This window comes from Eptesicus fuscus, chromosome 20 (assembly GCF_027574615.1).
Source record: "Eptesicus fuscus isolate TK198812 chromosome 20, DD_ASM_mEF_20220401, whole genome shotgun sequence".
Taxonomy (NCBI): Eukaryota; Metazoa; Chordata; class Mammalia; order Chiroptera; family Vespertilionidae; genus Eptesicus; species Eptesicus fuscus.
The window spans coordinates 11,546,595-11,614,339 of record NC_072492.1 but is presented as its reverse complement, the minus strand read 5'-3'; the positions used below and the strand labels follow the sequence as shown (position 1 = coordinate 11,614,339).

Here is a 67,745-nt window from a genome sequence, read left to right as displayed (position 1 = left end):
TGTTGCTGCTTATTACTAAATACTGCTTATTATCACCATGGGTCCTAAGAAGGTTAGTGATAGCAGCAAAGTGAAAAGAACTATAGCAAAAAAGAGGGACAGACTGGGAGGGACTGTTAAGATTAAGGTCTTGGTAAAACCAATTCATACTCACTGGTTAGAAATACAAACAAGGAGCAGGTTGTATCAAGTTATAGTAGATTAAGGAAATAGATAGGACTGGTAGCTCTTAGCCTTTTGGGTGCATCCTTTCCTGAAGAACCTGATAAAAGTTGAAAACTCTCCAGAGAAATCTCATCTACAGGAAATTTGTATCCAATTTCAAGGGATTCACAGATGCAATAAAACTTCTGAATAAGGGGGGAAACGCACAAAAACAGGGGCCTGGAATCTATTTTTTTTTTCAGGCCTTCTGGGCCACAAAGTAGGTCATTTGGATTGCCCCACCTCCTTGAGCAACGCAATTGATCTGAGACAAGTCTTCTGAAACCACAAATAGCATAGAAAAGACTGGGGACATTCCCACTGAATGGAGACCACCTCGGAAACCTTCTTGAAAGTGATGAACGTAGAGATGCTCAAACCATTTCAGGCAAACTTAGCAGTAAAAGAAATTCTGCTTGTGACTTTGGAAAGAATAAAACCCTCTGGTCAGACCTTGGGGATGGTTTCCAAGCCATTCAGTAGTTCACACATGAAATCCAGAGGTACCAACCCTGCTCTGTAACTTTGGTTTGCACAACTCATTGTCTTTTTAAAATATATATATTTTTATTGATTTCAGAGAGGAAGGGAGAGGGAGAGAGAGAAACATCAGTGATGAGAGAGAATCATTGATCAGCTGCCTCCTGCATCCCCTACACCGGGGATTGAGCCTACAATCCAGGCATGTGCCCCTGACTGGGAATTGAACCATGACCTCTTGGTTCATAGGTCAATGCTCAACCACTGAGCCAGGCTGGCCAGGTCAACTCACTGTACTTAAACAGAAGAAATGGTGGTGAGTTCAGTGTGGGGCAGTTCAGGTTCTAGATCATGCTTTAACGATGCCAAAAGTAATATGGACATTTTTAGAAATACTATATTGAGGATAACAGCAACGATGGTATAGAAATAGCACAGTAAGGATATAGGTATATAAAACCTGTAATTCACAGCCTTGTGATTCAAAGCAAAATATATCACTCATGGACTTTTAATGGGTACTAACTTGCACTTGGTTACAGGCTTCTGGGTTATAGGTATTGAGCTTATTAGCACAAGCTCATTGGAATAGGAGCCCAACAATCATGATAGGCTTTGGAACTTCGTGAGCTTTTAAGAATTTCTGTTCAAAAAATAAATTCATACTTTCCACCCAATTTTTCTGTAAACCTAAAATTGCTCTAAAAATAAAATCATTTAATTTTAAAATTTTATAGTCTAGATATAAATAATATTCTTTAAAAAAAAACTTGGAATCAGTGCGTTTTTGTTAAACAGTTATAAAACTAAACTAGATTTGTTTTGTCTTTAGAAAGAATTTAAGGAAACCTAACTTACGAAGTATGTACATCTTAAAATGAAGATGAGCCGAAACCGGTTTGGCTCAGTGGATAGAGCGTCGGCCTGCGGACTCCAGGGTCCCAGGTTCGATTCCGGGCAAGGGCATGTACCTTGGTTGCGGGCACATCCCCAGTAGGGAGCGTGCAGGAGGCAGCTGGTCGATGTTTCTCTCTCATCGATGTTTCTAACTCTCTATCCTTCTCTCTTCCTCTCTGTAAAAAATCAATAAAATATATTTTTTTTAAAAATGAAGATGAATTACTGTTCCTGGTTAGACAAATCAGCAGAGGGTGTTAAACTGAGTGAGCATGAAAAAAGAAATAGATTCTTTAGAAGACGTGCTTTGGAGGACAATTGGAAGTGACTGAAATGCACAGCAACGAGGGGAACCAGTGATGTTGCACTGCCGGGGGAGCAGTGTTGCTCTATTTTTTGCTTTTACGTAATTAATGTAATTAAAATGCCCTCAATGGAAAAGTAGTTTGGAGAATTGACTATGTGTATGATTACTCTCAAGCAGGTTATAGGGAAAAACGGCTTTGTGTTTTTGACACAACTACAAATCAACAACTTTCAAAAGAATCCCAACCATCCACTAACTCAGGTCAGATATATTTTCCATTCAGATGTGTGTCTGATACCATAAGGCCTTAGATAGTTCCAGAAGTGACCGTTGTCCTGGCTACTCCCAGGAACACCAGTTACCATGCTTAGAATGTTGCAATAACTCTCCTATATATGACCTACAACTAAAAATATAATGATGGTTATTTTATAGTGTCTCTGGAATTGTGAACGATAACCTGACCTAGAATTCCTGCAAACAGAGAGGGGAAATACTTAAACGAAAAAGCCTGAATCACATAGTTAATAAAGATGGGTTGTTAACATGCAATCCACCTTCTCTTTATCATTCAGGTAGTGTTAGGTACACTGAGAAGGCATCACAGGCCGGAGTTTTCTCCTCCTGGAGCCGCTTGTCAAATTTTTCTGATATGTCAGGAAAATGTTATAGTTGAGCAGCTTTCAGAAGGCTCTTTAAATTAATAGATATAGCTCTAATGAAACAGTCACTCAGAATGAAAGTTGGGAGGACACAATTTTCCACCTGGGTTGGTGGAGGGTTGGGATTCTTTTGAAAACTTGATTTGCAGTTGCGATTTGCAGCAATAAAGGAATAATTAATGGAGATCTCTGCCAAGATCCATATCAGCACCTTTCAAAACTGCACAACCTCATTCTGGGTATAGCACTGGCCCTGCAGTGTTACGGGTTTGATTCCCAGTCAAGGGCGCGTACCTAGATTGCAGGTTTGATCCCCCCAGAGGCAACCGATCGATGTGTCTCTCTCGTGTTGAAATTTCTCCCCCCACCGCCGCCTCCTCCCTCCCAATGGAAAAAATATCCTCAGATGAGGATATAAACACACACACACACACACACACAAAAAGAAAAGGCACAGCCTCTGTAGAGCCAAGTATTGCATAGTCCAGATAATGTTCTCCAATATTGTCCACAGAAAATCCTACAGGAGCAGATTCTCAGAGGCGGATGTTGAGAAAATCTCCCAGGGGCCAAGAGATTTAATGAAGAAGGAGGATGACAACTCCAGTATTTCATCAAGAGTTCATTAAGGGAACTTACATATGAGGCACATCTTGAGTGGTAGCCAGACGACGTGGCCGCCTCTATGCCTGGGCCTTGGCTAAAGAATTTGGCAGGTGCTAAAGAATTACATAGAACAGGGCAAGATGGACAGGGTCCTGGAGTGTGACTCATCCCAGATGAGTGACAATGCCTCATCATGCTTGCCCAGGGCAGGGGGCAGGGCAATGGCCTGTTCCAGGAAGCAGCACGCCTGAGGGGCATAGGGCAGGAGTAGACCAGTCTCTGGGATGTACTGCAGGAAGCAATCCCTGTTCTGGCTGGAATCTAGCTTGAGGGTCCTGCAGCGGCCACATCATGGAACAGTCTCTCCTCCACAGCAGAGATGCTGCTGCTTTTCTATCTTTTATTTTGAGAGTACGTTTATTAAAGCTGAGGGCAGTAAAACAAGGAAAGCCTCAGAATAGAAGCAACAGGAGAGAGCCTAGGCGGGACTGCTTTAAGACAGGGATGTCAGAGAAAAGGGGCCTTGAGGACAGGGTCAAGGGGTTAACCCGAGACGAGCTGCTGCTGTCCAGTGCTCCCCTGGTTTCAAGTCTTGTGGGGACCCTTTGAACTTAGGAGAAAAAGCACACCTGAGAAAGAAGGAGAAGAAAGGTGTGGGTGTGGACATGTTCCCAGAGGGAGCGTGCCCAGAAATGCTCAACATAAATTATTTTCAGTGTGGGAGGTAAAGACAAACAGGTCTAACTGTGATTTGGTAGGTTTTTTTTATTTTATTGTTTAAGGTATTACAAATAGTAGTACATATGACTCCTTTTTTATTTTTTCCCATTGACCTTCCCTCGGCCTCCCCTACCCCACCCCCACCCCTCCGCCCCCGCACTTGCCCTCACAGCGCCCCCTGCAGTGTCTTGCGTCTATTGGTTGTGCTTATATGCAGGCATACAAGTCCTTCAGTTGATCTCTTACCCCCCAACCCTCCCCTGCATTCCCGCTGTAGTTTGACAGTCTGTTCGATGCTGCTTTGCCTCTATTTTTCTTCAACAGTTTATAATGTTCTTTATATTCCACAAATGAGTGAGATGACTTGGTACTTTCTTCTGTGTTCATGAAAGATAACATTAGATATGCAATGTGGAGCCCAGGCTGCTGAGGCTCAGAGGGTTGGAGCGTCATCCTGGGCACCAGAGGATCATGGGTTCGATTTCTGGTCAGGGCACATGCCTAGGTTGCAGATTTGATCCAAGGGCCAGGTGCATACAGGAGGCAAATGATCAGTGTTTCTCTCTCACATTGATATCTCTCTCTCTCTCTCTCTCTCTCTCTCTCTCTCTCTCTCCCTCTCTCTTTCTCTCTCTCTCTCCTTCCCTCCTTCTCTTAAATCAATAAAAATTTTAATGCTATACTGAGTGATTATATGAAGACTTCAACAAATGAGCCACTCCCCTTTTTATCATTACTGCACCAGCTTTTTACTAGTAAAGTCATTAAATGATAAATATGAACTATATCAAACACACAAAAGAATATAAGCATTTTATATAAATCTCACAAGATAAATCTCTTGTTACTGTCATATCTTCTTATATCATACTGAATAACTCTTTATTTTTTTCAATTTAAAAGATTTGGGGAGCCAAAGATAAATACTGCATGGTATCACTTATTCATGTAGAATCTTTAAAAAAAAATTGTTTAAGTTAAACTCATAGAAATAGAGACTGGAATGGTGGTTGTCAGGGGCTGGGAGTTGGGACAAATAGGAAGAGATTGGTAAAGGGCATATATTTTCAGTTATAAAATGAATAAGGTATGGGGATCCTATCTAATAAAGAGGAAATATGCTAATTGGTCCTAACACCATTGCAAAGATGGTGGCACCCACAGCCCATAAGGAGGAAATATGCTAATTGACAGTCACTCCCTCAAATATGGTGGTGCCCACAGCCAATAAGGAGGGAACATGCTAATTGACTACCCTGCTCTCAAAGATGGCGGCGCCCACAGCCACAAGATGGCGGAGCCCAGTCCCCTCAGCCTTGCCGGGCACCTGCCTCCAGAGTCCCCCAGTTCCTTCAGCCCCCCAGCCGCCCAGGGCTGGCCCGAGGCACAGCCTCGGATGGCGGCTGCCCAGCCGCCCAGGGCCAGCCAAGGCTCACGTAACCAGGGCCGCCCAAGGCTTGTGCTGCCAGCAGTGGCAGCAACAGAGGTGTGATGGGGTGTCACCTTACCCTGATTGCCAGGTCGCCTCCCACCCCTGAAGGCTCCCGGACTGTGAGAGGGGGCAGGCTGCTGAGGTACCCCCCTCCAGTGCATGAATTTTCATGCACTGGGCCTCTAGTCTAATATATAAAACTAGAGGCCTGATGCACGAAATTCATGCACTGTGGGGGTGGGGGAGGGTTCCTCAGCCCAGCCTGCACCCTCTCGCAGTCCAGGACCCCTCGTTCCTTACTGCCTGCCTGCTCGCTCCTTACTGGCTCTGCTCGCTGCTCCCGCCACCACCGCTGCACTCACCAGTCGTGAGCCTGGCTTCTGGCTTATTGGCCACTCCCCCTGTGGGAGCACACTGACCACCAGGGGGTAGCTCCTGCATTAAGTGTCTCTCTGGCCAAAGGAAGAGGAAAGGGGCCAACTAGCAAAACAGAAAACTTGTAGATATATAATTGCTCTGTCCCAACCAAAAATCACAGAAAGAATCATAGTCCTATCATACCCCCTCCCTATCAGCAAATGCTGAATGGGGAGCTTAGACTTCCCCCCTTGCCTGGTTATAACAAGATACCTCTCACATCCCTCTCCTGAGAGGGTATCAAGAAGACTGGGTGGAGATATGGGACTTTCATCGCCACTTGTTGCTGAGATCTCCCAAAATGTCAGGGGAGACCACAAGGGAATCCTTGACTTCCATCCCAAATGGCAATAACAAGGTGCCACTCTCCCTCCCCATCAGAGTCAGAGGAGGCCAAGTGGATTGGCAGAGTGGATTTTAAAACATGACCCAGCTATAAGCAAGAGCATAATACTGGGGGGAGAGGGAGGTCGCTAATCTCAAAAGGTCACATGCTGTATGATCCCATTTATATAACACTAGTAGCCCGTTTGCACGAAGATTCGTGCAATAGACCTTCATTCACCTGGCTGCCTGCACCAGTTTTCTGCCGGCACCAGGGACCCAGGCCTTGGCTGTGGCCACTGCCCTTTACCTTCTTTCAGGGTCCGGGCTTGGCCCTGGGCGGTGGCCTTGGGCTCAGCTGCACCCAGCGTCCCTGCGATCCGATTGCAGGAGCAGACCCCCAGGTCGGCTCGCTCCTGCCATTGGAGCAGGCACCCGGCTGGCGCCCAAGGCCCGGAAAGCCCCGGGCGGCTTTCCGGTCCATGGGCTCGGCCGCACTGCACCCCAGCCGGGTCCCTGCTCCGATCGTAGCAGGCACCCGGCTGGCGCCCAAGGCCCGGAAAGCCCCTGGCAGCTTTCCGGTCCTTGGGCTCGGCCGCACCGCACCCCAGCCGGGTCCCTGCTCCGATCGTAGCACGCACCCGGCTGGCGACCAAGGCCTGGAAAGCCCCGGGCGGCTTTCCGGTCCTTGGGCTCGGCCGCACCGCACCCCAGCCGGGTCCCTGCTCCGATCGTAGCACGCACCCGGCTGGCGCCCAAGGCCCGAAAGCCCCGGGCGGCTTTCCGGTCCTTGGGCTCGGCCGCACCGCACCCCAGCCGGGTCCCTGCTCCGATTGGAGCACGCACCCGGCTGGCGACCAAGGCCCGGAAAGCCTCGGGCGGCTTTCCGGCCCTTGGGCTCCGCCGCACCCCAGCCGGGTCCCTGCTGTGATCGTAGCAGGCACCCGGCTGGCGCCCAAGGCCCGGAAGGCCCCGGGCGGCTTTCCGGTCCATGGGCTCGGCCGCACCGCACCCCAGCCGGGTCCCTGCTCCGATCGTAGCAGGCACCCAGCTGGCGCCCAAGGCCCGGAAAGCCCCGGGCGGCTTTCCGGTCCTTGGGCTCGGCCGCACCGCACCCCAGCCGGGTCCCTGCTCCGGAGTACGCACCCGCTGGCGCCCAAGGCCCGGAAAGCCCCGGGCGGCTTTCCGGTCCTTGGGCTCGGCCGCACCGCACCCCAGCCGGGTCCCTGCTCCGATCGTAGCACGCACCCGGCTGGCGCCCAAGGCCCGGAAAGCCCCGGGCGGCTTTCCGGTCCTTGGGCTCGGCCGCACCGCACCCCAGCCGGTCCCTGCGATCAGAGCAGGCGCCCGGAAAGCCACCGGCCCCAGCGTCCCTGTAACGGTTTCCTGGTGGGCGTGGTTGATGGGCGTGGCTTGCTTGGTGGGCGTGGCTTGGGCATAGCGAAGGTGCGGACAATTTGCATATTTGTCTATTATAAGGTAAGATTCTAGAAATGACAAAATTATAGAGATAGAAAACAGATTAGTGATTGCCAGGGATTAGGGATGGTGATGGGTGGAGAAAGAATGTAAACCGAAAGTTCTTTATGTTAATGGAATAGTTCTATATCTCACTTGCAATGGTGTTTACAAATCTACACGTGATAGAGCATAGAATGATACACACTCACTGTACCCGTGTTGATTTCCTGGTTTTGATATTGTACTGCAGTTAACGTTAAGATGTGCATGGCACCTCTTTGTCCTATCTTTGCAATTTCCTGAGAACCTATAAATATTTCAAAATAAACAATTTAATGAACCACTAATACCCATAATAATGTGAATAAATCACCAAGACAGTAAGACAAGTACATAAAGGCAGATGCAAAAGAGTATATTATGTGTGATTCCATTTATATATAACTATAGAAAAGACAAATCTAATTTATGGTGACAGAAAGCAAACCCATGGCTGCCTGGGACCAGGGAGTTAACTGGGCACAAAGGAACATTGTGGTGCAATGAAAACATTGCATATACTAGTATTTAAGTGGTCATAAATGTAAGGATGTATAAATCTGTCAGAATTCATGAGGATATACATTTTAAATGCATGCATTTTATTGTACATAAATTTTACATCACTAAATTCGGCTTACAATCACTTCTTAATAAAACAAAAAATCACCAAATCATAGTTTATGAATAAGAAAAGAACAAAATATTTTCATAAACAGCAAAATATATCATTGTACATTTCTATTATAAAATATGGCTTACTTGATGGCGTATTTCACAGATCTAGAACAAATATTCCAAAAATTTATACGAAACCAAAAAAGATCCCAAGGAGTCTCAACAACCTGGAGAAAAAAGAACAAAGATGGAGGTATCACAATATCTGATATCAAACTATACTGCAAAGCCATTGTAATCAAAACAGCCTGGTACTGGCGTAAGAACAGGAATGTAGACCAATGAAACAGAACAGAGAACCACATTTTTATGGTCAATTAATATTTGCCAAAGGAGGCAAGAGCATATAATGGAATAAAGACAGTCTCTTCAATAAATGGTGCTGGAAAAATTGAACAGGTATATGCAAAAAAAATGAAACTAGACCACCAACTTACACCATATAACAAGAATAAACTCAAAAGGATTAAAGACTTAAAATATAAGGTGTGAAACCATAAAAATCCTAGAAGAAAACATAGTAAAATCTCAGATATCTCTCATAGCAATATTTCTGCCAATATGTCTCCTAGGGCAAGGGAAACAAAGAAAAAAAGTAAACAAATGGGATTTCTCAAACTAAAAAGCTTCTGCACAGCAAAAGAAACCATCAATAAAATTAAAAGGGAACCCACTGTATGGGAGAACATATTTGGCAATGATACATCTAATAAAGGGTTAATATCCAAAATATATTTAAAAACTTATACAAACTCCAACACCAGGAAGACAAACAATCCAATTTAAAAATGGGCAAAGAACCTGCATAGAGATAGAGGACATATGGATGGTCAATAGACATATGAAAAAATGTTCAAGATCATTAATCTTCAGAGAGATGCATATTAAAACCACAATGAGCTATCATCTCACACCTGCCAGAATGGCTACCATCAATAGGTAAACAAACAGCGAGTGCTGATGAGGATGTGGAGAAATAGAACTCTGGTGCACTGCTGGTGGGAATGCAGACTGGTACAGCCACTGTGGAAAACAGTGTGGAGCTGCCTCAGAAAATTAAAAATGGAGCTGCCATTTGACCCAGCAATCCCACTTCTGGGAATATATCCTAAGAATCCTGAAACACCAATCAGAAAGAATATATACACCCCTATGTTCATAGCAGCGCTACTTAAAATAGCTAAGATCTGGAAACAGGCCAGGTGCCCATCAGTGGATGAGTGTATAAAATAGCTGTGGGACATTTACACAATGGAATACTGTGCAGCTATAAAAAAGAGGGATTTCTTACCCTTTTGTACAGCATAGATGGACCTGGAGACTATTTTGCTAAGTGAAATAACCCAATCTGAGAAAGACATGATCTCATTACTTATTTGTGGATTCTAATGAACAAAATGAATTGACCAATGAAGTTAAGACCCAAAGCATGGAGTCATGGAACAGACTAACATACCTCCATGTGGGTGTGAGGTGACAAGGAGAGATAAACCAAAGAACTTACATACTTATATGCATAACCCATGAACATGAACAATAGAGTGGTGAAGACCTGGGGGAGGCTGGGTGGAGGCTGGGTGGAGAGGGGTAAGAGGGAGGGGGGGATGGGAGACATCTGTAAGACTGTCAAAAATAAAATAAAATTTTAAAGCTGTGGTACATTTACTCAATGGAACACTATATGGCCATAAAAAAGAAGAAATATTACCTTTTGCGACAGCATGGATGGATGCTAAATGAAATAAGCCAGTCATAAAAAGACAAATACCACATGATCTCACTTATATGTGGAATCTAATGAACAAAATAAACTGATGAACAAAATAGAACCAGCATGAATACATGGAATAGACTGAATGATGTCAGAGGGGAGGGAGGAATGGCTAAAAGAAGGTGAAGAGATTAGCCAAAGAACATATATGCATAACCCATAGACACACACAATAGTGAGGTGATGGCCAGAGGGAAGCAGGGCAGGGGCTGGCTGGAGGTGGGCAAAGAAGGGAAATGTGGGGACATCTGTAATAGTGTCAACAACAAAAAATAAAATAAGGAGGCATGGGTCAGACTGTCGGGCCTCAGAGGGAGGGTAGGGGAGAGTGGGGGTAAAGGGGAGAGATCAACCAAAGGACTTGTGTGCATGCATATGAGCCTAACCAGTGGTTAAGGAAACAGGGGGGTGGGGGCATGCGTGGGGAGGGGTGTGGGATGGGAATGGGGGGATGAGGACAAATATGTGATACCTTAATCAATAAAGAAATTAATTAATTAATTAAATAAAAATAAAATAAAACATTAAAAATAATATTAAGATAAAACTTGGCTTACTTGGCCATTTGGGTATAAAATAGCTGAGAACGTCAAGTCACCTTGTAATAGTACATAAACAAAAGCTTTGCTAACATTGACACGTTGTATATACACTCCAAAGAAATATTCACAAATTGTATACCTATAATATCCATAAAGACTGTTAAGTGGAACCATCAAGGCCTATTTGTGTTGATCAATCACTTCATTGAACAGTAGAAGAATATCCCACCAGAAATCAGAAAGTGACCATAGTTGAACAAATATAATAAGAGGAGAGTGATTCTTCAATATTAGCGTTTCTTTATATAATCCACTCAGATTACAAGAGAGCCTGAGCTCCAGCTACTGCCTGAAATATTCTACTGAGCCCGTATACAAAACACAGGGTCACCACCACATAACACCAGAGAAAACGCCAGCCAAGAAATTTCAAACAAATTTCAAAATATTGGTATCTGTACTATCTTCACCATTTTCCTATAAATCTAAAACTATTCTAAATCTTAAAGTTTAAAAAACACTATTTCTTTGTCGAATATATCACTAAATCTTTTTCTGAATGTTGATGACTCTGTGGCCTGAGCAAGAATTGTGACATTTCTGAAACACTCTTCGGTGAAACTTTAATGATGTAACTGGCTTTGCATTTTGATGATAGGTGGAAACCACAACTGCTCTCAGATTAATGCCTGAAAATCGATCTGTGGAAAGAAGATTTAAACAACTGCACCCAAAATACACCCCCAAAAATGTTGGTTAACTATTACCACAGCTCACAAAAACACTTCCAAATGCCAGGAACTATGGAAAAGGCAAGTATTATAATAAAATTAACATAAGCTAGTTGGCCAGTGGACAGGTGCTCCCTATCTAGTGATAGAAAGATTTGGAATATTATCTGTGAATAAATACAAATTGAGTAGGAAAAGCCATATCAAGGTGACCTATTTTAAAGTGCCTCCTCTAGAAGAACTGGTGGACAGAACTGTCTTGTCCCCCATCCCCCTACCCTGTAAGCTTTATAGACAGGCACCAAAACAAAATTCAACCTCAAAATAAATTCTCCAGAAAAAAAAAATAACAGAATTTCTACTTCTAACTACATAAAAAGAAAAGAAATATTAAATAGTAAGTCAGAGTGAAAATATAAGACCAATCACTGGGCAGTCTTCCCATACATATGCAAATGCAGTTCCCTTTAAACTGGCTGACTCAGAGAAGTTCTAGAAATATGAAAAAAGCAAGGAGGGCCGAAACCGGTTTGGCTCAGTGGATAGAGCGTCGGCCTGCGGACTGAAAGGTCCCAGGTTGATTCCGGTCAAGGGCATGTACCTTGGTTGCGGGCACATTCCCAGTAGGGGGTGTGCAAGAGGCAGCTGATCAATGTTCCTCTCTCATCGATGTTTCTAACTCTCTATCCCTCTCTCTTCCTCTCTGTAAAACATCAATAAAACATATTAAAAAAGAAAAAAGCAAGGAGGTGCCAAGTTCCCACCCCTGAGAGAAGTTTCCAGCCATTAAGAGAAGGACACCCTCTGAAGAGGACCCTAGGAAGGTAGTGAGAAATTCACTCCACATCTAACTCACTCACACAGATCCTGGGCTGCCTGGGGAGAACGCTGTCACAGGTTGGCACATTGCTTCAAGTCACTGTCTCTTGGACCCAGACAATACTAGTAGGTGCCCGGGTGCTCCAGTCCAAAGACTGTGCTACTGCCTTACCCCTTGCATTGTCCATGACTCTTTGTTCCACATAACAGAAAATCAGTTCAAAGTGCCTTTTTACAGAGCAAAGACATTTATTGGCTCCTACGATTTAAAAAGGCAGGAGTTGCCCTAATCAGTTTGGCTCAGTGGATAGAGCGTCTGCCTGCGGACTGAAGGGTCCCAGGTTCGATTCTGGTCAAGGGCATGTGCCTTGATTGCGGGCACATCCCCAGCAGGGGGTGTGCAGGAGGTGGCTGATTGATGTTTCTCTCTCATCGATGTTTCTAACTCTCTATCCCTCTCCCTTCCTCTCTGTAAAAAGTCAATAAAATGTACTTTAAAAAATAATAATAAAAAAATAAAATAAAAAGGCAGGAGTTGTGTGACCTCAGGTATGGCTGGACCAAGGGGTTCAAACAACATCATCAGGACTCAGACCCTCCCTTTCCCTCCATGACACAGCTTTGCTTTCCTCTCTGTTGGCTTTGTTCTCTGATAATCTTCCTCATGTGCGGCCACTAGAGTCAAGAGTCAACAGGTCTATACAGGCCCACCTCAGGGTGTTGCAGGTTCGGTTCCAGGCCACAACAAAGCAAGGATTGCAATAAAAGAGAGTCATAACCTTTTTGCTGGTGGAGAGTCGTGCTTTCAATTTGTGTGTGGGCGGAAGGGGGGAGACATCATTTGTGAATTCAGTGCGGTAAACTGAAGAGTAATAAAGTGAGATCTGCCTGTAGTCAATAAACAACCAGGATGGGAACACAGAGACTTCATTCTATTTCCATCAAATTCCCGGAAGTAAGCCTCTTTGGCTCTGGTTAGCCCACCCTGGGCCTTGTGTCCACCTCCTAACCAGTCACTATCCAAGGTGATGTCATACTCTAATTGGTTGGTTTTCATTGAATCATTAATTGGAAGACAAGGAGCAAAATCATTATGCAGCCTGAGTTTCACCAGCAATACCCACATGTGAGTAAACGCAATAAAAGTAAAAAAATTAAAATTAAAAAAAGGAATCTCTGGAAGACTGAGCAGGTTTTCAGATTTTGTTCTCCTCCAGGTAATAATAAGAAGTGCTCGCCCATTAAGTGTAAGACTTCTCGCTTTCCCTGAGAAGTCTGCAGATATTATAAGTTAATATACATAAAAAGCAGAAGAATGTCTGGCCCAAAGTAAATACTATAAAACTGTTAACTATCATCACAGAAGAATGATCCTGGAGAAAGAATAAACATGTCCTAATAGGCAAGGTGGAGGTACAGAAGTTTAATCTAGATATTGAAAGGAGTATAACTGGATTTTGTAACAAACTGGTGAAACAGGTTCGATTACTTTTTGCTTCTTTGATTCACAGTTTGAGAATGACAAGACATTTAAAAGATCTTTTCTGGCCCTAGCTGGTTTGGCTCGGTGGATAGAGCACCGACCATCCAGACTGAAGGGTCCCAGGTTCAATTCCAGTCAGGGGCACATGCCGGATTGCAGGCTTGAACCCCAGTAGGGGGCGTGCAAGAGGCAGCCATGCAATGATTCTCTCTCATCATTGGTGTTTCTCTCTCCCTCTCCCTTTCTCTCTCAATTCAATAAAAATACATTTTAAAAAAATAAAATATCTTTTCTGTCACCAATACAAGGAAATTTGGTATATAATAAATATCCAAAACTGATTACAGATGGGGGACTGATAGACACTGGAGTATACCCTCCTACACCAAATTCCAGCTATAGAAACAATAGGAACTATGACTATTCTCCAAAACTAAAAAGTGAATGCTTGGTGAAATAGAGAGAACTTGCTAAAAATGGAAATCACCCTAGACTAGATTAAAAGGGAACATTGTGACCCAGAACATTAGCAAGACCATATAGGGAGGAATACACTGAGTGGCCAGATTATTATGATCTCTGAATGCATAATAATCTGGCCACTTAGAGGCCCGGTGCATGAATTCGTGCATGGGTGGGGTCCAGCCAGCCTGGTCAGGGGGAGGGGACGTGGGCGGTTGGCCGGCCTGCCTGCTGATCGAACTCCCGATGGAGGGGACAATTTGCATATTAGCCTTTTATTATATAGGATATAGACTGAGTGGCCAGATTATTATGCATTCAGAGATCATCATCATCTGGCCACTCAGTGTATATTTCTCTCCACCAGAAGGAAACAAGGCCAAAGCTCTGAGGTGTGATAGCTGCATGGGAGCCATCGGCAGGGAATATGAAGCCATCGCACTCTGTATTCAAATTCCCACGTACCTCACCAGCAGCTCATTCCATCCACTTCCAACTTTCAGTGACAAGAAATAGACTGCAACCCTGACCGCATACCAGCCCCTCTCCCCAACTGAGCTGTGGAAGCCAAGACGGCAGCCAGTCTTCAAAGGAACAGGCAGTGATCCCCATTAGGATCAGGAATTGGAGTCAGTGATTCCTGAAGGTAGGGGTGCAGGTGAGATTGGACACAGTAAAACTGGCTGAAAATCTGCATGAAAACCAACTGGTGTGGCTCAGTGTTTGAGCACCGACCTATGAACCAAGAGGTCACCAGTGTGATTCCTAGTCAGGGCACATGCTTGGGTTGTGGGCTTTATCTCCAGTAGGGGGCATGCAGGAGGCAGCCCATAGATGTTTATATAGATAAAGGGCCTGCAAAAAAGTTATTTGCTTTAGACCCTTTCCATCTCTCTCATCAGTATTTCTATCTCTCTATCCCTCTCCCTTCCTCTCTCTCTAAAAAAATCAATAAAAACATATTTTTAAAAAAAGAAAGAAAATATGCATAAAAGCAAATGTTCTCCATATTCCTTTATCAACCCACTCAGGCAATTCTCCTTCCTCCCCAACAGGAGACTAAACGTTTATCCTCTGATAGAGCAAGGGGACTCTGGACTTGGGATGTGTCCTATTGAAAACAGAAAATCTAAGTGAAAGCCAACACACTAAAGAGTGAGCTCCCAGTTCTTTCTCCAAATGTTACCAAGGATGCTGATGGTCAGGCTTACACACCCCAATCAGGAAAGTGAAATATCCGTCTCTGGAGAAACCAAGCAATGCAAGAGGACAGACCTGAAGATGCTCATACTGAGGTTGCCCTCCCAAATGACCAGGTCTCTGCCCATTCCTTTGAAAAGCCCCACCAATGAGCACAATCACCTTTTCTTAAAATTTTTTTCAATTACAGTTGACATTCAATATTATATTAGCTTCAGGTGTGTGGCATAATGGGTAGACATTTATATAACTTACGAAGTAAGTCTAGTATCCACATGACACCATACATAGTTATTACAACATTACTGACTATGTTCCCTCAGCTGTACTTTACATCCCCCATAACTATTTTGTAACTAACGATATGTATTTTTGAAATGTATTGCCTCCCTCTTAAATATGAAGAGAAAGCTAAATGTCTGGTGAGACATATGAAAGAAAAAGGGATTCAGGAAAACAGGAACAGAAGTTTTTTTTTAAACTGTCATTACCATTTTTGGGAATATTAAAGATTTAGCATCCTTGAAACAAGAACAAAGTGTTTTCTAAAAGTAACAAAGAATAAGAAAAGTTTTAATAGCAGAAAAATTTTAATTCAATAGAAGAGGTGGAGAAGTTGAGAAAGTCTCTAAGAAAATACTAAAAAAGAGCTAAAAAATAGAAGGATAATATAGGAACTACTGATCAGATGTTTAGGTCACTATATTGTGGGGCTTCTTTGTGATGGAGCTTAGCCTATACTTGCACTAACGGAATACCTTCAAAATTCTGAGGGAAGTTTATTTCCCACCCAGGATTCTATTTCTAGGCAAATTACCAATCAAATGTGAGTTGAATAATGACATTTTCAAATATGCAAGATATCAAAAATGCACCTTTAAGCTCTCTTTCTCAGAAATCTTCTGGAACAGACGCACCTGCCAGGCTCCATGTGCACTGTCTGCACAATAAACAAATACGTAAGTACTATCTCACTAACCATTATCCTAAAAATTCACTAATAATCCATCATTCCTCACATGGGCCTGTGAATTGTGTGATACATTTTTAATCAAGTTGTTTATATAGATAAAGGGCCTGCAAAAAATTATTTGCTTTAGACCCTCTACATCCTAGGAAGAGTCCTAATCAAAGCAACAGGCTTTTACAATAATGAGCACACAAGGATTTAAGAATGAAGAAATCATAAGAGATCAACCAGAGGACTTGTATGCATGCATGCATATTAGCATAACCAATGGACACAGACACTGAGGCGGTGGGGGCTTGCCCTCGGGGGTGAGAGTGGCGGGGGCGGGGGAGAGGGGCGGTGGTCAATGGGAAAAAAGGAGACATATGTAATACTTTAAAGAATGAAGAAGTCATAAGACTTGGGAGTGGATTCATCATAGTGATAAGGACAAAAGGTTACACTAAGTGTCAGAGAATGGGTGGTAACAAATATAAATCAAGCCCATGACACTTTCTGGGCTAGTTCACCCATTCCCCTTCCCCTCCTTGAACTTTAGCCCCTCACGTATAAAGCAGGGATAAGATCTATTCTGTTTTCTAAGATTACAGTAGACACATTCATTCTGTTTTCTCTCTCTTTCTCTCTCTCTCTCTCTCTCTCTCTCTCTCTCTCTCTCTCTCACACACACACACACACACACACACACACACACACACACACCTGAATTGTCAGCCAATTGCCAATTGTTTTTTGGAGATGGGGGTGGCAGTGTATGAATCTTAAGAAAGTCAATCTCTGTTTGTTTGTTTGTTTGTTTGTTTTCATTTTACAGACATTAATAAAAAAAAACAGTGATGCCTGAGAATTAATTTTTTAAAAAATATATTTTATTGATTTTTTACAGAGAGGAAGGGAGAGGGATAGAGAGTTAGAAACATCGATGAGAGAAACATCGATCAGCTGCCTCCTGCACAGCCCCCACTGGGGATGTGCCCGCAACCAAGGTACATGCCCTTGACCGGAATCGAACCTGGGACCTTTCAGTTCGCAGGCTGACGCTCTATCCACTGAGCCAAACCGGTTTTGGGGAGAATTAATTTTTAAGATCATTTATTTATGTTGGCAAAGTACAACAGGCCTATGACTATTTACAAAACATCCCAAGAGCCACTTTGGTTTGGGAAAGCCAGGAGGCAGAGCAGAACAAAGATGAGACTGAGAGATAAGTTGTTTTACATGATAAACTAAGAATAATACTGACTTTCCTCAAGTATGCCTTTAGTGGGGAGGAGAGAAAGGGAGAAGGAGGTGAAACAGCCTTGGAATAAGCAAAAAGGCGATAAGGTAATATATTTTCACAACAAGGAGCCTGTGGGTTGGACATGGGGGTACTGGGGAGTCAAGTAGGCCACAGAGCAATTTTTGGTGGCAGGAATGATTGCAAAAAATGTTAAGAATATAGATGGCTAATATTAATCCTTGCAAATGATCCTGTCTTTATTTAAAATTTTGATATATTGTTGATCATGGTTATTTATCTTGATTACTGGGTTTTTGCGAGGCCCCTTAAATGTTGCACTTGAGGTTAAGTAACACTTACCTCACCCCAGTCCCTGCCCTGGTTATTACCTCTTAAACCTTCAGTACAAGTCTGCTAGGTGGAACACCTTTGGGTTAGTGATATCTTTTAAAAATGGTTCAACACAGGGTGGAGCAAGAAAGCCATCAACAGTAGGCAAGACATAAAAAATTATCTAAAGTCAGTGTGAACAAGGAATTTGAATAATGTACGATTACCCAGTAAACATGAGAACGAGAAAGATAAATAGTGTTTGGGATGGGTAGGGGGTGTTGGCATGGATCCCAGAGAAAGAATGGAATTTCTCTATCCCCTGGACCTCACAACGCACGTGTCCTTCCATCTTTACTTCTCAAAAATGGAGTGAGAAGCCCAAGATGCGGTGGGTCTGGCCCGGCAGTTCAGTCCTGAAAAGAGAGGCCAAGAACTGGATGTTGGATCCCTGAGGAAAATAGATTCCAGGGGGGCTGGAGGGAGTGAACAGGATTAACCTCTCAATCTCTACACAAATGTTGGGAAGAGTCAGCTTCAGAACAAGTAAATCCAAGTCATCTAGAGATGCCAGTTTCCTGGGGAAGGGATTTAAGAGGCTTATCTTGACACCACGTTTGCTTAGAATGCAAATTGACTACAAACAAGGATGTGTGGAGTCCATACCTCCTCCACCAATGAAGTTGGGGAGGTAAGAACAAGGCACAGAGCCTCTGGATCCCTGTTCCACTCCTTGTTCTGGATGAATCCAACCTTTCATTTTCCTTGTGTCAGCAACCAAGCGTGAGTACTTCTAGGGAAATCCCTGAGCCATGTTTCTCTACCTTTTCCCCCTTTGTTGCCCCTACAAAGCCTGCAAGACATGTTTTTCCTAATGGCTCTCTGTCCTGGCTCCATGGAACTTGAATACATTAGCATGTCTGTTTATGTGCATGGCCCGTTGGAAGGCCACCAACCACTGTGATAACTAAGACGTTGTTGCCCCACTGTGAGAGTGCACAATCTGAGGCCAGTTCCTTCACATTTTCCAGGTTTATCTCCTCCCTCAGGGTCTTCTCCTCATCACTCACCCTCATTCTCCTGCATCCCAGCCTCTCCCTCTCACTGGCTCTGCCGCTCACCCACCTCCAGCTACGGCCCTCTCTCTGTTCCCTTCTGGCCTTATTTCTTGAAAGGCAGGTCGCACTCTGGTCTGCATTCTGCCTCCCTCTCTCTACTGAACCTGTTCTCCACAATTTCACAAATGAATTGTGTCTCCCACACACGCATACTCTTTCAGCCAGCAATTCCATGTAACAGAACTTTTAGCAGCACTTGCCTAGAAGATAGCAAAACTGAATGCTGGTGTGCACAACTGATTCTAGCGAGCTGGAGATGTTAAATAACCATGAATATCGAGTAACACTGGTATGCCTGATTCTTAGTAGACCTAGGACTTGGTTCAACCGACTGTATACAATCCAGCCTGTGTGGTCAGTGCAGTCTGCCTGTCCGTGGTATAAGCTTTCAACTTTAATTAGTGTAAACATGAGGGACACCCCCTTTAAAAATCCTCGACTTACTCCTCTCCGGGACAACTCAGCCGGTGTCTTTTGTGGTGCACTCCTCTGTCTGAAAAGTAAAGGCAGCTTGTGTAGTTTTTCTTTTATTTGTCTGTTTTACTTTGCTCCTGGGTGTTTTTCTATTCTGGTAGCCTTTATCCTATGCATCCTTTCCCTGGGCTCTAACCCAGAGAAGTAAAACCGTCAAGTACATAAGGATGTAAGTACAAGCACGCTCTTTGTAGCATTCAGCATCGGTCATGACAGTGGAAACCACTGAATGCTCATCAACAGAGGAATGGCTGGGTGCACTGGGGAGCACCATGCAGCCATTTCACAGAATGAGTCAGAGGCATAACTATTGAACTGCAGAGGTTTCCCAGAGATCTATCTCTTGAGTGAGAAAAGCAAGCTTCCAGAAAATGTATACTGTGCAGCACAACTCTTCTTTTAAACAACCAAAATCAACCACTCCTAGAAGTGTGTTCATGATTGAAGATGCACCTATGAATCCACAGAATCTTGAGCAGACCCTTTGAGCTTGACCTGGGCACATCTGCTAGGATTGGGGCAGCAGAGGTGGGGGGAAAGTGGACAGGCAGCAAACGGGCAAGACTGCCAGCTTTTATTCTCTCTGAATGGCTCCTTGGAAGAAAACCTTCTGTGACTCTTCTCTGAGCCTGGAGTGTCCCCTCTCCAGCACCCTTTTGAGGCCCCACAAAGGCTGTCCCTTCCCCTCCACACTCTCCCTATCTCCCACTCCCTTGGTATCCAGAGTTGTTGAATGAGGAGGAGGGGGTAAATCTGCATAAAGGGCCTGGAAAAAAAGAGATTGAGACTTGCATTACTTTTTACACTGTTCAATATTAATTAAGTCCCTCTGAAAGATTGAGAAGGTTCTAACAGAGATCCCTCCACAGGAAAGAACCCTTAAGAACCAAGAGTGACCCCTCTGGGGAAAGTGGTCTGGTTAAATGACCAGGCTCATCACCAAGGCCTGAAGTTTTAAGAGGCTGAGGCTGGATAGGGCCCTGGCACAGTCCCTTAGCACTACAGTCGAGCTTGCGAACCTTGCCCAAGCCTGTGTGAACTAAGAATTGGGAAGTTCAAGTGTATGTCACTCATGTGGCCTATGCAGGGATTCCTGCAGCACTAGACAGTGACCCATTAGATGGTGCAGGATAATGTTCCTCGGTTATACCTTTGAACATGCACAGAAGCATGTTGCAAGTAAAAGCAGTCAGAGAGGGAAGTGCTGGACTTCCTGCAAGTAGGGAGAGGTGGACACTCAAGTTATTAATTGGAAAAACAGATACAGTGTCTACCCTGAAATCAGATCCTATATTTACATAGTTTCAAGTTTCATGTTTGTATGTCCAATTTGTCCCCAAGGAACAAATGCAAATTAATGTAGCCCCATGCCAAATATGGGCTCCAAACACTCATGTAGCAGGGACAACCAAGTTGTCCTCTAAAGTGACACTGGCATAGGAGAAAGGAAGGGGATAAAATTATTCTTGTGTTTAGAAAAACACTTTAACAATCGCTTTTTATCTCACCAGAGGATATTTTATCATTGACTTGTTGTTTTTTTAAGAGAGAGGGAAAGAGAAATATCAATGTGAGAGAAAGATATCAATTGATTGTCTCCTGCAGGAGCCCTGACCAAGGCCCATTCCAGGGAGGAGCCTGCAGCTGAGGTATGTGCCCTTGACTGGAATCAAACCTGGGACCCTTCGGTCTGCAGACCAACACTCTATCCACTGAGCCAAACCAGCTAGGGCTAAAAATCTTTTTTGTCTATGAAATGTAAGGTCCATTCCCCTCACCCACACCCTCTGGGGAATAACAGTGAGAGCAACTTTGATCAAGAAGCTAACTTGTTCTGCAAAGAGAGGTAATGAGAACGTGGGAGTCAGTTCCTGGCACAGAGACCAGGGCCCTGGGGGTCTGGAGAAAAGGGGTTTAGCTTTGGCATGCACATGTGGCAGATGTGGGCTTCCCTGCTGTAAAAGGCCCAGGCAAAGTCAAGCCCTCGGTCCTTCCCGTGGCGCACATAAGGAAAACGGTAACTGTACGGACAAATCAAGCATGGTAAAGAGGCTTGATTCTCCCTGTTGAACATAGATTTCCCCCACCCTCCCTTTTCTTAGAGCATTTACTTTTGCAAACTTGTAATTGTAAGTTCTTTGTCTCTTTGAAATGTGTGTAGATCTTTCTAGAAGCTAAATAAGCTTCTTGTCAGTTTTGTGCCACAGGAATGTCTTTCCTAAGGACCTGGGAGCCAGATTTTTAGGAATCTAGGAAGACAGCAGCCCTATCTCCCAGTTTCTATGAGCGTGTGGGAGCCTGAGATGGGCTCCTTGCTCTAAGTTGCAAAACTACATCCTATATAATAAAAGGCTAATATGCAAATTGACTGAACAGCAGAACAACCAGTTGCTATAACGCGCACTGACCACCAGGGGGCAGATGCTCAACACAGAAGCTGCCCTCTGGTGGTCAGTGCACTCCCACGGGGGCGGGCACGGCTCAGCCAGAAGCCAGGCTCATGGCTGGCGAGCGCAGCAGTGGTGGGAACCTCTTCCACATCTGCAGCAGTGCTAAGGACCCTCAGGTAAGTCCAATGACCCTGGACTGGACTGAGAGAGGGATGTCTGACGGGGAGCGGGCCTACGCTGGCAGGCAGACATCCCCCAAGGGGTCCCGGACTGCGAGAGGACGCAGGTCAGGCTGAGGAACCCCACCTCTAGTGCACAAATGTCATGCACCAGGCCTCTAGTCTTGTTATAAAAATATAAGGACTTTGTCATTCCTATGATTAAGCCTATTAATTATGCAGATGGTCACTAATTACCAGGTGAAGTTAGAATGAACCATGTGTGACAAATGGTGGCATCAAGCCCCTTCCTTGAGGAGCAGATATTGTCTATCTTGGAAACATGTGTAATGTTGTGTCTGCTTGGCTACATAAAAGGGTGAGATTTCTCTGTCTTTATAACCTCTTAGTGGATTGTCTATGATGCACATCACACTGGTTAATGCTTATTCAATAATAAATCCATTCTCTTTCTTTACTACCTTCATGGAGAGGACTTTCTGGGTTGGGAAGTTTTGTTTTTAATTATTTTCCCCCAACATAATGTGTGTGCTTAAAAAGGAAAAGAGAAAAAGAAGTCGGAGGAAGAGTCTGAAGTAATAAGACCCATAGTGGGAGGCTGGGACCTGTGGAGGGACATGAATAAACAGTATGTGGTGACAAAGGCAGAGGCATTTCTGGAGGAGTGATGCTGGCATTCAGTTGGGAATTGTTTCCACTCTGCAAATCCTATATAATAAAAGCCTAATGTGCAAAGTGTCTGACCCTTCAACTGTTGGACCAGTCGCTATGACATGCACTGACCACTAGAGGGCAGATGCTCCAACTGGTAGGTTAGCTTGCTGGAGTCTGGCTGATCGGGACTGGGTGAGATGGGCCGGATGTGCTCTGGAGCCCTCCCGCGGTCCCTCCCTGCTCTGATCATGCACCAGTGGGTCCCTCAGCCTGGCCTGCACCCTCTCAAAATCCGGGCCTCCTCGGGGGATGTCAGAGAGCCGGTTTTGGCCCGATCCCTGCAGGCCAGGCCGAGGGACCCTACCAGTTCATGAATTCATGCACTGGGCCTCTAGTAATAGAATAATAGCAGCTAAATACACACTGGGGCTATGTGCCAGGCACTGTTCTAAGTGTTTTAAACATTAACTCATTTAGCTCATGCAGTAGCTTGGATTACTGTTCTTGGGTATTCACCCCCGACCCCGACTGCCGTGTGACCTCATAGTACTGTAGAGTGGGGAGAAAGTATCACCAGCAGAGAAGCAGGCTGATGTATGGACTGATTCTGGAAGTAGGGATGAAACAAACTCTATTTTTCTAGGCAAAAGTGATCCCTAAACGGTGTGTGTAGAAAGGCCAGATTCAGTTACTGCATAGGATGGGAATGTGAGCCAATCTATTTGCATAAGACAGGATAGAGTGACCCAAAAACTGGAGGAAATGGGGGGCCAGCATATGGCAGATACTAGTCCAGAGCACGGAGGATGTAGGCAGGAGTGGGCTTAGAAGATAAGGGAAAGGGCATCCAGTACAGATCAGACACTTCCGTGAGGTCTGGAGTCTGGAAGGCAGGACTAGAATCCCTTTTATCCTCACCAATAACCAACATCCAAAGCCATTTTTGAGGGTTTGGCTCAAGAAAGCAGATTCAATTGCCCTGGCTTAACCCAGCCAGCAGTCATGTTCACTGTGAGCCAAAAGCTTACAATGACTTAGACCAAGAAGATCTAGATCAGGGACCTACAAGGGGCTTCCTCTGGTTGCTGGGTGGGTGACGAAGCCTGAGCCCTGAATCATCTTTCTAACGTGTACAAAGGCCCTCGCCAGCACTGGCCCACTCCTGTCCCCAGGTTCCCTCCCCTGAGGGCCGTGAAGGACCAGGAAATAGCTGGGGTTGAGTGGGGTTAAGACAAGAGGGAAGAAGAAAGGAGTGGAACTTTGTGCCTAATAAAAACTGCTCACACATAATTTTTTACAATTCTGGTAGAGGAAGCAGGCACCACGGTCAGTAAGATGAGGCCATTATAAATATTTACCTGGAATATAGTGAGGGGGAAAGGCTGCATTCACCTGGAAAGGGCAAAGTTCGTGAGAACGGTCCATGTATCCTGGGCGCCTATGTGACTCCATCCTGCACCCTAATACCCGGACCCCTACCACTTCCTGCCCCCATTATGAAGGTCGGACAAAAGGAGGCTCTCACTGCCTGCCTCAGTAGGCCTCCTTCAATATCTGGTGTAACTGGGACCCTAATGCCAGGATGCTTGAAACCAGGTTCAGGGAGAGGCAAGGGAGCAAGTCTTTGAGCTGTTACTTTTCCAGCTTCTAGGCAGCCTGGCAACCTCTGGTCATTTATTGAAGGACTGGGCTCAAATGCGGTAGAAATCAGGAACTGAAGACTTATGGGACCATAACGGGTCTAGCAGCCCAGCGAAGCCTCCCAGGCTGGCCTTCCCAGGGTCCCTGTTCAGAAAGAGGGAAACTTTCCCCTCCGGAAAGGGAAAAGCCGACTCACCCCCTCTATCAACTAGCTCTCCAGAAGGCCTGGAGGCCTCGGGGAGTGTCCTCATCCTTGCTCCCTGCAACCTGGAGGCTCTTGGCCCCAGGCCTCGCCAGGAGGTTCAGAGAAGCTCTGCCGCATCCGTTCTCTCGGCCTCACCCGGGTGGGCGAAGGGCCCTTTATCTTCCCACGGCAGCTGGAACCAGTAGGCGCTGCCCTTCCCTTCTGCTGGGCAGCTGGCAGGTTGGGGCTCGTCTGGGGCGGAGACTTGGGAGCGCCTGAAAGCAGTGAGGAGGGCGGGGACCCAGACCCATCTTTCAAGGCCCGAACTGCCTCAGGGCATCTAGACTCACACCGGCGGCCCTGAGCGGCTCCCCCTCGCCATGGGCCGCTACCGCATCTGCGTGGCCACCGGGGCCTGGCTCTTCTCCGGGTCGTTCAACCGCGTGCAGCTGTGGCTGGTCGGGGAGCGCGGGGAGGCGGAGCTGGAGCTGCAGCTGCGGCCGGTGCGGGGCCAGGTCAGCGCGGGTAGCTGGGACCCCCATCCCCCGCCGGGCTCAGGGCAGGAGGCCGGGGGCGAGTAACAGCGCGAACGCGCCCATTGGGACTTGCAGGAGTTGGGACGCCTGCCCCTAAGCGGGGAGAGGGTCGGGCTGGGCTCAACCCCTTTCTCCCTCCCCCACCGACCGTGGTCCTCGCAGCCTCCACTACTTTCCCAGTTGACCCCAGGCCAGTGTCCTGGGATGAATGGTCAAAGGGAAGGTCCTCCGAGGGCGCGGGCGCGGTGAGAGCTGTGAGTGGACGGGTAGGTGATGATGCTCAGCGTTCAATTCAAGTCGCTCAGGGCCTCGCCCCGCCTTCCAGGTCTTCCCGGTGAGATGGGCGTCTGAGACCCACCGCACAGGTGTTGGGAGGAGGCAATGCTGTCCCTGGAGGCCTTGTCCCCGGACTCCACAGAGGACCCGCACCCTCAGTTAAACGTCCTCTCCCAGGTCCCCGCTACTAGTTCTCACCGGGTTTTGGTCCCCACAGGTGGAGGAGTTTGAGCAGGACGTTCCCCAGGACTTGGGGCCACTGCAGTTCGTGAAGTTGCGCAAACACCACTCCCTGGTGGACAACGCCTGGTTCTGCGACCGCATCACCGTGCAGGGCCCAGGAGCCTCAGAGGAGGCCGCCTTCCCCTGCTACCGCTGGGTGCAGGGCGACGGCCTGCTGACCCTGCCCGAGGGCACCGGTGAGGGGCCGCCTCAGAAGAGGGTGCAGGGTTAGGGAGTAGTGGGAGAGGAGGATGGGGAGGAGGGAGGATTGCACTGAGGATGGTGCTAGAGGTTTGAAAAAGTGCGTGCTCAGTAGGTTAAGGTTGACCAAGGCAGGCAATGAGGGGAAATGTACACATAAAATTAAAAAGTGGAAATGGGCCTGGACAGGGAAATGAGTGATGTGTGTAGATCCCACCCCCAAGAATGTGAGCAGAGGGAATGGGAGGTGCAGCCATGCTGGGAAACAGAGGAGCCAAAGTAAAGGGGGAAGGAGATCTCCGTGGGACTGGGAGCAATTTGGGACAAGGACAGGTAAGGCTAGCACAGGGGACCTCTGAGAGGAGGCAGGGAAGGGAAGCAATAAATGATACGACATGAAGAGCTGGTTTGGCTGTGACAACATGGAAAGACACCTGTGAGGGCAGGGAGCACACTGATGTGTTGGAATGAATGAGGACAGCAAATATTGAATTACTGTGGGAAATAAGAGACAGGAACACAGAGACAAATGGGGCGAGAACAGGTAAGGCTGCAAACATTACATATCTGATGTTGACACAGGTGAGTGTAAGTACTGATAAGAGCAGGAAGAAGTCAGTAAACACGGACTTCCATAGCAAGTCTAGGAAAGGTGAAGTCAGCTAAAGAAAGCAAACCGCTTTTGAGAACAGCTGGAGGTGTGGCAGGTGAGATGCAAGAAGTGAAAATTCACCAAAGCCATATGTCGTAGAAAACAGGTGTGGGCATAGGGGTGACTAAAATTTTATCACCTGGCCCTAGCCAGTTTGGCTCAGTGGATAGACCCTTGACCGGAATCGGCCTTCGGACCTACGGATCTGGGGTTCAATTCCAGTCAAGGGCACAGACCTTGGTTGCAGGCTCCTCCTCGGACCAGGTCCTGGTCGGGACTTATGCAGGAGGCAACCAATCAATTTGTTTCTTTTATATCGATGTTTCTCTCTGTCTTTCCCTCTCTCTTCCACTCTCCTTGAAAATCAATGAAAAAATATCCTCAGGTGAGGATTAAAAAAAAAAAAAAAGATTTTGTCACCTTAATTCAGGTGATTTATCCAACCATAGATAATGATGAAATAGGATCAGGTAGGGAAAGATGAATTAAAGGAAAAGAAAATGGTGGCAAACATGACACTTTGGCCTCAAGGCAAGAGATGAGGGCTGAGATAAGTGAGACCAGGAGTGCAAAGTTGGGATAAATGTGTCTGGGGACTCAATGAACTGAGGCACAGCCAGGGATAAAAGCAACAGAGCACAACTGAGCACAAGGACTACGATACGAAAAGGACGGTGAGGACAAACAGCACAGGACCACACAAAACTGTGTGGCCAATTGTCTTCATGTCTCCCCAGCTCGCCTGGCAGGAGACAATGCATCGGATGTGTTCCAGAAACATCGAGAGAAGGAACTGAAGGAAAGACAACAAATATACTGGTGACCACCCACCCATATTAGACCCAAGTTTCACCCCCCATCCCCTGACCCTGCCCACATCACTGACCTGAACCCTGTCTCCATGTCCTAGCTGGGCCACCTGGAAGGAAGGGTTACCCCTGACAATAGCTGCCGGCAGTGAGGATGATCTACCTCCAAATACGAGATTCCATGAGGAGAAGAGGCTGGACTTTGAGTGGACACTGAAGGCTGGGTGAGGAAAAGCCTGGAGCTCAGAGTAGAGTAAGGGCTGGGAGACCCAAGAATGGTGGTAAATAGTGAGGGGCTGAGGAATCAGCAAATGGGTTCATGCCTCAATGCCTGTCCTAGGGCACTGGAGATGGCCCTCAAGCGTGTTTACACCCTCCTGAGCTCCTGGAATCATCTGGAGGATTTTGATCAGATCTTCTGGGGCCAGAAGAGCAATCTGGCTGGTCAGTGGTTCCCCCAGGTGTCTATAAACCTGTGATGGCCCCTTTTGATGACCCAACCTTCATACTCCATAGTCCCCAATAAGGCCTTGCCAGGTGAGACATCATCTCAGAGAGGGGCTGGATACAGGGCAGTCATATGCCTGAATCCCTGGGGTAGAGCCTGAGGAGGGTTGTGGTGAATATCCTCCTCCTCTTAGGGTGGTAAACCCACAATACAGTATACAGATGATGTATTATAGAATTATACACCTGAAACTTACATAATTTTATTAACCAATGTCACCCCAATAAATTCAATTTTTTAAAAAAAGAATATCCTCCTCTTAACCTCCACCCTGACCCCACAGAGAAGGTTCACCAACGCTGGCAAGATGATGAGCTTTTTGGCTACCAGTTCCTCAATGGCGCCAACCCCATGCTGTTGAGACGCTCCACCTCTCTGCCCCCCAGGCTGGTGCTGCCCTCAGGGATGGAGGAGCTTCGGGCCCAGTTGGAGAAAGAACTCCAGGTACACCCTCCCACCCTACATTGTTCTCTCCTTGTCTGTGTGGGGAGCAGTGGTGAAGAGGAGGAACCAAAAGTGAGTCTGGGAAGGGAGGCTGTGGTAACCCTTGTCCTTGGGTGAAGAGTCCTGTGCTGGAAAACAACCAAGAGAGGATAAAACATGTAGGGGAAACTATGAGGAACTCCCAGCATGGACGTGCAAGGTGCATGCAGGTGGAGCCAGAGATGTTAACTGGGACAAACACATTCCCAGTGTTCACGGGCAACAAGAAAGGTGAAGAATGCACTGTCAGCCCAGCGGTGTGGCTCAGTGGTTGAGCATTGACCTATGAACCAGGAGGATAGGGTTCAATTCCCGGTCACGGCACATGCCCAGATTGCAGGCTTGCTCCCCAGTAGGGGGCATGCAGGAAGCAACCAATCAATGATTCTCATCATTGATGTTTCTCTCTCTCCCTCTCCCTTCTTCTCTGAAATCAATAAACATATATTAAAAAAAAAAAAAAAAAAAAAAAGAATGCACTGCCAGGTGGGGAGAATTGAGGTTTCTGGGAGGAGGAAAGCTGGATACAAAAAAGATGAGCTGGGTTTAAGGCAGACGAACAAAGCAGGATGTGAGCATGTCCATGTGCCTGTGTCTGGATTCCGTGGCAATGGTAGTCAGGGAACCTCTGTGGATCACTTGGCAGAGGAGGGGAGATTTGGACAGCGAGTGAAACAGTGTTTGCTGAGCTGATGGGCACCCAACACAGGGAGCAGAGCGCTGGGGGATGGTGGGGAAGGGGCACAGCCATCTTGACAATGGGAGAGTTTGCAATGCCTACAATGCAAACTGGACTGAGAGGCCAGGTTCTAAACCCACACCTGCTACCACAAAGCCTGCACAAGCCATCAATCCACACGAGGTGCTTTCTTCATTTATTTGAAATGAGAGGAATTGGACAAAATGCTCTGGTTCTGCCAACAGGGCTCTGGTACTAAAATAGGATAATGGCAAGATACTAGATGAATGTCTTTAATTTTTAATTAAATTTATTGGAGTGATCTTGGTTAATAAGATTAAGTATCTTTAAATATCTCCCCCAACCTTTGCCCTGTCCTTGTAGATTTTGAATTTTAACCATGGATATGTTCGGCTTTTCCCCAGAAGGGTTCCCTGTTTGAAGCTGACTTCATCCTTCTGGATGGAATTCCAGCCAATGTGATCCGAGAAGAGCAGCAGTACCTGGCTGCCCCCCTTGTCATGCTGAAGATGGAGCCCAGTGGGAAGCTGCTGCCCATGGTCATCCAGGTGAGGCACCTGGGGCGTCCGCCTCCCAACACTGCTCTCTGTTCACCCAACCTCTGCTCCCAGGGACCCAGCCCCCTGGCTCTTGGCTCCCAAATGCCATCCTCACACGGTGAGACGTGTCCTCATGTCAGTCTTTGCTTACAGCCTGGTTTTCCCTGACTCATGCAACTGGAAGTACCTGTTCAAGAGTCATAATGGCCTCTTGGAGTTCTCACCCTGTACTCAGTGGTTCTCAAACTTGAGTGTGCGTTAGAACCACCTGAAGGCTAGTTAAAACACAGGTTCTGGGTCCACCACCAGATTTCTGACTCAGTAGATCACGGGTGGGGACTGAGAATTTGCCTGGCTAACAAGTTCCAAAGTGATGCTGATGCTGCTGGTTTGGGAACACACTCTGAGAACCACTACTTACTCTCTCAGTAGCCTTGACTCTAAATACACATTGTTTCCTGAATATCTTTTCTCCCAAAGTTCTCAGCAGTCAGCAAATACTGTCAATTTTCTCACACATCCGGTGTCTCCTTTACAATCCCCCTCACCCCCACCCTAACTCAGAACCTCACCACATTTCTCCCAAACCACTGTTAGAATCTCCTTACTGGGCTCCTGCTTCTGACTCTCCTGCATTCAACCTGACCCTCACGGCTCAGCACTCATATGGCCGCACAGCCAGTGAGAGGCAGGGTGGAAGGGTCCTCGTTCCTCCTACTAGATTATAACTTCCTGGAAAAGAATAACCTTACTCAGTCCTCTCTGTTTCCCCCGGAATGGTGACCATAATGTCATTCATAAAGTAGAAGTTCAATAAATGTTCCATTTCTTTTCCCCAGATCCAGCCTCCCAACCCCAGCTCCCCGACCCCATCACTGTTCCTGCCTTCAGATCCTCCACTTGCCTGGCTCCTGGCAAAGTCCTGGGTTCGAAATTCAGATTTCCAACTGCACCAGCTCAAATATCACTTGCTGAACACTCATCTGCTGGCTGAAGTCATCGCTGTCGCCACCATGAGGTGTCTCCCAGGACTGCACCCTGTCTTCAAGGTAAATCCTCTACCTTGCTCAGACCCAAGAGAAGAAATGGCCAATATCAAATGATACTGCAGCCGCAAAAAATGTTTATATCCATTTGTGAAAGAAAGGGAAGACTCTGTCAATATTTTAAGACTTGCATTTTAATTGCATCAAGTCACTTAATGTTTCTTCAGGACATGTTATAAGGGAACCCTCTGAAATTCCAGAGACCTGACAATCTAGCAATGAGTCTGGAGTATTGCTGGACTGTTGTTAGTAAAACAAAACCCTTTTTCCTGTCATAGGAGATTTATTGTTTATCCAGGAAGACAAGTGATGCCCATAAGAACCAACCAGTGAACAATATCTGGAACTAGAATTTAAAATCACAAGAAAGTCTATAAACATTCTCAGCCTATTGGCAGAGAATGCCCCACCCCAACTGAGGAGTCTGCTGTAGGAATGGATCAAAAGGCAAGGAGAGCACCCAGTAGGTTACTTATACCTGCCCAGGAAATAGGTGGAGAAAGGCATGCAAGGTGGTTATAGGAATGACAAGAAAACAAATCAAAGACTTGGTGAAGGGAGGGAACAGCAGGTGCACATGCCTGTGAATAAGAGCGAAGAGAGAAAGGTCACAGGTCTAAGCTGTTGGAGACCGGGTGTAAGCTGACAGAGTCCTTGCACCCAAAGGGACCAACAAGAATTAGTCCCGTCCCACGCAGTGTTCCCTGACTTGTTTTGATCTAACTTGTTTTGATGGCACATTCCCATTGTCAGCAGATGAGCAGAATAAGAGAGACCTTTCATAGCTTATCAATAAGAGTCCACAGGATGGGTGGGTTGTAATTTTATAAGAGAGTGAGCTCAGAATCTACTGCTAGGCAACAAGGCAGCAAAATAAGGCTTGTGCTTGCTTGAAAGTATTCTCAAAATCTTTGTTGTTGTTGTTGTTAATCCTCACCTGAGGATATTTTTCCATTGATTTCTGGAGACAGTGGAAGGGGAGGGGAAAAGACAGAGAGAAACATAGATGTGAGAGAGACATATGGATTGGTTATACACACATGGGGCCGGGGATGGGGCCTACAACCGAGGTGCATGTCCTTGACTGGAATCAAACCCAGGACTCTTCAGTCCGCAGGCCGACGCTCTATCCACTGAGCCAAACTGGCTAGGGCTATTCTCAAAATCTTGATGACACTTTAGGGATAGGGAACATGGAAGAGAAGGGACAACACTGATACAAGCTTATGAGCAACTGCCAACAACAGCAAAGTCACGAGAGAAAGCCAGTTTGGAAGCAAACGCAAGTTGTTTAGTGTCAGGTCCACGGAGTTTGAAATGTTGGCAAGATATGCAAATGAGTATCTGGGTAAGGAGAACTGAACTGTGTTTCAAGCTGGGGGTTTACACCCTGACCCCAAAACCTGCCCAATAGTAGCTATGGCCTCATTAAGTCTGGGGTAAAATAGACGAGATGGAATCCAGTGTGATTAATAGAATCTTGGATTTTACTGACCGCATGGTGCTCCTCCTGCATCACAGTCTGCTGCTCACCCCCCTGTACTAGTTCATCCCTCTCCACACCTCCATCCGCTCACCAACACAGCTTCATCTCCCGGCAAACGGCTGAGCTGTTATCAGGACACACAGGAGAAGTAACCTGTAAATGTAGGCAGGCTCTGCATTCAGACTGCCAGCATCTGACCCTGAATCCTGGCCTCAGCACTGACCAGAGGCTTGCTTCAGTGTCCTCGTCTCTCAATGAGGACAACAGGAGCCCCACGCGGGTTGTTGAAGGATAAAATGACATAACAGTGTAACACAGGCTGAAAGCCAGAAAAGCCATTAGTTCTTGCCATTGCAATTATTATTTTTTTAAAATACATTTTATTGATTTTTTACAGAGAGGAAGAGAGAGGGATCGAGAGTTAGAAACATCGATGATAGAGAAACATCGATCAGCTGCCTCCTGCACACCCCTTACTGGGGATGTGCCCGCAACCAAGGTACATGCCCTTGACCGGAATCGAACCTGGGACCTTTCAGTCCACAGGCCGACGCTCTATCCACTGAGCCAAACCGGTTTCGGCAATTATTATTACTCTTATTAGGAATTGACTGTCCTCAGGTATCTTCTCTCCTCATGTGGATTTGGACTTTCTATGACACTCAGCCTCTGTCATCAACTTTCTGAAAAGTTTCAGACTGTGAGCTGCTTTGACATCTTGACACCAGAGGTATCACATTTCCTGTGTCCAGCATCAACTCAGATAAATACCAACACTACAGAAGAGCTGTTTATAAACTGAGTCGAAATGAACACAAAATAATCTGAGATAAAAAAGAAATGTACATCCTCACGTAGCCCTTTTTAATACCTGAGGAGAGCTGTTGTTTAAAAAGCTATTAAAAATAGCTGCCTAATTGGGGAGGGTGCAGCCCCCGTGTGCTTCAGTAGGTAGCTTAGAATGCCTCCTTTTATTCTGACTAAAGGTACTCACCCCCTAAAAGCCAACTGTGAGGCGACCAGAAGAGTGTGGCTTTGATAATGAGTAGAGCGGTAATTATGAGCTATGAGGATGCAAATGATAGAAATATAAAAGAAAATCAAAAGGGGCTGATTCTTTAAAATCAAACACTCACGGTGGGAATAATGAGGATAAATGACAACAGCTGAGACTTGAGGACTTCTGTGTGTACTATACCCTCTTCATACGTCACTCACCTAAGCATCACCACTGCCCCCCGAGATAAGAAACCCTATTATCACCCCCTGTTGGCAGATGAGGTGATAGATAGGGGATGAGACAGATTATTATTAGAGGGTCCATTACCTTGGACAGGGATCAAAGTGTAGATTGAAACCCAGGTCAGTCTAGCGCCAGAGCCTGACTCACAGGGGAGTAAAGAGCATGAGAATGAGTGACCAGAGAAGTAGAAGGAGACCAGCCTGCAAAGGCACTCGCAAGGAGAAAAGCATCAAGAGGACAGGAGGCCACCATGCTGAGTGCCACTCCCTGATAAAGAAGGGCCCAAGCCGAAACCGGTTTGGCTCAGTGGATAGAGCATCGGTCTGCGGACTGGAAGGTCCCAGGTTCGATTCCGGTCAAGGGCATGTACATTGGTTGCGGGCACATCTCCTGGTGGGGGATGTGCAGGAGGCAGCTGGTCGATGTCTCTCTCTCATCGATGTTTCTGGCTCTCTATCCCTCTCCCTTCCTCTCTGTGAAAAATCAATAAAATATATTTAAAAAAAAAAAAAAGAAGGGCCCAAGCATGTCCTCCATAAACCACCCCTTCAACCTTCTCCATCCAGCTCCTGATCCCACACACCCGCTACACCATGGAGATCAACACACGGGCAAGGACCCAACTCATCTCAGATGGAGGTATATTTGATAAGGTAAGGAGGTAATGGAATGTGGGGCCGCCTAACTGCTGTCACGTTCAAGATCCCAGAGCAACCTGTGTGAATGCCCTGACCCTTAAACCCAGCCTGTCCCTTTGTACTCATGTTTTTAAATGTAAGAACCTCACATCTGAACCTCCTGTACACTATGCTCTGTCTTCTTCCTCAAGGCCTCTCATCTCTTTGTCCCAGGCTGTGAGCACAGGTGGAGGGGGCCATGTGCAGTTGATGCGTCGGGCCATGGCTCAGCTGACCTACCGCTCCCTCTGTCCTCCTGACGATCTGGCTGACCGGGGCCTGCTGGGAATCCCAAGTGCCCTCTATGCCCATGATGCTTTACGGCTCTGGGAGATCATTGCTCGGTGGGTGAGAATGGGAGCTGAGAAATGACAATGAAAATGGGGCTTTGGCCTGAGGTCACCATGGGACAAAAGGAACATGAAACAAGAAGGCCCAGACAGGAGGACCAGAGGACTCAGTCCTGGGAGAGAGGAGGAACAGTGAGGAGACAGCGAGTAGGGTCTGATAAGGAAGAGACTAGGATGGGGGTAGGCAGCCTCGGCTGGGACAGCTGTGGTTGGGGAGACTGAGGTATCTGGAGAAATCAGGGTTTCTGTCAGTTTTTGTCCAACTGTGTCCATTTTATCTATCAACCATGTATGGCAATTTCTACAAGTGACCCACATTTCATTCCTTTCTAAACTAATGTCTCAAAAAGCAAGTTTTGAAAGATCTATACTCAGGCACAGTAAGAGTGTGTTGGACAGAGGCCACAGAAAAGGATTAATGGTCAGAGGCTAGAGCCTTGTACTCTCAAAGAACTCAGCTTCCTTCTCCTCTGGGCAGGTACGTGGAGGGGATTGTCCACCTCTTCTACCACGGGGATGACTTCGTGAGAGGGGACCCTGAGCTGCAGGCCTGGTGTCGGGAGATCACTGAGGTGGGGCTGTGCCAGGCCCAGGACCGAGGTGAGATCCCTCCCCAGAGAAGGAAGCTCCTCAGACACTCTGCCCAGAGCTCCTTGTCAGCCTTGCCTTCTGGGGACATGGCCCCGACCCTTCATTCCCCTCTCACCCTCCCACACATAAAGCATCTGGATCTCATTCGCACCTCCTAAGTCTCAGGACAATCCTAGAAACTCAAAGATTATCCTCCTCAAAGACCTTGACCATCAGCTTTTTTGTCCCTCCCCCTTGCCTTGTCACAGATGCCCCAACCTGTCACAGCATGGGCCTCAGTGGGTCCAGAACCACAGCCAGCGGGGAATCTGGCCAGGCCCTACTGGGGCTCACATCACTCTTCATAATGTCTATGTTCCTGCCTGAGGATACAAATGGGAAGATTTTCCCACCAAACCACACAATGACCCACTCTGGTTTTTCTCTCTTCTCCTTTTGCTACTGTCCAGCACACACAGAGGGTCCAGGCATACTGCACACTTTACCACAGTGCAAAGTCATTTCTAGGTGCAAACACAATACTGTACATGCTTTGGCTCAAACCTAAACTCAGTTCCCTGTCCCTTGGGGCTTACATTCCTTTTGCCAATCTGTCCTCCCCCCACCCCACCCCTGCTAGGATCTAGCCACTGACTTAAGATCTAGTCATTAGCTTTAGCACACCCTAATCACATTTAACTGCTGGGGAAGAAATTGCCTTTCTTGAGCTCTCCTAGTTCATCCTCCTCTCTCTAGCACGCATGGACCAACCTGGAATGCTTCAAATCGTCCTTCAGTCCCTGCTCCTCACACTTCACACCAGCATCTCTGCCTCTGTAGGACACCTCAGACATTTATTGGGGAGCCATCGTGGCCATACCCTGGAGATGCAGTGAGCAGTAAACCAACACCTGTGCTCTGGAGGGGCCTCTCCCTGTGGAATCTGAGGCTGCACCATCCCCACCCTCCCAGGACCAAACTCTCTAGGTCAGTGGTCGGCAAACTCATTAGTCAACAGAGCCAAATATCAACAGTACAACGATTGAAATTTCTTTTGAGAGCCGAAAACCGACTTCTGCACATGGGCCATGACGTTTCAATCACTCTGTACGTGCACGCCCGCACTTGGTATTTTGTGGAAGAGCCACACTCAAGGGGCCAAAGAGCTGCATGTGGCTCGTGAGCCTCTGTTTGCCAACCACTGCTCTAGGACATCTCCATACCGTTCCTTAGGTTCCACATGCCCCCAAAAGTCTCTACTTCCTCTGCCTGGCCATCTTTTCCCCAACTAGTATCAACGACATTTGGAAAATACAACCTACATGTTAACTTTAACCTCCAACTAACTGCCTCTCATTCTCTCTCCCTCAGTTCTCATAGCTGACTTTTGCCTAATTTTCCCAACAGACTTGTAGAGGAAATGTGTTAAGGTTAAAAATTGTCAAATTAGCAGTCAGGATCCCAAGTTCAAGGTCAGCCTCTGCCTTTTCCCAACTGTGTCCATTTTATCTATAAAAGGAGAGTGATTATACTTGTTTCACTTAACTGATAGGATTATTGGGTGGCCTGGGATAACTTTTGTGGAAAGCCTCTCTTGGCTGTGTCTCTAGGAATCCATGACTTCTCTTATTCCTCACCTTATAATTGGGAATAGGGGGAAGCAACCCTAAATTCTTAACCATTTTTTAAGGCAGAAGATATTTGATCACTTAACCCTTTCAGCCCCCAACCCTTCCATAATGACAATAATTATTATTTACTAAGCATTTATATCAATATTTGATAAAGTATCTTATTTAGAAGGTAAGTATCATCCACACTTTATAGGTGAAGAAACTGAGGTCAGATAAGTTAATTGGCCTAAGGTATCCAAACTAGATTGCTTGAGCCTGAACTGAAAATCAGGTCTGATGCAAATATATTTGAATAAATGAACCAACACCCATCAATTCCAATATGCAGACATCCCAAGACATCAACCTTTATTTCCCTCCTCTCATGCTGTAGCCTCTAAATCCTGTTCCTTTCCTCCCCAGGTTTCCCTGTCTCCTTCCAGTCTCTGAATCAACTCTGCCATTTCCTTACCATGTGTGTATTCACGTGCACAGCCCAGCATGGGGCCATCAATAAGGGCCAGGTATGGACAGATGAAAGCCCAGGTCCCTGAAAGCAAGTGGATACCCAAGGGAGAGATAGGGGTTCAAACTCTAAGTGCCAGGATCCTAGGTTGTACTTTCTTTCCCCAGCTGGACTGGTATGCCTGGGTCCCTAATGCCCCGTGCACAATGCGAATGCCCCCACCCACCACCAAGGAAGATGTGACAATGGCCACAGTGATGGGCTCACTCCCTGATGTCCAACAGGCCTGTCTTCAAATGACCATCACATGGCATCTGGGTCGACGCCAGCCAGACATGGTAAGTGAGGACTCTAGGGAAAGAGAAATGATGACGGAAGGGGAACAGCAGAGTGAGGGGCTAGGCTCAAGATGCTTCAGCCTTCAAACTAGAAACTGGCTGATCCTTTGTTCTTTCTTAGGTTCCTCTGGGGCATCACAAAGAAAAGTACTTCTCGGGCTCCAAGACCAAAGCTGTACTAAACCAATTCCAAACAGATCTGGAAAACTGGGAAAGGGAAATGACAGCCCGGAATGAGCAACTTGACCTTGCCTACGAATACTTAAAGCCCAGCAACATAGAGAACAGTATCACTATCTGAGCTCTATGGTGCCCCCACCTGGAGACCTTCAGCTCTCCGAAATAAATTCTCTACATCAGTATCCCACTGACCCAGAGCAGGGTGGTGGTGGTGGGGAGAGTAGGGTGCTAGGAGGGAAGGGAGGCAGCAAACCTTTTCTGTAAAAGGCCAAATAAAAATTTCATGGCTTGTAGGCCACACAGACTCTGTCACTACTCAACTCCCATTGTAGCAAATGGGACAATATGAAAATGACTGTGTTCCAATAAAACTTTATTCCTGGGCAGTGAAACATAAACTTCACATGTCACAAAATATTCTTCTGTTTTACATTTAAAAATACAAAAAAAACAAAACAAACACCCCTGTGCTTTGCTAGAGACGTGCAAGGCTGCAGGCTGAATGTGGCCCTCAGTGGCAGTGCCTGGACCAGGGTGCGTGATCTGGCCTGGGGCACTGACCCTACTTGCAAACATCCAGAGAATTCTCTCAGGGGTGGTGGGATGATTTCTTGGAGAAATGAACTACCTCAACGAATTCTCCTTTCCCAGGAGCTAGACTTCATGCTTGGTGGCCAACGTAAAAAGTCCTAATCCTGTTCTTTTGCAACTTTCCCTCCACCTCTATTCACACACCTACCCCCAAAAGTCCTGGAATAAGAAAGATGCTCCTAGGTAAGGTGACCAGATCATCCCACTTTGGGCGGGACAAAACCGATTTTTAACAGTTTGTCCCGCGTCCCACAACGTTTTAAAAAAGTCCCTATTTTTGGAAAGATTCTTTGTTAAAAATCGGGACTGTCCCGCCAAAAGCGGGACGATCTGGTCACCTTATCCTAGAACAGACTAAAATCTTTTGGCTTCCTTCCCTAAATAGTCTCAAACAAAAGAGACACGAAATTCATGTCTTAAGGCCACTTTCCCAGCCCCTTAGGACACTGGAGTCTCTACGTGTCCGAGGTTCTATGTTCTCTCACTACCCTTTTCAGAACAATATGCACAAAATAAGTGAAAAAGTACCACAAAATAATACTAACCACTGTTTGTCGTGGGTTCAAAATGACCCCTCTCGATTATGCTTTGATCACTGTCTTCACTAGACTGGATACAAGTTCAGAACAGAACTGTGTTCTTCAAACATGCATTTCCCTGAATGATTATTACAAACCAGTCTCTTACCAGTGAGGTATACAGACTTTTTCTTTGGAGTGAATGACTTACTCATATTTTTACAATCGTGTCCCCTGCCTTATTCAAAGGGCCTGTAATCCGCTTCTTTAGTTTACAGTAGGGAAGCAAAGTGACGTTTTGTGTGCTATTTCTTTCTCCAGTACCTTTAGCAGGACCACGCACCTTCACAACCTCCCCGCAGTCTACTTTCCCTAGGCTTTTCCCGACGCCCATGTTTTTCCTGGGTTTGGCATCCAAAACCACGCAGCATTCCATGTTTGGTAACAAACGTCACTCAAGGATCCCCAATGCCAAGAACGCTCCGCAATTTTAAAGCCGTCTGGCCACAACAGTACGCTCGACCTCAGGAAGGGTCTCCTATTTCCTTGCACTGTGTCAGGATCTCTATTTTTAAAGGTGGGGATGAGCGGAGACACAGGCGCTCTCTCTCGGCGTGAATGTCTCTGTCCCACCACAGACAGATACCACCCGAAAGTACGGCATCTGAGGGGGAAAGTCCGTTCCAGTCCGCGGCTGCTCAGAGCCCACCTCCAAGGTTACCAGGAGCTCCGCGACCTAGACGCTTTCCCCAAAAACCAGCTGCTGGGGGCTCCTCGTCACGTGACCTGCCAAACTGGATCACGTGATGCTCCGGCTCTGTCCATTCCAACCTGGAGGGGGGGAACCAAGAAACTTTAGGCACTTGCTCTTCCAATACTCGCGCCCCGGATACATGGGTCAATAAGGGGCTCCGCGGGGGGCTGTTTTAGTTTCAGACGCCGCCTTTTACCACCAGTGCCTGGAGAAGAGCCAGAGTCGCGCGGTGTCCTCCGCCCGGCGCCCCCCCCACCGCGCGAAGGTTGGGCCCGAGGCCCCGCCCCTCGGCCGACCTCCAGCCTGCTGTCCGCGGCGCGAGCCCCCGAGTTCAGCCGGCTCTCTCCGCTGCGGCCCATCGGGGATTCCTTTCACCGCCTTTCCACTCGGCCCAGATCTAGGCGACCCCCGACTTCCATCTTCATGGTGTCGCTTCTGTGCTGTGGGCCCAAGCTGGCCGCCTGCGGCATCGTCCTCAGCGCCTGGGGAGTGATCATGTTGGTGAGGGGCTGGCCTGCGAGGACTGGAGCGGACCTGGGGGCCGGGTGGCGGAGGGCTGGGAGGCTAGGAGACTCCCGGCCTTAAAAGCAGCAGCAGGCAGGGGGGGAGGGGGGGGGATTCGTCTTTGACGAACAAGGCAGAACTGAGATTGAGAAATAGGGAACTAGAGTGGGGCGGGCCATGGCGGAGAGAGCTGGAGCTTGAAATGGGAGCCCGGGCTGGTAAATTTGGTAAGAGGAAGCAGCGCTGGGTTCCTGAGAGATGCTTAAACTGAATTTTGTTGCCGAAATGTGTAGCTGGGGCCTTGTGCGCCCAGGACTCTACCCCCCCCCCCCCCCACTCCAGGAAGAAATAATAAATGCTGATCCCCCCTGATCCCTTCTGCCCTGTCCCGTGATAATGACGCCTCTGAAGAGGGGAATAATCCGGGGGTTCCTGGGTTACTCACTCTTTCTGCCCTTTCCCCAGCCAAGTCGTCTCTGTCCCTCACCACTTCAAGCCCTGTTCCAGGTGACTGAGTACGAATCTAGCAACAGCTACCTCTGTTCCCGGTGCCTTCTGTTAATCCCCAGACCCAGGTGTTGTGGCAACATTAGAAGTGGAAGGTGTTTAGGGAGTGACCAGCGCAGATGCCCGAAGTCAAAACCTACCCATTCCGTTTCAGATAATGCTGGGAATCTTCTTTAACGTCCATTCCGCTGTGCTGATTGAGGACGTTCCCTTCACGGAGAAAGATTTTGAGTAAGTGTCAAGTGGGAGAGGCTGGGGGGACGGGGGAGGTGGCCGAGCCTGTGGTCAGAATTCTGGGCGGGGAATTTCAGGAGGCTGGATGCTTGGGGCCCAGCGGCTAGGACACTGGGTGCGGAGACCTGCTCTCGAGCACACAGTTTGTATTGGTCTTGGTTGTCAGACCTCAGCAGCCATCCTAAACCCACCACTTCAGTTGTGGCTTCTTTACGTATTTTACTTAACTTTCCTGTGCCTCCGTCTCCCTCTGCAAATGGATGCAGTAGTAGAACTCACCCCATAGGGTGAGGAAGATTGAATAAGATAACGCACGTAAAAGCAGTTAGAACTAGCCCATAGTGAGTACTCTGTAATTGTTGGCTGCTGTTGATGTTTCTGACACTTCTCTGCCTAATCCCCTCCCCTAGGAATGGCCCCCAGAACATATACGATCTTTACGAGCAAGTCAGCTACAACTGCTTCATCGCTGCGGGCCTTTACCTCCTCCTCGGAGGCTTCTCTTTCTGCCAAGTTCGGCTCAATAAGCGCAAGGAATACATGGTGCGCTAGAGCACGGCCGCACTGACCCTCTGCAGTCCCCTCTTCTATTTAAAGACTCTCCCCGCCGCCTACTGACCCTCATTCTGGGGCCCAGCCCCAGTGGAGGGAGGCTGGGGCTGGCTGTCACTGTCCCTCCAGCCCCCTCGCCTTTTCCCAAAATACAATAAAGAGAAGCTGCTCGCTGAAGCCTGGAGTCTGTGCTTGGGTTGGGAGAGGCGGGCACTGGGGGCTGGACGTCGGCCTCCGAGTAGGCAGTCCCTACCCCTCGACGGAAGTGTAGTGGAGCCGGACCGGAAGGGAGGCGGTCTCTTCCACTCCCCCCTCCGCGCGCCGAGGCGGCCTAAGTAACCTGCTGGTGAGGCACTGAGCGGCCGAGTTCGAGCCAATCAGGTGCGGGGAGGGGCGGGACTTCCTGCGCGGGTCGGCGCGTCGGATCGGCTGGCTCTCGGTGGTCCCGGCTCCCTGGCGGCGGCGGCGGCGGCGGCGTCTCCGTGCCGGAGGCGCACGGACCATGACGTCAGCGTCCACAAAGGTTCGACCTCCCTTGCGGACAGCGCTCCCTGGCGGCCACGGGATGTCCCCGCCCGTCCCCCGCCAGTTCGCTCGCGACTCTTCCGCCTGGGATGGGGTTTGGGCGGCGGGAGGCAGGCGGGAATCGAGCCCGGGGTGGGGCTAGGGGTCTGGGCGGGACGGCGCGGGGCTGTGCCGCGGCCCCCCGTAATGCTGCCCCACCCGCAGGTCGGAGAGATCTTCTCCGCGGCGGGGGCCGCCTTCACGAAGCTCGGGGAGCTGACGATGCAGCTGCATCCCGTGGCCGACTCTTCCCCCGCGGGGTACGTGAGCCCGGCCTGGGTCGTGGTCGCTGAGTGCGGACGCCTGGACTCGTCACTGACACGGACACTGGGGCAGGGACAGATGTTAGCTTTATAGGCCTTTGTGCCTGGGATAAGTGCTTGAATGAATGACAGGTAGAACCACAGACGAGGCTCTTAACCCGAACCCACAGACCATAGACCACCTGCACTACCCACCCACCCCACGTCTTGGGGGATTCCCTCAGATTGCTGCAGGCTGTGTTCAGGTGTTCTGTAAGACACCCCCCCCCCCTACTTTTTGAATTGGTTTCAGTGGGCAGTTTACAGCAGCTATTTCACGATAACGGGGAATAGGCTTTCTTGTGATGTGGCGGTTGTTGCAGTATGTGTTTGGGGGTCCCCGGGGTTCCCGAGGTATCTTAAGAGCTCTTGTTTCTTTCTTTTTTTTTTTTAAGGAGGACCTCTTTATGGATCTATGGGAGGGGCTCCAGGGATGGTGGGGGGAGGCTGGTTGCTGTGGAATGCATAGCCTGGGAGCTGTCTCCACACCCCTCCTCCTCCCACTTTCGCTGTTCCCCTCTCCCCTCTGACAGTGCCAAGTGGACGGAGACGGAGATAGAGATGCTGAGGGCTGCTGTGAAGCGGTTTGGGGACGATCTTAATCACATCAGCTGTGTCATCAAGGAACGGACAGTGTGAGGGAGGGGTGGCTGGTAGAGAAAGAGGGGGGTGGGCAGATTTCTTCCTCCATACCCATTGTTCCATCTTCCTCAGGACTCCTAGCTCAACATCTTTCCTGCTTTGCTGCTAGTTTTTAGTTTTGTTAGCATCCCCTTGAGGACTGAAAGATAAAAGAATTGTCACAATTGGTCAGAAGTTACTCAAATGCTACTGTAATCAGGACCTTCCCAGAATTTGGTTTTAGATTGCCTTCGATACCCAGTAATTTGGTAATGGGAGTTGCCTGATTATTTGTACAGATCTTTTGAGACTCTTGCTGTGTTTCCAGGGATACTGTGATTCTGAACTAGTTTATCAGAATCTACCTGTAGGTCACTGAGACTTACCTGTTTGCCTTCACATCCATACTTCTCTCCCAAAAGAGAATTAGGACATGGGCCTTCCCACTACTCAGATCAGGAAATTCACTCATTATACCCATCTACCCTGAGTGAGTGAAAAGCTTCAGGAAAATGAGACCCTACCAAAGGATTGGGGCCCTAACTTGGATTCTGATCCAGATTCTGAAGGGGCTCCCCAGTATTCCTCCAGAGTGGCCCATTATCCCTGCCCCACCCCTCCCTCCTTCCCTCGGCCTCTCTGATGATGACTCCCTAACCTGCTCTCTTCTCTTCAGGGCTCAGATAAAGGCCACAGTGAAGCGCAAAGTATATGAAGACTCTGGTATCCCCCTTCCATCCGAGTCACCCAAGAAAGGGCTGAAGAAGGTGGCATCTGGTGTCTTGTCGCCTCCTCCAGCTGCCCCTCCACCAAGCAGCTCCAGTGTCCCCGAGGCTGGGGGTCCCCCCATAAAGAAACAGAAGGCTGGTGAGGGCTGTGGAGTTGCTGCCTAGGGGTTAAAATCCCATCTGAGGTTCAGTGAGAGCATTGGGCTTGGGTCAAAGGACAGATCTCTTCCTCTCCCAGTGAAGGTTCCCAGAGAGCGGCTGGGGTGGGGGTAGGAGGGAGAGTCAGGGAACCTGGAACCTAGCTTATGCCCCCTCCCAGATGTGACACTCAGTGCTCTGAACGACTCCGACGCCAACAGTGACCTGGTGGATATTGAAGGGCTAGGAGAAACTCCTCCATCCAAGAAACTCAACTTCGACCAGGGTAGGAGTCCTTCTCCTCCCACACCAGCTGAAGGGGTCGGGGAGGAAGTGTCCCGTGAATAGTAGGGGAGGGTCTTAGCAGGAGTCCCCTCCCTTATACAGGGGCTTTGGAAGAGAAGGTTCTCTCATACACAGCGCAGGTGATTGGATCAGTAAAGAGCTGGGAGCTCTGGGGAGGCAGGAATTGACTTGGAGGCATACTTGGGGCTCGCTCCATCTCGGCCATTTTACTTCCTGTTCCAGACAGCCTGACCCTGGATTCTGGCCTTCTCGTGACCTCTGCTGATCCTCCTCTGCTGTCTCGCTGAGCCTTCCACCTCTGACCCCTCTCACTGTTTACCCTGGACCTGTGGATCGCCTGGGACTCCGAGCAAGGCCTGCATGAGAGGGGGTCAAAAGACTGCTGGGGCTGCCCCCTTGTTGTTCCTGTATAAGCATCTGCCCCAACCCCTTTGATGTGCATCTGATGGACATTTTTATACAGAAAATAATAAAGAGACTTCGCTCTCAGCTTGGTTCCTTCACTTGACATTATTGAAGTACAAGGGACCATTCCCTCTCTCCTTAGCTCCCGGGGGCTTGGCCCCTCCTGGGCAGCTCTCACTACCCTGCCTGGAGCAGCTCAGCCAATATTGGCAGACTCTTCCCAGTGCCAATATTTCTGTGCTGCTAGAGCCAGGGGAGCAGGGTGTGGGGAACAAAGACTCCACTTTGCTCTCTGAAGGCAGAACTTACTCCCAGGGTCCCGAGCAGTCAGTACTCCTGAGACGGCCCGGGGAGTTTAGAGGGGCTGTTTCCCTTGCTTTCATACCTCCCTTCCCCGGATCCCCACCCCCAACCTCGCAAGAAGGCCCCAGATGTCTGTGTCGCTTCTCCAGGGTGGCCTCCTGGGCTCAGCGGTGCCTCCCCCACCCTCGCTCTAACACCACAGTGTGGTTTGGACGTGGCCACAGTGCCGTACAAACCACAGTGTGCTGCTGGGGCGGGAGCAGGACGGGTGGGTTGAGAGGAAGGGAGAATAAGACAGTGCTGGGAAGCCCCTCACTCCCAAGAGCAGGGAGAGAGAGGACATATAAAAGGCAGCAAACATGGCCCCCAAGAATGGTTGGGGGAAACGAAACCAGGGCTAGGAGCTGGGCAGGCAACCGGAGGGAGAGGGGCCCACGGTGAGTCTCAGTGTAATAACACTGGAACCATCTTCCCGCTGTAGAAACTGCCTGGGCTCCCTAGGGTGGGGTCAGAGGCGGAGGAATGGGAATGACACGGGGGGCCAACAAACTCCCGAGTCACAGGGCAGGGACCCAAGGCTTCCTGTGTCCGATCCTCCCTCTCTGGGTCAGAACCCAAGAGAAAGCAAGGAGAGAGGAGGCCAAGGACAGCAGGGTTGGAGTTGGCAATCCAGAGGCGGTGGGGCCAGAGCGTGGCAGGCAGAGGGGGGCCGGAAGTGGCCCTGGGCCTGGGCTGCCTCAAGATGGAGGCCACAGGCAGGAAATGGAGGCCGGGGGTGGGGGGGAAGGAGAGCAGCAGGGCCAGGAAGGGGCCATCTCGACCTGGGGGCCAGGTATCCAGCCCCCAGCTCTGCTTCCACTCCTCACGGCCCCCCCAGGACCCAAGTCCCACCCAGCGCAACAGCCCCCACCACCCGCCCGCCAGGCTCAGGAGTGGGCCCACCCCAAAAAGCCACGTTTCAGCTGAGACATGCCTCCCCACCCCCACCCAAGGCCTTCCCGCAGCCCTTTCTCCTGTCCAGTATTCGATTTCTTAAAAGCACACCCCAGAAATCAACATCAAGGGGCAAAATCCCTCCTGCAAATCAAAATAATATCCTCTAAAACCCCAAAGTTATCCTCTCACCTCCCATTCCACCCTTGACCACCCTACCTTTCGACACACCCCCCAAAACTCTTAGCAATAAAAAAGATTTAAGATGGTAGGTGTAAGCAGGCTTTTTAGGCCCTGGGGGTGCCAGACCCCTCTGACACCCCTATCTCTCCTGCATCAAATCTTGCCAAAGCCTCCTGCTCCTCATCTTACCCCCCAGAGTCCCTAAACTGAACAGCGGCCCCCAGCTCCCATCCTTGGCAAAGCTTTTGTGGGGGTGAAACAGAAATCAAACACTTTACTAACGGCTGGGGATGTTGGGGCGCCCTCTGGTCTCAGCCTTTGGTTTCCACCTGGGGGACTACACTTTAGGGCCATAAGAGAAAGCCTCTCCAATTATCCCCCCAGTTTCAAGATTGACAAAGCCCAACCCCACCCCAGCACGCACCTCCAAACCTCCCCCCCCCCAACCGCCACGTCTCTCCTGAAAACAGGGGACACTTTCCTCCCCACTTACCTCAGCTACTCTCCCCTGAGATCCTGGTCCCCTATTTTGAAGGGAGCAAAATTTGGGGTGCATCCCTCACATTTGGGGTGCAGGAGAAAGGAGCCGCCCCAGTCGCATCGTTGGCCTCCTTCCTCTCGGCTGGCTCAGGGAGTGGGGAGTGCCCTAGGGAGGGGGGACCCCCACAAGAGAGCTGAGGAGGGGGTTCCTCCACTCCCAGTCAGAACTGGGGACACCCCCCCCAAACCCGTCCCAGCCCATCCGTGTCCAACTCGGCGGGAGAGGCAGCTGCAATGCCCCAGTCAGATTCCCCCAACACTACATTCCTCACCCCATCTAGAGGGGTCCCGGGGCCCCCAAAAAATCCCCAAAAAATCTAGGATGTTGGCAGGACGGTCCTGGACTACCTCTCCAAATTTGGGGTCCTCAGATAGCCCCGTTTTTTCAGGAAAATTCTGTCTTTCGCCTGCCTCCCGCCAGCCCTGCTCTGTCCCGATGCCAATTTTGGAAGTCACTCCCTCCTTCCTCCTCCCCGTCTCTCCAGGCCCCCCCGCTCGGGGGCTAGGGGCCAGGACACCTGGCTTCCATACCAGGGGGGGCACTCCTTGAAGGGCTAGGGGCCAGGAGGTCAAGCTCCTAGCCCCAGTCTTAGGGAAGCAGGAAAGCCCGATCCTCCCTTCCCCTCCCCCCTGGCTGGTCTCGGTGGTGGTTCAGGAAAGCCTGGAGGATTGGAATCTGCCATTGCTGTTGCACAGGCAGTTTTTTTCCCTGGGGTTGTGGGGGTGGGCGGTGGGAGGGAGAGGGGGGAGGAGAGCCGCACAGAGCAGGGACCCAGGCGTGCAGAGCTGGCCTGGCTTGCCCCATAGCCCCTGCTGCCGTGGGGAACCCCTCCCCCCATCTCACCCACACTCCCAGCTCTCCTTCGGCTTTCTGTTTGGGGCTCTTATCTAGAAAATCAGGGTACGAGAATCACCTCCTTGTACCCAACCACCACCTCTCCTTGCCACAGTTCCAACAGCACTGACCTATTCAGGGGTGTCCACTTTACCACAAGACACCCCATTTTCTCCACCTTCTCCCAAACTGAGGTGTGCTCCCTTAAGAAATTGGGGTTCGGAGTCTAAAATCACCTTTTCTCCCTCAGACCTATTTGGGCCCGCATAGAAATAAGAGGAAATGCATTCCTTCCCAAATTTCTCCCATCAAATCCTGGGCATATTTGGGGTTCACTAAAGAAGATTTCTAGAATCTGGGGTGAAAAGGAGCTATAAGCAAAGGACAACTAAATGCATTCCAAATTAAGTAAACTCCCTAATTCAATCTCACCTTATGATCCATCCCTCAGTTTCACCCAAATAGTTGCAAACACCCCAAAATAAGAACACCCCAAAACTTTAATTTCCCACCCTGAGCCCCCATCTTGTTTCTGCCCCTGGATAAAGCTCCTCGGCCATCTGTGCACACACAGGAATATCCCCTCCTCAAAGTAAGTTTCCACAACATTCAAATGCAAAGCTTTGCGCCCCCCCCCCACCACCATGGACCCACAATCATAGAAGGCCTTCCCACGTGCTCCCAGGTTCCATTATGTTCCACCGCATAATAACGAAAGACTCCAAATTGACTTTCATGTCCCCCCAAATCTACTCTGAGCCTTGCAACTTATGTGGCACCCCAAAACATAATGCACCCCCAAATCAGCATGAAATCAGATCATCCATATACACCAATGACTATAAATCCCCATTCACTTCCCCAAGAACGCCTAGCAGGTTCTCCTAATATTCCATGGTGACCATCTCCAAATTGTGGGTGTCAGAATTTCCAGAACTAAAGTAGCTTCCAAGTCAGCTTCATGCCTCAGATTTACCATTTGCCCTCAAGCCTGAATGCAGCTCACAGTGCCCAGAATAACCAAGCTAACTCAACGCCCAGTGACAAACAATGTACCACAACGGACCAGATAACACAAACTCAACTCCATCCTGATACCAAAGGGATCTCCGTCCCAGTCAGAGATCAAAAGTAACCATCGCAACAAAAGCCACCCAATGGGCCCCAGTCCTTAGTGACCCCCAGTCCCAGTTTTTCCACAGTTCTGTGCATGCCAAAAAAAAGATACCCTCAAATCTGAAGGGAAGGGCCCCAGGCCTGGGTATGCAACTTCCTGGGCAATGGGAGACTCCTGAGCCCAAATCCACGTCCTGCTTTGCAGCTGGCTTCCCTTCTCCAAATGAACCTTGTGGCCTGCAAACCAACATCTCCTCAAACAAAATATGAGGGTTTCCTCTGTGCTATCCCCCGGATCAGGGGCTTAAAATTAGTTATCAGGCCTCTCCCGCCTTCTCTTCTTTCATCCTGAGAACGCCCCTGTTTTCCCTTCTCTTTGTTTACCCTATCCAACTTTCATATTCCTGTTCACTAAAAACTCACCTCTAAGGCAGATTATAGCATCTATTAGAAAGGAAAACCCTGTGCTCTCAGGGCTCAGACCCTCCCCCCCCACCCCCCCACCCTACTCACACACACACACACACACACACACACACACACACACACACAAACTCCTTGTCCCACCCATTTCCCTTGCTCCCAAAGCCGTCGGATTTCTCACCCCGGGTAGGAACCCCAGCCTCGGAGGAAAGTCACTTCTGTCGCCTAACTCTCCCTCCCTCTGTCCAACCCTTCCTTGTTCCCTCCTAGGAGACAGAAGGACAAAATAAACGAGCGCAAAGGGGACGAGGTCGAAGGTTTCCGCCGTTCAGACGGAATTGATCCCGAGCCCCTGTCAGAGTGGACCCCCCCCCCCCCACGCCACCACCCCCCCGCCCCGAAGCCGGGTGAAGCCGCACCAGCGAGGCGAAGCCAGTGCGCGCCCGCCCCCTCGTGGAAGGAGCCGAGCATTGCCCGCCCGAGAGCTCTGCCTGCCCGCCGCGCGGGGCCCGGCGCCAGCCTCCAGCGGAGCCGACCGGCGAGGGCCCGCGGCCCTTAGCGGGCTGGGACGGGGGAGGGCGAGCGGGCGCTGGGCGGGAGTCTCTCTCTCCGGGTCCCTACAAAGATTCCGAAGCGAGTCGGGAGCGAGAGTCCGGACGCCTGGGTCTCCTGAGCGTCTCTCGGCTCCCACCCGGGACTTTCCCCACCTCCTCGAGGGGAAGCAGCTGGAGGAGCCGTCCGGTCGCAGGACAATGGAAGGAAACACACTAGAAATCATATCCGCCCTTTCCCTGCCCCGCCCGGCCCGAGTCCCCCTTTGGGTAGGCCCGCTGGAGGAACCCGTCATGCACACCACCCCTCCGCCGTCTGGGACCCCCCCTCCCGCCTCCCCAAACCTGGCGCCTCGTAGGACTCTCCTTTACGCCCCGGAACCGTGCCCTGGACAGGGGGCCTCGCTGTGCCCACTCCCCTCTGACAGGCTCCTGGCGCCCCTTCCAAAAGCCAACCCACCCATTTTCGCCGTCCCAGCTCCCCTACCCCCACAGCCCCGTCACTCCTCTTGCCACCCTCGAGATCCCCAACCCGCTCCCCAGTTCGAATGTCCCATCCCCGGGGACCCAGGACCCCTAAGGTGACGACCACCCAGTGCTTCCGAGGCCCGCCCTGGAGCCGGAGACCCCGCCCCGGGCTCGCCATCTGGAGGGCGACGGAGGAAGGAAGGATACGGACCCAGGCGTTCACCCCACCTCCACCCCCCGCCCCCGACATCCCGGCCAGATAAAGGAGCCGAGGCCCAACGGGGAGCGCGGCCCCACCCCCCGGAGAAGCGGAGCGGCAGCCCCTGCAGGACGGGGGTACGGACGAGAGGCCGAGGGAGCCGGACTCAGGGTCCACGGGAAGGGTTGGTTTGGGGTGATGGTAGGGAGACGGAGGTCCCCCCCAAAGTGGAGACTAAGCCAGGGGCCCGGGACTAGATGGTAGCAGAATCCGTGGCTCGAGGGAGGGAACATGGATTGGGATTTGGTGTGCGGACCGCAAAGCGCCCGGGGCAGGGTGGGCACCTGAGGCCGAGGGCGCGGGGAAGCCGACGGGCGGGGAGTGGGCGATTGGGGGGCGGGCGCTGGAAGGGCACGAGGAGTCCCACCGGGGGCGTTGCGGGCCGGGGTGCCCACGCTCGCCATCCACCCCGTGGGCACCTTCAAACGTAGAGGATGGTGTGGCCGAGGGCAGGAGGAACGGGATGGGTTAGGGAAGGCTGCGGGAGCCGGGCCGGGGGCTGGGCCCTCGGTGAGCCTCGGGAGGAAGAGGCAAACCGCGGGAGGGAGGGCGCCTGCGGACCGCCTGGATGCCCCGGCACCCGCAGGCCTGGCCGCGATGGGATCCGCCGCAGCCCCGGAGCGAGCGCTGGGCTACGTCCGCGAGTTCACTCGCCACTCCGCCGACGTGCTCGGCAACCTCAACGAGCTGCGCCTGCGCGGCATCCTCACCGACGTCACGCTGCTGGTTGGCGGGCAACCCCTCCGAGCACACAAGGCGGTTCTCATCGCCTGCAGGTTCGAGGGGAGCCTCTTGGGACGGATCGGGACCAAATGGGCAAGGGGCGGAGGCATAAGGTGTTTGGGAAGAAATCTGGAGCCAAACCTGCCAGGAGCAGGAGGCGGGGCGTCCTGGGTTTGGGGGCGGGGTGACAGGGGAGGAGGCGGGACTCTGTGGTGGTTCCCTAGCCGCTAACGGGACGGATCTGCCCTTTCTCCAGTGGCTTCTTCTATTCAATCTTCCGGGGCCGTGCAGGAGTTGGGGTGGATGTGCTCTCCCTGCCCGGGGGCCCCGAAGCCGGAGGCTTCGCTCCTCTCCTGGACTTTATGTACACTTCGCGCCTACGCCTCTCTCCCGCCACCGCACCGGCCGTTCTTGCGGCCGCCACCTATTTGCAGATGGATCATGTGGTCCAGGCATGCCACCGCTTCATTCAGGCCAGGTGAGGAGCCCACTCGGTGTTCTCCGTGGACGAGGTGGCTGGTATCCCAGGTGTCAGGGGCGGAAGCCAAGATTAGAAAATAGCACTAACGTCCACCGCACTTTCCCCAGCTATGAACCTCTGGGCATCTCCCTGCGGCCCCTGGAGGCAGAACCCCCCACGCCCCCAACGGCCCGGCCACCAGGCAGTCCCAGGTGCTCCGAAGGGCACCCAGACCCTCCTACTGAGTCTCGCAGCTGCAGCCAAGGCCTCCCCAGTCCAGGCAGCCCCGACCCCAAGGCCTGCAACTGGAAAAAATACAAGTTCATCGTGCTAAACTCTCAGGCCTCCCAAGCAGGGGGCCTGGTTGGGGAGAGGCGTTCTGGTCAACTTTGCCCCCAAGCGGGGCTCCCCAGTGGCGATGAGGCCTCCAGCAGCAGCAGTGGCAGCGAAGAAGGACCCATTCCCGGTCCCCAGAGCAGGTACAGAAACGGAACCCCAAGGATGTGTAGTGGCTAGCCTCAGCCAGGAGGCAGAGAGGGCCCTGGGGCCTGGGTGGTCCGGAGCAGGGAGTGAGCGGGTGGGTTCCCGGGACACTAGCCCCCTTAGGAAGTTGGCCAGAGGCCAGGCGTACTCAGCGCGGCGAGTCTTTAGCAGCACAATTGGATGTGGCTCATTGGTCAGCACGGGCTCCCTTCCAGAGGGCAGGCCTTTGGCTCCAAGTTCTCTAGCAGAGAAGCTCCCCTCCACGTAATCTCTCCTAACCTTCACTCTGCCTAGGCTCTCTCCAACTGCTGCCACCGTTCAGTTCAAATGTGGGGCTCCAGCCAATACCCCCCATCTCACACCCCGGCCTCAAGAAGCCACTGCATCATCTCCCTCTGGGCGGGCTCGTCCACCACCAGGTAAGAGCTCCTCCTTTTACTCCCTTCTGGGCCTTCCTCCTTGTGGCCGCTCAAAGCCAGTTTGGGCCAAAAGGCCTCGGGAAAGACCTATTCCAATTACATACTGCCAATCAGAATCACCTACAGAGCTTTTAAAACTCCCATTGCCCCGGTCACACCCCATAGATCAGCGGTCGGCAAACTCATTAGTCAACAGAGCCAAATATCAACAGTACAACGACTGAAATTTCTTTTGAGAGCCAAATTTTTTAAACGTAAACTTCTTCTAACGCCACTTCTTCAAAACAGACTCGCCCAGGCCGTGGAAGAGCCACACTCAAGGGGCCAAAGAGCCGCATGTGGCTCGCGAGCCGCAGTTTGCCGACCACGGTCATAGATCAAAATGTGTAGACGTGGGAACCAGGCATCAGTATTTCTCAAAGCTTCCAATGAGCAGCAGTGTTTGGGAACTTCTGGCCTATTCCCATCCGGGGCTGAGTGGCCGGCCCAGAGCTCGGCAGGGCCGTTCCGGCCAGGTGTCATCCAGAGCAGTGCCAGAAAAGAGAGAGAAACAGAAACCTCCACCACTCGTAGGGGCCTCCGCCGACCATCACTGCTAGAGGGGAGATGAGCAGAGTACCTTGGAGAGACAGACATGGAGCCAGATCTTGGCTTCCCCTCTTGCTAAAACCCTGTGACCTCGAGCAAGTCAAATGAGCCCCAGAAGTCTTAACAGTAAATTGGGAAAAAGAAACCTACTGTGTGATTGGAGAATTCCCTGATGTTGTTGCCATGACCCACCCCCCACCGCCCCACCCCTTTCCCAGGAAGTGAATTTTTCAGCTGCCAAAACTGTGAAGCTGTGGCTGGGTGCTCATCGGGGCCGGACCCCTTGGCTCCTGGGGATGAGGACAAGCCCTACAAGTGTCAGCTCTGCCGGTCCGCCTTCCGCTACAAGGGCAACCTGGCCAGTCACCGCACGGTGCACACAGGTAGGGGAGGAACAGCGAGGAGAGGCCCCTGGCCCCCTGCCCACGGGGGTCCTAGGGCAGAGTCCCTGACCTCTGTCTCCCTGCCTCCAGGGGAGAAGCCCTACCACTGCTCCATCTGCGGAGCCCGCTTTAACCGGCCGGCTAACCTGAAAACGCACAGCCGCATCCACTCGGGAGAGAAGCCCTACAAGTGTGAGACGTGCGGCTCCCGCTTTGTCCAGGTACAGAGCCGTCTCAGAACGGGCTTAAAGACAACTTTGCAGGAGGACAGAGTGGGCCCGCTGGGGAGGGTTCTGTCTGCCTGCCTTTCCCGGAGGCCTAGTCTGAGGTCACCTCCCCTCCCAGGTAGCACACCTGCGCGCGCACGTGCTGATCCACACCGGGGAGAAGCCCTATCCGTGCCCCACGTGCGGGACTCGCTTCCGTCACCTACAGACCCTCAAAAGCCACGTCCGCATCCACACGGGGGAGAAGCCTTACCACGTGAGTACCTGGCCCAGAGCCTCACACTTCCTCCCGTTTCCCTGGGGGCTGGGCTCCGAGAGGAGCGGGGGGGGGGGGGGGGGGGCGCCTAGAACTCTTCCAACTGGGCGGGGTCCTGGGAGAGTCCACGTGTGCAGGGGTGGGGCCTAGGGTCGGCATGTGAGTAAGGGGCGAAGATGGGGGTAGGGATGGGCAGGCACGGAAGTTAGGCTCCTTGGCTGGACACTGGCTCCTGAAGGGGAACGAAGGGGTGGAAACTCCTTTGCTGAAGAGGGGGAGCCATCTCCTTGGCCTCTCCCTGAGGATTTGGGAGGACATGAGGACTGAAGAGCTTCTCCTGGCCTGAGAGCGAACAGTTCTCCCTCGCTCAGCACCTAAAAGGTGCCTGCGGATGGGGAGGGACCTGACCCGGCTCTCTCCCTCCCCACCCCACAGTGCGACCCCTGTGGCCTGCATTTCCGGCACAAGAGTCAACTGCGGCTGCATCTGCGCCAGAAACACGGAGCTGCTACCAACACCAAAGTGCACTACCACATTCTGGCGGGGCCCTAGCTGAGCCACGGCCCAGGCCCCAGTCACTTTCTGGAAGCCAGGAAAGCTGCCGGCCCGCACCTGGCTTCTCCGTCACATTTGGGCATGGAGGCGTGCAAGGCCCCTCCATTCCCGGAAACTGCCACCACCTTCATGTCTCACTGGGGAGAGCAGGGGTGGCAGGTCACGATTCGATCTGCCTCTGTTTTGCTGGTCAAAACCTCTTCCCCACAATCAATTGTTTCTGAGGAGAGAGCAAGCTTGGAACTGGGGAAGGAAAAGGCTGGAGGCCTGGTTTTCTTAAGGCAGTGGTCGGCAAACCGCGGCTCGCGAGTCACATGCGGCTCTGTTGACTGATGAGTTTGCCAAACACTGTCTTAAGGGAACAGTCCTCCACCTGCAGTCCCCATCTCATTCGGTTTCTCTGTAAATATAAGTTATTGAGGCCTTTGGGTGGCACCCAGGCCTTCATTCTATTGCATTTCCCAGCTCCCCCTTCCTAGTGCGATCAGTGACCTGAAACACAGAATGTGAGGTCACAGCTCTGCTGGCAGAGATTAGCACGTGGCTTGAGTGTTTTATGTTATTGTTGCCACAACCTCTAACTTTAGAATTGTTCTTTCTCCTATTTGTTTGCTTGTTGGTTTGTTTAAAGTGGAGAAAGGGGTTCTCTGTGTCCTGCCCCTCCCTCCGATTCTAGGTCTGGAACCTTTATTTGTCCTGGGGCAGCTCTGGCAACATGTGCGTTTGTGGAATTGGGTCAGGAACCCTCTCTGGATTCGGGATATTCTAGGTTCTCTAGCAGGCTAGAACTGGATAGACGTTTCTCTGTTCTTCAAGGGTTATGGGACCTTTAAGGTGAGCCTGAAATGCAGGTAATAACTGCCTGCTGAGGGCTGTGGGTGTGGGGCTTTGTCAGTCTTGGAACTGGGGGGATGATTGGAGAGGCTTTTTCTTATACCCCTAACTGTCCCATTCATCTGCTCACCGAGGTTTGCCTCCGCTGCGTCTGTCATGATAGAGCTCACAACCCTCCCACTAGGGCCTGTTGTCAGCACTGAGTTCCGAAATTCCTTATTAGAGATGGTGCCGCCTTTTCTGACTCTGCCCAGTCTCTAAGAATGTTCTGACCTACGGGAGAGTTATGAAACTCTTTATCTTAACTAAACATGTCATGACCAGTCCTTTGATGCCAAGGCATCTGGGTTTGAATGTCCCTTGGGGTTCTCGCTACCTGAGACAAACTCCTTCTTCCTTCAGTGGGTTTTTGGACATGTTCTGGCAAATGTCCAGATTCCAGAAACTTCTTTGCCTCTAGAAGCCACAGGTGCTTGGTAGCTTTCTTACCTTAGAAAAGCTGGGTCTGTGACCTGGTCTTCCCGTCACTGTATTCCTGTCCGGAACCAGTGAATGCACTAGGACCTTCCACAGGGAGAGTGAAGGGGCTGAGTTCCATGTGGGGTTTGATATAGATTGGGATTGGGATTACTGTTGGGGTTAGAGGTTGAGAAGATTTAAAAGATTGATTGACTGATGGACCTTCTAGTGGACCAAGTATCCAGGTAGAATTAAGAGGCTGGTTGAGGGGTGCAGTTTCTGGTGTAGGCCAAGGAGGTAGAAAGTTAGGAATGGGGTTTGCCTCTTAACTGGGCAGAAGGTCTGGAATGTTAGATGATGCTCTGAAGCCTTGACTTCCAGTCCCACCCCTTTTGCCATGGAGCCTATTTGATTATGGGGCATGGGGAAGAGGGGAAGAAGAACTTTGAATGTGTGGGGTAGGGCTTCCTCAAGATGGGTCAGTCCTGGTGGTTATCATTTGGAAACTGGTGAGGAAGCTTCTCTTGACCCTCTCACTCCCCACTGCAGACTTGCAGGAAGAGAGCAGAAGAGAGATGCGAGGAGGAACCATGATTTTTATTTAATTTTATTTTTTTAGCAGACTGGATGGGCAGGTGGAGAGTGCGCACTCTAGGGGTGGAGATGTTAGATCTTGCAAGATCAGAATCATGGAATAAAGAAGCCTCTCACGTTGCCTGCTGTGTCCTGGGGTTCTGGCCTGGGGAGACTGGGGACTGCGGAAAGCTGGGGAAAGAGGGTTCTCCCCTCCTGGGTATCATCCTGCGATTTTGTGCTCATTCCACCAGGCATTTCAAATGGGCCACGTTCTCCCCTGCCCTGCCCTTGCCTCCTGGCTCACGCTGCAGGAACCAGTGACTTCATGAAGTGCTCCGGAGCCACCTGCATCCTGCTGCTCTGAAGTCACTTCCTGCCTGAAGTGTGGAGGCGGCGGGGAGAAACCAGGAAGCCACTAATAATGCCAAGGCACTGGGGAATGCATCTGTGCTGGGACACCCCTAGCACCACTGGCACCACCAAAAAAAAAAAAAAAGGGGGGGGGGTAGGGTTTGGGTCCCCTGAGGACAACAGGGGCTGGAGGTGGCAGTGAGAAGGCTGTGTGGCCCTCCCCCAGCAATGGTGCCTTGGAATTTATCCACTGCCCAGCGTATGCTTCTCTCCCACCCTGGCCCCTGGCCTGGGTGTGTTCTGGGTGCACAGCTCTGTTCTGCCCTGTGGGTAGAAGGTGGAAGGTCACTAATTCTGAGAGGTTACCTTCCTTTTGGACTTAAATTACTCGCCTGTGAGATAAGTCTATTAACATGGTCTCTGCAGCTGCTCCCAACATTTACAGTTTGTCGTTGTGTCTTTCGGTCTTTTAAAACCCATGACCTGGATTATTTTATTAAAAAGCAAAAAGGGAAACTTAGAAACTAAAACCTCTCTTCTCCCACTACAGTTAATCCCCTGTTGAAAAGGAGATCCGCGAATAGTCTTGCTACATGTCAGGCCCTCAACTAAGCATTTTAGTGCATAGTTTTTCTAATTCAACTCCCCTGACAACCCTAAAAAGTGGGTGCTGCTATTATCCCCAATTTACAGGCAGGGAAAACAAGAGAGTCAATATCTTGGTTGGCCAAGTGAATACGTGATGAAGCTGAGGCTGGAACTATGATTCTACAGGCTGCACTCTTTATCTACTAGGTTATACCCTCACACCAATTTCTATATCGTTGGCACAGTCTCCCACCACCCCAAATTCTGACTCTGCTTACAAAAAAAAAAAAAAGTTTTTGGGGTAGGACTATTTTTATTTCACACATATAAAATTATAAGGCTCAATATGCTTTTTCTAAATTACACAGCCTCCCTCCCTCCCTATCCCCCACTTGTCTGGGTATAAATCTTTGAGTCCAAGTTTCAAGGGGCGCGTCCTGGGGAGCTTGGATAACAGTGAAGAAACAGGAAGCTGAGCCATTCCTGCTCTACGAGGTGGAGGGACCGGCTTGGAGGGGCAGATTGCTCCCGGGGTCCTGGCTTGTCGGTGTGGGTGATGGTGGGGTGAAAAACCGTGGTTAGAAAGTGGTTTTACTAGAGAGGCAGAGGAAAGTGCTCTAGCCCCGCTGAAGAAAGGGCAGGTGATGCTGGCAGGCTCGCCCTTCCTCTCCCCAGTTATTTTTGGTCTCCGTGACCTGTAGGTTTCCTGTTAGTGGGAACAGAAGCGACACTACAGAAATGAACGCCAGGAGTCCAGCAACCCATTCCCCTTGTCTCCTTCTTGGGCCCCGGAACCCCTCAGAGATCCAGGTATCTAGATTCTAGCGACCCGAGGAGCTGGGAGCATTTCATTGTAATCTCATCGCACAATCCCTTCGCTGGCCACCAGGCCTTGCAACTCCTGGGCTCCTCATTAAGCGAGGGACTGTTTTCCTCTGCTGAACCAGTTCACCCGCCACCCACCCCTATGCACTCCTCACATGCGGGTCAGGGTGCTGAGATCCGGACGAACTGGCCTGCTAGGTGGACAGGAGACGGAAGCAGCCCCCGGGTCGGTCCCTGCGTCACCTGGGGCCCATCTCATTGACCTCCTAAAGCTCCCCCTTTACGCATGCTCCCGCTCGCGGCCGCGACCCCGAACCAAAAAGCCCGCCCTGCCCTCCCGGCTCCGCCCCGCCCAGGAGTCCCGCGAGCGAGGATGGTGGCCTTGGCCAGGCTGGCCGGGTGCTGAGCCTTGCAGTGATAAAACAGATAGTCCGCTCGGAGAATGGTGCGCCTCGAGGGAAGAGCCCGAACCCAGCGCCGCTTCCTGGCTCCTCCACGGAACGCTGCCCCCGCCCGGCCGGGCCGGGCTTCTCGGCTGGCGGCCCGCGCAGCCCCGCCCCTGGGCGCTGAGCTCCCGGGCCGGCACCGGCCGCTGCTCCCCACACCGGCGCTCCCGCCGGGAGGAAGGCGCAGGCGCCTCACGCAGCCTCCCTGCAGCTAGCTCGCGAGCCCCCGTCGGTACCTTCCTCTTTGCCACCCTTTCCTGCCCCCGCGTGGCCGGGGGCGGCCCGGGCGGCCGGCGGGGCGGGCGGAGGTGGAGCGTCCCGAGCCTGATTCCCACGAGGGCTTTCGGGGCGGCCGCCCGGTTACCCCCCACATGGCGCGCAGGGCCGAGCCCCCAGACGGGGGCTGGGGATGGATGGTGGTGCTCTCAGCGTTCTTCCAGTCGGCGCTGGTGTTCGGGGTGCTGCGCTCCTTCAGCGTCTTCTTCGTGGAGTTCGTGGCGGCGTTTGGCGAGCCGGCAGCGCGCGTCTCCTGGATCGCCTCCATAGGCATCGCGGTGCAGCAGTTTGGGAGTGAGTGCTGCGCCTCGGGCCGGCGTCCTAAGACCCTGGGAAGGGGGAGGGGATGCGGGGACCGTAAGGGGGGAGGGGGGAGATGGGGGAGATGCTGGAGAAGGGTGCCTGAAGTCTTCTCACAGAACTCCTTCCTCTTCCCCAGGCCCCGTGGGCAGTGCCCTGAGCACGAAGTTCGGGCCAAGGCCAGTGGTGATGGCTGGGGGCATCTTGGCCGCGCTGGGGATGCTGCTGGCCTCCTTTGCCACCTCCTTGACCCACCTGTACCTGAGTATTGGGCTGCTCTCAGGTGAGACCCTGGGTAGGGCAGGAACGTCAAATGCCTGAGCCATTGGACTCTGGGCTATCACCTTCCTCCTGATCTTTCCAAAAGACTTCAGGGGAAGCTGAGAGAAAGTTCTGGATAACACCTGTGCCCCGGAGGGTATTAAGAGGGATGACTCATTTAATAAACTCGGTGGGGCGGTTTAGACTTCCAGAGATAATGAGTCCACAGTATGCAAGCCCGGAGCTAGTGGGGCTGGAGTGCAAAAGGAAGAACTACAGAGTATACAGTTGTGTCAGGCACTGTGACTGTAAAATAGACATCTAGCCTGTTTGCGGTTTTTTACATATTTAGGGGCTCCTACATTGGGTGCGTCTGTGTTTACCAGGGTTACAGCCTCTTGTTGGATCGATCCCTTCGGTACTATGTAGTGACCTTTGTCGTCTCTTTTGATGGCCTTCTCTATCCTATTTACAGATGAAGCAAGGCTTCAGAAGCTTATGAAACTTGGCAAATAAAGATCACACAGCCAGAAATAGTAGGGCCTAGGTACAGCTCCAAAATTCTGTGCTCGTTACTTTAAAAACATTATCTCTAGGTCTCTACAGTCCCATAAAGTATATTACCCCCATTTTGCAGATGGGGGGATTGAGGCTGGGAGATTAAGTAACGTCATACCGCTAGATAGTATCACAGCTAGGACTGTAGCCAGACCTGTGCTACATTCTGCTGCTGGGCAGTATTGGGATTACTGGGCGCCCGGAACTCCCAAAGAGTCCCCAAACCACCATTTTTCAAAAAACATATTTTATTGATTTCAGAGAGGAAGGGAGAGGGAAAGAGAGAAACATCAGTGATGAGTGAGAATCATTGATTGGCTGCCTCCTGCACGCCTCCTGCTGGGGATCGAGCCCACAACCCGGGTGTGTGCCCTTGGCCAGAATCGAACCTGGGAACCTTTAGTCTGCAGGCTGAAGCTCTATCCACTGAGCCAAACCAGCTAGGGCCACCGTTTCTTTTTCTTTTTTCTTTCTCTTTATTATTATTTTATTTATTTTTTTATTTTTTTACAGGTTCTGGGTGGGCCTTGACCTTCACACCAACACTTGCCTGCCTGTCTCGTTACTTCTCTCGCCTGCGATCCCTGGCCATGGGGTTGGCACTGACTGGCGTGGGCCTCTCCTCCTTTGCCTTTGCCCCACTCTTCCAATGGCTGCTCAGCTACTATGCCTGGCGGGGCACCCTACTGCTGGTGTCAGCCATCTCCCTCCACCTGGTGGCCTGTGGGGCTCTCCTCCGCCCACTCTCCCTGACTGAGGACCCTGCTGTGGGTGGCCCTGGGGCCCAGCTCGCCTCCCTCCTCCATCATGGCCCCTTCCTCCGTTACACTGTTGCCCTCACCCTGATCAACACTGGCTACTTCATTCCCTATGTGCATCTGGTGGCCCATCTCCAGGACCTGGATTGGGATCCACTGCCTGCTGCCTTCCTACTCTCGGTGATTGCTATTTCTGACCTCGTGGGGCGTGTGGTTTCTGGGTGGCTGGGGGATATAGTCCCAGGGACTGTGGCACGACTCCTGATGCTCTGGACCACCCTGACTGGGGTGTCACTGGCCCTGTTCCCCGTGGCTCAGGCTCCCACCGCCCTGGTGGCTCTGGCCGTGGCCTATGGCTTTACATCAGGGGCCCTGACCCCAGTGGCCTTCTCCATGCTGCCTGAACTGGTGGGGACTGGAAGGATATACTGTGGCCTGGGACTGGTGCAGATGGTGGAAAGCATCGGGGGACTGCTGGGGGCTCCTCTGTCAGGTAAGGGGAATGGGGTTTCCAGATGGCCAGAGATGCCATGTCCTACCTCAGGGAGGGGACTATTCACATTATAGTGGATCTACATATTGCCCGTTACATGGTATGGTATACTACATGGCCTGTATAACCAATCATAGCAGAAGTGGGTCCATGAGACAAAGAAACTGGGGCTGTGGGAAAACTAAAATGAGCTATGCGGAGCCCTTGGTAGGATACCTGTAGCTTGGATTTTCAGACTTGGCTGGACCTGGCCAGACATAACATGCCCTTACCCTTGGGCCATTTGGCCCCAGCTCAGATGTCTGAGCCATGTGGTCAGAGTTCTCCAGCCCTCAGATGCCAGAACCTTCAGACCCTTGACGCTTTCCTCTTAACTACTGACTGTCAGATGACAGGGCCACAGTTGCCAGAAAGAAAGACACAGGTGTGCCTGACTCGATCTGGATCCCCAGAATCCCCACTGGCTGATGTGGAGGGCCTTTCTGAAGGCAGGAAGGTGATGGACATTACCCTCAAAGCCCCTTGGGAAACCAGAGTTCTCAAGCGCATCGGGTCCCACCTTGGGAGTTCTAACTCTTCCAAGATGGCAGGTTAAAGATTATTTTCCTCCTTCCACCCAAAAACAGGTCTGAGCCGTCAGCCCCAGGAAACAGATCACCCATGTGTGTGCTCTTTTGCTCTCTTGGTGTAGGCTACCTCCGGGATGTGACAGGCAACTACACGGCTTCTTTTGTGGTGGCGGGGGCCTTCCTTCTTGCAGGGAGTGGAGTTCTCATCACTCTGCCCCGCTTCTTCTGCGTCTCAGCCCCTACCTCCAAGCCCCAGGACCTTGGCACAGAGGCGCTGGATACCAAAGTCCCCCTGCGAAGGAAGGGCTGGGAGAGGACTGAACTCCAAAAAGACCCAGAAAGCCAGAGATTGGCAGCGCCGGGTCTTGTGCCCCATATTGGTGCCCAGAGGACCACGGTGCCTTCAGCGTCTTGATCTGTCTTCCGCCACAGCAGGCCCAGGGCTCCTGCGATGTGTGTGCCAACTCCTAGGATCTTGTTGAGGACTCCTGTCTCTTCTTGGCTTCCACAGCCATGGCTGCAGGATCCAAGAGTTCCGCCTGCTCCAGTGAGCTGGGAATCAACTGTGAAAATCAAAGGCCAAGAGACTTACAATGTTTTCCAAGTGATCGATCTCTAGTGTTGCCTACTAAGCTTCTTCTCTGAAGACAGATGTTTGGGGATGAGGGATGCCCCGTTGAGATAAAACTGAATAAGAAAACTGGATAATAACCAGAAACTCAGAAAGAACTGGAGCCCATATGCTTGGGTTGGTTGAGTGGGGTCATGGCTGGGGGGTAGAGGGGAGGTGTCCAGGAGCTCTGGGGACTCCGAGCATCGTAACCCTGGACTCTTGCTCTCTAAACCACAGTTCCTCCCACTTGCCCACTGACCTCCCTCTTTCCCACTAGTCCCTGTGACTTAAAAGAGAAATTAAGGAAATGGGGACATGGTAGGGCTGGGGGCGGTTTGGTAAGAAGAGCTGAAGCTGAGAGAGTCTAAGTCTGGGTCTAGGATTCTTGTATTCACGTCAGGCCAATAGAAGGAGATTGAGATATGGGAAGAGTTTTGAGTAAAGGAAATGAGGATGGGGCAGACAGCACCCATGAGCCTCCCTCTCCCTCAAACAACTTGAAGCTGGCAGGCGGACAACTTCTCAAAGATGCCCTGTTATAATGGCAACGACGCGGGCAAAGAGAAATGGGACTGACTAGACAGAGATACCGTCCTCTCTCCCAGGGCTTACTGGGATCCTGCTCCTTCCAAGCGGCCTTTTGAATGTCTTAAGTAGAAAGTTTTCAGCGTCCTAGATGGGCTAACAATTGGAGCTTGCAGAAACATTGGAAATTTTTTATTGAGGGCGGGGCTCAAACCAGAAGAAGATGGTCAACAGGAGGTGTCCGCAGTGGCACGAGGGCCTCCTGGGGACAGCAGGGCCACCTGCGGAGCTGGGAGCAGCTCTCCCCTCTCAGGGGGCGGGGTGGCTGGAGGTGAAGCCGGAGGGCAGGAGGGCAGCGCCCCAGGCAGCCCCATGTAGATGGAGCTGCCTGAGAGGACGAAGGAGCCACACACGAGGAAGGAGGCCGTGAAGTCTCCGGTCTCATCCCTTAGGAAGCCTGAGAGGAAGGGGAAAGGAGTTTAGAGGCCTCGGACCCCAGGAGGCGGGCGGGGGGAATCTGCTGGCTCAGTCGGGCCCTTACCTGACAGCGGAGGGCCCAGAAGCCCCCCGAGGCTCATCAGCAGCATCACCAGACCCGTGGCCTGTACTACACCTCCGATGCCCACCAGCCCAGGGAGCACCCCGAACACCAGCGGGGCGTAACTGCCTGCGCTCAGCCCGTAGGCCCCGGCCGCAGCCAGCAGGGAGCCCCCCCAGGCCTCCTCGCTCCCTACCACCGGCACCAGCCCCACGGCCAGCAGCCCCAGCCCCGTCAGAGCCCCGAACACCGCCAGCAGCCGCGGGAGGGGCACCCAGCCCTGGTCCGCCACCCACCCGCAGGCCAGCCGGGCGCCCGCATCCGCCACCGCGGCCACTGCCACCACCAGCGCTGCCCTGTACCCCCCCAGGCCCCGGTCTAAAGCGTGCGGGGCCAGATGCACGTAGGGGACGAAGTACCCGCCCCCAACCAGGGCTGTGCCCAGAGCAAACACCAAGAAGGCTGGGCGCGCGAAGAGACCCAGGCCCAGGGCGGCGAAGAGCCCGCGGGGTGGGGCGGGGGGGTCGCCGGGGAGCTCCAGGGGTCTCAGCAGGGCGCCACAGGGGGTGAGGTGGAGGGTGATGGCGCCCAGGAGGAGCAGGGCCCCCCGCCAGCCGAAAGTGTCCAGGAGGAGCTGCAAGGCAGGCGCCAGGAGCAGCGAGGAGGCTCCGTTGCCCGTCAGGGCCAGCCCCACGGCCAGGACTCGCCGGCGGGAGAAGTAGCGGGAGAGGGTCCCCAGGGCCGGGGCGAACACCAGGGCCCAGCCGGAGCCTGCGGACGCATAGGACTGGGGTCACCGTTAGGTATGCACATGCTGAGTAACTGTGTTGTATGTCTGAGACTAATACGTTGTATGTTGGCCATGTTTTATTAAAAATAAAGTCACTTAAGTGTTCAAAAGATAAAAGACTGGGCCCAGCAATCCCAGCCCTGCTCTTGGGAGGACACCCACCACCACCACCGCACAGCTGGCCTCCGGCCCCCAACAACCTCCTGTCTCCCCCACCACCCCTGAAGGCCCGGAGTATCGCCCCCCTCACCAGCGAGGACGCCCAGGGCAAGGTAGAGGTGCAGCAGACTTCCCGCGAAAGCCGAGAAGAGGAAGCCGAGCGAGGTGAGGATGCCCCCAACCATCACTACGGGGCGCGCCCCCCAGCGGGTGCTCAGGGCGCTGCCCACTGGACCTAGAAGGAGGCGGAGCCAAGGGAAGACACGCCCTAACCCTCAACGCCAACACTCCTCATTGGCTGTCTGCCGCGCCTAACGCTCCTCCCCCAGCCTCCTAGCTCCCCCTCTAAACCTCAACGCACTCTGTTCTGGAACTTGGTGCCACCTGTCGTCCTTTCTCAGCTTATCTGGCAAGCAGGTGGGTACCCCACCACTGCACTCACGGCCCCTCCGTCCCGGTTCCTGCCCCCCACCTCGGGGTGAGGGGGGCCTCACTGGCTGCCTGCTGCACGGCCAGGGCCAGGGCGCTGACCCACGCTGTGTCCTGAGAGGTTCGGTCAAAGTGCTCAGCGATATCGGGGAGGGCGAGGCCCAGGGACCGTAACAGCCCGTACGAGAGCCCATTCACCAGGAAGGCCGAGGCTGCCACCACCCAGCCCCAGCCCCCGTCCGGGGTTCCGTCCAGGGTTCCGGCAGGCTTGGGGGTCATCACCGTCTGGGGAGAAAGGAACACGTGGAGTGAAGTCTCCATGTCTGTGCTTCCTCTAGGGACCTGAGATCCAGCTCCTGGCTGCTTTTTTTTTGGGGGGGGGGGGTGTCACCCGGAGCACGACAGGGAGGGGCAGAGGGGGCGGGGGTTGGGCCTAGGGATGCAACTCCTGGGTCGGCGAGTTACCCGCGAGATACCCGAACGGGTGACGGGATGTCCCTGGAACTCCCCCTTCCCCCACACCCCCTACTCCTTACCCGACCCCTCCAGGTGGTGGGGGACAGGGCGAAGAATGGCTCGGTCTGGTTTCTTCCCGCTTCTGAGGCGGGCGGGGGGTACCGAGGTGCCGAGGGGAGCGAGTGCGGAGATGGAGCCCCACTTGGACCGGCTCTCGGTAAACAGAGATCACCGCGGGGCCTGAGCCACCTGGGATGCTGTGTTGGGGAGGGGGGGGGGGGGGGGGGGGGGGGGGGGAGGCGTGCAGCAGAGACAGCCAATCAGCGAGCCCAGGGTGAGGTCAGACACTGAGTCTCACGGGGATTAAGTTTTACACACACACACACACACACACACACACACACACACACACACACCCCAAGCTCAGGAAAAGGGAGCAGCCAGGAATGAATGCCACGCACCTGCCCAGATCAAGCACCTGCTGCCTGCTGCGCACCGAGGAGATACGTGGCTGCAGTCCCGAGCAAGCACAAGGCAGGTAGCAATGCCCTGAAACAGGGCTGAGTAGAAAACGTTGCTGGAAGACCAGTAAACCTTGGACATCAAATCACAGACCTCCACTGAATGCTTGTTGTGTGCCCAACAATAATATGCCCTCAAGGACTCAGGGGAGGAAGAAGGACTCCCTTATTCTGAGGAGCTGTGATGTGCCAGGCACTCTTCACACATGTCATCCTTTCATCCTCACAATAGCCCTGTGAAGATGGTGTCATGTTCATTCTACAGGTGAAGCCATTGGACCTACCAGAGATGAGCTGGCTTGCCCAAACCGCACAGCTAAAAGATGGTGGAAATATGTATTTAAATTTTGGGACCATACAAGGAGAATAGCCCTGGCTGGTTTGGTTCATTGGTTCGAGTGTCGGACCCGGACTGAAGGATCCCGGGTTTGATTCCATTCAAAGGCATATACCTCCTTTGCAGGCTCAGTCCCTAGGCCAGGTCGGTCACATGTGGGAGGCAACCAATCGAGGTGAGAGATATTTCTCTTTCTGCACTCTCCCCTCCCTTCCAATGTGTCTAAAATTCAATGGGGAAAAATATCCTCAGGTCAGGATTAACGAGAAGAATAGACCTCGGACTGAAACAGAATCTGCCACAGTGGAAAGGAATGGCCTGGAGACCGCTTGATGCCAAACTGGCCTGGAAAGGCAGCCTTTTCGGAGCCAGAGAATCTGTGATTCTAAGATAGGGGGGCGCTGGAAGAATAGGAAGGATCTTTGCCATCAGAATCGCTAAAGATTAGAGATTAGAATTTTAAAAACAAAGTAAGAAATCTGAGAACCCTGGTACTGATTTTTTTAATTAAAAATTTTTTAATTTATTTACTGAGTTGAGAGAAAGAAAGAAAGAGAGAGAGAGAGAGAGAGAGAGAGAGAGAGAGATTGACTTGTTGTTCCACTTATTTATGCATTCATTGGTTGCTTCTTTTTTTTTTTTTTAATATATTTTATTGATTTTTCACAGAGAGGAGGGGAGAGGGATAGAGAGCTAGAAACATCGATGAGAGAGAAACATCGACCAGCCGCCCGCAACCAATATACATGCCCTCGACCGGAATCGAACCCGGGACCCCTCAGTCCGCAGACCGACGCTCTATCCACTGAGCCAAACCGGTCCTGGCCATTGGTTGCTTCTTGTATGTGCCCTAATTAGGGATCGAACCCGCAACCTTGGCATATTGGGACAACACTCTAACTAACTGAGCTACCCGGCCAGGGCAAAAATCGTATACTTTATGATGTGTTCTCCTGATATTTCCACTTGGCACCATGCATAGTACAGTATTATTGACTATATTCCCTATGCCCGTGGTTGGCAAACTGTGGCTCGCGAGCCACATGTGGCTCTTTGGCCCCTTGAGTGTGGCTCTTCCACAAAATACCACAGCCTGGCTGAAACCAGTTTGGTTCAGTGGATAGAACGTCGGCCTGCGGACTCAAGGGTCCCAGGTTCGATTCCGGTCAAGGGCTGATCGATGTTTCTCTCTCATCAGTGTTTCTGACTCTCTATCCCTCTCTCTTCCTCTCTGTAAAAAATCAATAAAATATATATTTTTTAAAAATACCACGGCCTGGGCGAGTCTATTTTGAAGAATTGGCATTAGAAGAAGTTTAAAAAATTTGGCTCTCAAAAGAAATTTCAATCGTTGTACTGTTGATATTTGGCTCTGTTGACTAATGAGTTTGCCGACCACTATCCTATGCTGTACTTTACATCCCATGAGTATTCTGTAATTACACCTTTTTCACCCAGTCCCCCAACACTCCCTCCTCTCTGGCACCCATCAGTTTGTTCTTTGTACCTATGAGTCTGTTTCTGTTTTGTTTGTTTGTTTATATTCTTTATATTGGTCTAGTAATATTCCATTATATATATGTACCACAGCTTTTAAAAAGAATTTATTGGGGTGACATTGGTTCACAAAACCATACAGGTTTCAAGTGTACAACTCAACATTGTGTGTCCATTATCCAAAGCGGTCTCTTTCCATCCCCATTTATACCCCCATTGCCCACCTCCACTAACCACCCCCCCCCATCCCTCTGGCTATAACAACACTGTCATTGTGTGTGTGTGTGAGTGTGTGTGTGTGTTTTGCTTAATCCCTTCACCTTTCATCAGCTGTCAGTCTGTTCCATGCATCCATGCCTCTGTTTTTATTTTGTTCATTAGGTTTCACATATAAGTAAGATCATGTGGTATTTGTCTTTCTCTGACTGGCTTATTTCACTCAGCATAATAATCTTTAGGTTCATCCATGCTGTCACAAAAAGTAAGATTTCCTTCTGTTTTACAGCTAAAGTAGTATTCCATTGTGTAAATGTACCACAGTTTTTTTAATCCACTCATCTACTAATGGGCATTTGGGCTGTTTCCAGATCTTGGCTGTTGTAAATAATGCTGCAAGGAACATAGAGGGTGCATATATTCTTTCAAATTAGTATTTCAGGTTTCTTAGGATATATTCCTAGAAGTGGGATCACCAGGTCAAAAGGCAGTTCCGTTTTTAATTCTTTGAGAAACCTTCATACTGTTTTCCACAGTGGCTGCACCATCTGCATTCCTACCAACAGTGCATGAGGGTTCCTTTTTCTCCATATCCTCACCAACACTTGTTATTTGTTGATTTATTGATGGTAGCCATTCTGATAGGTCT

The 67,745-nt window shown here is 50.7% G+C and overlaps 6 protein-coding genes and 1 non-coding gene across 11 annotated transcripts; 5 read left to right on the top strand and 2 right to left on the bottom strand.

Annotated features, from left to right (window-relative positions):
- The first annotated feature begins 24,737 nt into the window (after positions 1-24,737).
- Positions 24,738-37,683, top strand: ALOX12 (arachidonate 12-lipoxygenase, 12S type). The gene is made up of 14 exons (XM_054709143.1): positions 24,738-24,912; positions 25,427-25,628; positions 27,022-27,103; positions 27,195-27,317; positions 27,434-27,537; positions 27,885-28,045; positions 29,189-29,332; positions 30,163-30,372; positions 33,665-33,751; positions 33,950-34,119; positions 34,604-34,725; positions 36,732-36,832; positions 36,942-37,112; positions 37,234-37,683. Exons 1-14 carry the CDS (start codon positions 24,778-24,780, stop codon positions 37,411-37,413), a joined length of 1,992 nt encoding a protein of 663 aa, XP_054565118.1. The 5' UTR covers positions 24,738-24,777; the 3' UTR covers positions 37,414-37,683.
- Positions 37,684-39,467: 1,784 nt separating this feature from the next.
- Positions 39,468-41,129, top strand: RNASEK (ribonuclease K). The gene is made up of 3 exons (XM_008153569.3): positions 39,468-39,656; positions 40,321-40,397; positions 40,811-41,129. The coding sequence occupies exons 1-3, from the start codon at positions 39,579-39,581 to the stop codon at positions 40,950-40,952; spliced, it is 297 nt and encodes a 98-aa protein (XP_008151791.1). The 5' UTR covers positions 39,468-39,578; the 3' UTR covers positions 40,953-41,129.
- Positions 41,130-41,195: 66 nt separating this feature from the next.
- C20H17orf49 (chromosome 20 C17orf49 homolog) lies at positions 41,196-44,100 on the top strand. 4 transcript variants are annotated; one of them, XM_008153567.3, is made up of 6 exons: positions 41,196-41,475; positions 41,682-41,776; positions 42,352-42,453; positions 43,116-43,306; positions 43,487-43,591; positions 43,838-44,100. In XM_008153567.3, exons 1-6 carry the CDS (start codon positions 41,455-41,457, stop codon positions 43,840-43,842), a joined length of 519 nt encoding a protein of 172 aa, XP_008151789.1. In that variant the 5' UTR covers positions 41,196-41,454; the 3' UTR covers positions 43,843-44,100. The 4 variants fall into 4 exon arrangements, with proteins under 4 accessions (XP_008151789.1, XP_008151788.1, XP_027984247.1 ...); XM_008153566.3 differs by having other exon boundaries at positions 43,834-44,100; XM_028128446.2 differs by lacking the exon at positions 42,352-42,453 and having other exon boundaries at positions 43,834-44,100.
- Positions 44,101-44,498: 398 nt separating this feature from the next.
- MIR497 (microRNA mir-497) lies at positions 44,499-44,580 on the bottom strand. The gene has a single exon (NR_129057.2). It is a non-coding gene; the product is annotated as a microRNA mir-497 (primary transcript).
- Positions 44,581-49,672: 5,092 nt separating this feature from the next.
- Positions 49,673-56,060, top strand: BCL6B (BCL6B transcription repressor). Its single transcript, XM_008153565.3, has 9 exons — positions 49,673-49,704; positions 50,214-50,403; positions 50,607-50,828; positions 50,939-51,289; positions 51,588-51,712; positions 52,519-52,683; positions 52,774-52,904; positions 53,029-53,166; positions 53,602-56,060. The coding sequence occupies exons 2-9, from the start codon at positions 50,225-50,227 to the stop codon at positions 53,716-53,718; spliced, it is 1,428 nt and encodes a 475-aa protein (XP_008151787.2). The 5' UTR covers positions 49,673-49,704; positions 50,214-50,224; the 3' UTR covers positions 53,719-56,060.
- Positions 56,061-57,926: 1,866 nt separating this feature from the next.
- On the top strand, positions 57,927-61,803 carry SLC16A13 (solute carrier family 16 member 13). The gene is made up of 4 exons (XM_008153564.3): positions 57,927-58,370; positions 58,516-58,659; positions 59,709-60,446; positions 61,138-61,803. Exons 1-4 carry the CDS (start codon positions 58,172-58,174, stop codon positions 61,428-61,430), a joined length of 1,374 nt encoding a protein of 457 aa, XP_008151786.3. The 5' UTR covers positions 57,927-58,171; the 3' UTR covers positions 61,431-61,803.
- A 533-nt stretch (positions 61,804-62,336) lies between these two features.
- SLC16A11 (solute carrier family 16 member 11) lies at positions 62,337-64,752 on the bottom strand. Of its 2 annotated transcripts, XM_008153563.3 has the most exons (5): positions 64,606-64,752; positions 64,135-64,354; positions 63,732-63,875; positions 62,695-63,462; positions 62,337-62,610 (listed from the first exon to the last, which is right to left on the bottom strand). In XM_008153563.3, exons 2-5 carry the CDS (start codon positions 64,346-64,348, stop codon positions 62,381-62,383), a joined length of 1,356 nt encoding a protein of 451 aa, XP_008151785.3. In that variant the 5' UTR covers positions 64,349-64,354; positions 64,606-64,752; the 3' UTR covers positions 62,337-62,380. The 2 variants fall into 2 exon arrangements, with proteins under 2 accessions (XP_008151785.3, XP_054565667.1); XM_054709692.1 differs by lacking the exon at positions 63,732-63,875 and having other exon boundaries at positions 64,606-64,665.
- Between the last annotated feature and the right edge of the window lie 2,993 nt (positions 64,753-67,745).

Excerpts from the sequence above, each read along its gene's own strand:
- ALOX12 (XM_054709143.1), top strand. The coding sequence starts at position 24,778 with ATGGGCCGCTACCGCATCTGCGTGGCCACCGGGGCCTGGCTCTTCTCC. Across the intron at positions 25,629-27,021 it reads GACCCTGCCCGAGGGCACCG|CTCGCCTGGCAGGAGACAAT; the intron begins GTGAGGGGCCGC and ends ATGTCTCCCCAG. Across the intron at positions 30,373-33,664 it reads GACTGCACCCTGTCTTCAAG|CTCCTGATCCCACACACCCG; the intron begins GTAAATCCTCTA and ends TTCTCCATCCAG.
- RNASEK (XM_008153569.3), top strand. The coding sequence starts at position 39,579 with ATGGTGTCGCTTCTGTGCTGTGGGCCCAAGCTGGCCGCCTGCGGCATC. Across the intron at positions 39,657-40,320 it reads CCTGGGGAGTGATCATGTTG|ATAATGCTGGGAATCTTCTT; the intron begins GTGAGGGGCTGG and ends ATTCCGTTTCAG. Across the intron at positions 40,398-40,810 it reads TTCACGGAGAAAGATTTTGA|GAATGGCCCCCAGAACATAT; the intron begins GTAAGTGTCAAG and ends CCCCTCCCCTAG.
- C20H17orf49 (XM_008153566.3), top strand. The coding sequence starts at position 41,455 with ATGACGTCAGCGTCCACAAAG. Across the intron at positions 41,777-42,351 it reads GCCGACTCTTCCCCCGCGGG|TGCCAAGTGGACGGAGACGG; the intron begins GTACGTGAGCCC and ends CCCCTCTGACAG. Across the intron at positions 42,454-43,115 it reads GTCATCAAGGAACGGACAGT|GGCTCAGATAAAGGCCACAG; the intron begins GTGAGGGAGGGG and ends TCTTCTCTTCAG.
- BCL6B (XM_008153565.3), top strand. The coding sequence starts at position 50,225 with ATGGGATCCGCCGCAGCCCCGGAGCGAGCGCTGGGCTACGTCCGCGAG. Across the intron at positions 51,290-51,587 it reads ATTCCCGGTCCCCAGAGCAG|GCTCTCTCCAACTGCTGCCA; the intron begins GTACAGAAACGG and ends CACTCTGCCTAG. Across the intron at positions 52,905-53,028 it reads GCGGCTCCCGCTTTGTCCAG|GTAGCACACCTGCGCGCGCA; the intron begins GTACAGAGCCGT and ends CTCCCCTCCCAG.
- SLC16A13 (XM_008153564.3), top strand. The coding sequence starts at position 58,172 with ATGGCGCGCAGGGCCGAGCCCCCAGACGGGGGCTGGGGATGGATGGTG. Across the intron at positions 58,660-59,708 it reads GAGTATTGGGCTGCTCTCAG|GTTCTGGGTGGGCCTTGACC; the intron begins GTGAGACCCTGG and ends ATTTTTTTACAG. Across the intron at positions 60,447-61,137 it reads GCTGGGGGCTCCTCTGTCAG|GCTACCTCCGGGATGTGACA; the intron begins GTAAGGGGAATG and ends CTCTTGGTGTAG.
- SLC16A11 (XM_008153563.3), bottom strand. The coding sequence starts at position 64,348 with ATGACCCCCAAGCCTGCCGGAACCCTGGACGGAACCCCGGACGGGGGC. Across the intron at positions 63,463-63,731 it reads TGCCCTGGGCGTCCTCGCTG|GCTCCGGCTGGGCCCTGGTG; the intron begins GTGAGGGGGGCG and ends ATGCGTCCGCAG. Across the intron at positions 62,611-62,694 it reads TCTGGGCCCTCCGCTGTCAG|GCTTCCTAAGGGATGAGACC; the intron begins GTAAGGGCCCGA and ends CCTTCCTCTCAG.